Source organism: Arachis hypogaea, chromosome 3, assembly GCF_003086295.3.
Source record: "Arachis hypogaea cultivar Tifrunner chromosome 3, arahy.Tifrunner.gnm2.J5K5, whole genome shotgun sequence".
In the NCBI taxonomy this organism is placed as follows: domain Eukaryota; kingdom Viridiplantae; phylum Streptophyta; class Magnoliopsida; order Fabales; family Fabaceae; genus Arachis; species Arachis hypogaea.
In genome coordinates this window covers 76,573,786-76,645,874 of record NC_092038.1, presented here as the reverse complement: position 1 = coordinate 76,645,874, position 72,089 = coordinate 76,573,786, and the positions used below count along the sequence as shown (strand labels likewise).

The following is a 72,089-nucleotide window of genomic DNA, read 5'->3' as shown; positions in this document are numbered from 1 at the left end:
TCTAGTCTTTCCTTAGGAGTTGGTTAGGACGTGGAAATCTAACAAATTAGTTCACTTGACTTTCCTTGCTTTAGTAAAGGTTAACTAAGTGGGATTAACTTTCATTCTCGTAGAGGTAACTAGGATAGAACTTCCGAATTTTTATATCTTGCCAAGAGTTTATTTTATAGTTATTAATTTATTTTCCTTTATATCTGTGCCCATTGCCCAAATTCCAAACCCCCAATTTACAAAACTCATAACCAATAATAAGAACATACCTCCCTGCAATTCCTTGAGAAGACGACCCGAGGTTTGAATACTCGGTTATCAATTTTAAAAGGGTTTGTTACTTGTGACAACCAAAACATTTGTAAGAAAGGTTGATTGCTTGGTTTAGTAACTATACTTACAACGAGAGTTTGCTATAACTTCTAAACCATCAATCTTCAGTTCTTTAGCGTCGTCCATACATTCGCGTCACTGCCAGTTTCTTCAAAAACTCCATTTTGTGCTTTCCTTCCATTTTTGTACGTTTCTTTTCCATCCTTTAAGCGATTCCTGACCTATAAAGCCTGAAAGTACTCAACACACAGATCACGGCATCAAATGGTAATAAAGGATAATTAAATTTAATATTTCTAAAGCATAGGAAACATGTTTTCACAAATGTCATAAAATAAGGAAGGAATTGTAAAACCATGCAAATTCATATGAATAAGTGGGTGAAGAATTGATACATTCAATTGAGCACAAGATAAATCATAAAATAGTGGTTTATCAGCGTGCATGTGCCTGACGTGTACGCGTGGATTGGAGTTTTCACGAAGACGCGTGCGCGTGCTGTACGCGTATGCGGGATACGCCAAGATGACCAGCGACGCGTACGCATGACATGCGCGATCTGCATAATTAACAGAAATTATTGGGGGCGATTTTGGCCTAAGTTTTGACCCAGTTTTTGGCCCAGAAACACAGACAAGAGCCAGGGAACAACAGAGACTCAGGGGCATTCTCATTCTGCATAATTTTAGTTAAGTTTTGGAATCTAGAGAGAGAGATTACTATTTCTTCCTCTAGGTTTTCTTGACATTCATAGTTTTAGAGTTTTATTGCTTTGCCTTGGATATTGAGAAGATTGATGACCTCCGTCGGAGCTTCCTCATTCTAGTTTGTTTCTCTATTCTTTACTCTTTTATTGGCCATTGGCTTTGTTTAGATAAGTATGTTCATGATTTTGGGATTTATTAATGCAAAGAACCATTTTTACTTTTAATTGGTTTTTAGTTATTAATTATCATGTCTCTCTTTTATTCCTCTCTTAATTCTGTGAAGGTTATATTCATGTCAATAGAGTAGAACTCCCACTTGACTAAGGGGGTGATTAAGAGGAGACCCTTGAGTTGGAATGCTCAAGCGATTAGTTAATTTGGAAGTTATTGGATAATTCTCTATTTACTAACGCTAATTCTTCCCAAGGGAGAGGATTAGGATTTGCAAATAAGAATTAGCTCAATCACTCGACTTTCCTTTATTTAGTAAGGGTTAACTAAGTGAAAATAACAACCTCTTGAAGCTACACTTGAGAAATTCCAATAAGGATAGAACTTCCAATTAATCTACGCCCGGTCAAGACTTTTTATTTAATTATATAAATCCTCAACCACTTATCTCTCTGTTCTTCAACTCTTAAAAACCCTTGGAATACCTCTAATAAAAAAAATAGCACTCTTCCTACAACTCGTTGGGAGACGACCTGGGATTCATACTCCGAGTATTCTATTTCTAAAATTTTGTGACAACTCTTTTAAATTGGCACATGGTATCTACATTGTTTAAGAGCTATACTTGGAACACATTTTTCTCTATAAACTCTTAACCGGTGATTTTCCGCCACGTCAGTGTTCATTGATGATATCCTGATATATTCTAAGAATGCGGAGGAACACGCAGAGCACTTATGAATAGTTTTTTTAGCATAAACCCTAAATCCTAAACCCTAAGGTTGAAGCATTGACATAATGGGGATGGCCTACATCGGTGACAAAAGTGAGAAGTTAAATGGGGTTAGCTGGTTACTATAGAAGGTTTATTAAGGGCTTTTCGCAGATTGCATTGCCTATGACCAAGCAAACTTGCAAGGATACACTTTTTGTATGAAAGTCCGAGTGTAAGGAGAGTCTTCAAACTCTGAAGGAGAGATTAACTATAGCGCCAGTACTTGTGTTGCCTGAACCCCATGAGCCGTTTGAGGTTTATTGTGACGCTTCGTTGAAAGGTTTAGGATGTGTTCTAATGCAACATCAGAATTTAGTGACCTATGCTTCGCGACAGTTAAGGCCACATGAAGTGAATTATTTGACTCACGACCTGGAGCTTGCTGCGTTTGTGTTTGCATTAAAGGTGTGGAGACACTACCTCTTTGGAGTAAAATTATGAGTTTTCTTCGATCATAAGAGCCTGAAGTACCTCTTTAATCAGAAGGAGCTTAACATGCATCAAAGGAGGTGGAAGGAATTGCTGAAAGATTGTGACTTTGAGCTGAATTATTGATGAATCCACATTTCATGGTATTTATTTGCTTTAATTGGATGGATTTTATTGACTTCTCTTGCATTTATTCATTAAAATAGCATAGTTTTGTGAATTTCTTCTAATTGTGCTTAGTGATGAAAACCATGTTTTTTATGCTGAAAATTGCTAATTTTAATTTGGTTTAATTACTCTGTTCGTCCCTATAGTTTCGCAAAATTTTCAATTAGGTCCCTATACTTTTTTTTTAATTGGGTCCTTGCACTAATTTTTTTTCAATTGAGTCCCTACACTTTTTTTCCATTTATTTGAGTCCCTGCACCAATTTTTTTTAGTTAGATCCCTATACAATTAAGCCAGTTACTACCAACAGGGACCTAATTGAAAAAAAATTAGTGCAGGGACCCAATTAAAAGGAAAAAAAGTATAGGGACCTAAATTGAAAATTTCACGAAACTATAGGAACCAATAAAGTAATTAAACCTCTATTCTATTCTATGCCTTGATGTGTTTTTTTTTTTAAGTGATTGAAGTTTTAGAAGGCAAGGATGGCTTGGAAGAATAAAGGAAAAGCATGCAAAAGTGGAGAATTCATGAAGAAGTGAAGGATTTGTAGAGTTGTCAATTCTGACCTCGTCGTACTTAAGTGATCATAACTTGAGCTATAGAGCTCCAAATAAGGTGGTTTTAGTGGGATTAAAAAGCTAACATCTGCGGCTTCAAAATGATATACAGTTATTTTTAGTGCACGTTGGGTTAAGACGTTCGCGTACGTAGCCAAAGTGCCCACGTACGCGAAACACAAGCAGCGTGCCTCACTTAAAGGCAAGATGTGACCAGTGATTTCTATCCCATTTTGGGTCCAATCCAACTAATTTTTTAGGCTATTGAACAAAGTATTGAATGGGGATGAACCAAGTAGTGTTAGAATGGGTTTTTATCATGTTTTAAGTTAGATTTCTAGAGAGAGAAGCTCTCTCTTCTCTCTAGAAATTATGATTTTAGATTACTTCTTTCTATAGATTTAGGTTTTAATTATTGCTTTGATTTAGTTTTCTTTACTTTTTATTGTTCTAGCATCATAGTTCTTGTAGTCTTACTTGCTATTCTCTTTATTTTGTTACTTTCATGTTTATGAACCATTGTTAATTTTGAGTTCCTTTAATGCAATTTTGGTGTTTTATATTTCTTTGATGTTGGTTTGAGTTATTGTTATTATTCTCTTGCAATTTTTAGTTTTAGATTTTATATTTCTTGATATTTTAATATGCTTACATTTTATGCCTCCCAAGTGTTTGATAAAATGCTTGGTTAGATTTTAGAATATATTTTTATACTCTTGGCTTGTGATTGAGGACTTCGAGACTCTTAAATGATCACAATCTAATGTTGATTGGTGATTGAGGATTGCTAGTTGGCTTGAGTTCCACTAAAGCTAATCTTTCATTAGGACTTATGAATTAAAGTTAATTTTGCTCACTTACCTTTCCTTTAATTGTCAGAGAATAACTAAGTGAGAGCAATAAACAATTCCCATCATAATTGAGGATGATAATGAGGATAGGAATTCCAATTCTCAACCCTTGCCAAGACCTTTCTTAGTTAGTTTCTTTAATTGTCTTAGTCCAATTTACATTTCCTTCAATTTTTAGGGGTACCCTAAAAATTCTCATAACCGATAATATGCACACTTTCTTGCAATTCCTTTAGAAATGACCTGAGGTTTAAATACTCTCGGTTTTTATTAGTTTGCACTTGTGACAAAAAAATTAAACTTTGATTCAGGGTTGATTGTTGGTTTGGATCTATACTTCGACGAGATTATTTTGTGAAAATTCCTAATTGACGATTTTTCTTCGTCAATTATCACCCGGAGAAAGCTAATATGGTGGCGGATGCATTGAGCAGAAAATATCTAAGCATTTCTTGGATGATGATTAAGGAAAAGGAATTGTTGAATAATTTACGGATCTTAACTTAGGTGTTAGAGAGGTGGCTACGGGTGTATGCTTGAACCAGCTGCATATCTCTAGCAACTTTAAGACTAGGATTCAAAAAGCTCAGTAGGATGATTAAGTTCTATCGAATATGCTGCAAGCAATTGGACAAACGAAATAAGAAGAGGTCACCCAAGACTACGAAGGAGTTTGGAGATACAAGGGAAAGATCCGTGTACTGAATGTGAGAGAGGTGAGACGATAAGTGTTGACAGAGGGCCACAAGAGCATGTTCTTACTTCACCTTGGAATGACAAAGGATGTATCATGACTTGAAGGTGATATTTTGGTGGTCCAGAATGAAGAATGATGTGGTGGTGCATGTATCCAAGTGTTGGATGTGTCAGAAGATGAAAATTAAGCACCAAAAGCCATCCGGAATGTTGCAACCTCTTAAGATTCCCCAATGAAAGTGGGAAGGTATCGCCATGGAGTTTGTGTAAGGTTTGGCAAGGACTAGAGCAGGATTTGTCACGGTGTGAGTAATCGTTGATCACTTGACAAAGTCCACTAGTTTCTTGCATATCTGCATGGATTACTCTTTGGAAGAATTGACAAGGTTGTACATTAATGAGATAGTAAGAATGCATGGTGTGCCTATGACCATAGTGTCAAATGGAGATCCTTGATTCACTTCAAGATTTTGGGGAGCTTTTCAAAAGTGTTCGGAACTCAATTGTTCTTAAGCACGGCATACCATCCTTAGACGGATGGCCAATCGAAGAGAACAATTTAAACTCCAGAGGATATGTTGAGAGCTTGTGTGTTAGACCAACCGGGGAGTTGGGATTGCTATATGCCATTAGTGGGGTTTACATACAACAATAGTTACCATGTGACCATCGAAATGGCTCCATATGTGGCTTTGCATAGGAGGAAGTGCCAATCTTTATTATTGGTATGAAGCCGGAGAATCAAGTTTATTGGGGCCTGAATTGGTGGCTGAGATGACGAAACAGATTAAGAAGATCCAAGCTACAATTCTTACCGTTTAAAGTCATCAGAAAAGCTATGCTGATCACAGGTGAAAACCTTTAGAGTTTAAAGAGAGCGATCATGTGTTCTTAAAGGTTACTCCGACTATGGGAGTGGGTAGAGTGATAAAAAAGAAGAAGTTGAACCCTCGTTACCTTGATCTATTTCAAATCCTGAGGAGGATTTGGCCAGTGGCATATTAAATGGCTTTACCGCTTCATCTTTCAAACCTACACGACGCATTTCACGTTTCGCAGCTTCGGAACTACACCTCCGATGTAACTCAAGTATTAGAGCCTGAATCAGTTCAGTTGAAAGAAAATCTAGCATTTCAAGTGGCACCAATTAGAATTGATGACATTAGAGTCAAACGACTGCACGGAAAGGAAGTTCTGTTAGTGAAAGTGGCTTGGAGTCAGGCCGGAGTGGAAGACCATACATGGGAGCTCGAGTCCAACATGAGGAAGGATATCCTCGCTTGTTTACAAGTAATAGTAATTAATTTTGAGGGAAAAATTTTAAATAAAGTGGGTAGGATGTAAAACCTAAATAAACGGTATAAAACTTACTTACGAAAAAAACGCGTATTAGCACTAAGATTAGTTGTATCGGCTTAAGTCTGTCCGGTTATAAGAACCGGAAGTTAATTACCGTTCAATTAATATAAAATAATAATTTAATTTTCCAGAAAAGGTTTGAAAATTTAGAAGTCTTAATTTGAAAATTTGAAGGTGAGATTTGAATGTAATGAATTGTTTCGAGTGGAAAAATGTAATTTTCAACAGAAAATTACGTAAAAATGCATACTGGTAAATTAACGGGTAGTACCAACTTTAAGTCTGTCTGGTACTGTGTGAGAGTAATAAAAATTATAGAAAAATTTAGAAAAATATTTAGAATTACAAATCAAGCACTAATTCTAAAGGTTTTGACACAAAGTTGGGCCAAACAAATTGAAAATGCTATGCGGTTGGACTGGATCCAAGTTGGGCCTAAGCCCAACATATATAAGAGGGTAAAATGAATCCAATCAGCTCATAACACACACAAAGAGTGCTAAGTTGAGGAAGAGAGAAACCCTTCCATAACACTATTTACCCTCACCGTGTTTTAATCACAACTTGAGCTACGGTGCTCCGATTTGCATGTCATTTGTGACCACGCGAAGCTCTCGCTGAGCCCATCATTTCTACCTAATGATTTCTAGTAAGAAATCATGTTTCATACTCCCTTTCTCAGTCCTAGCAGTTTATGAAACTTTAGGTTTGAGTTTTGAATAGATTTTGTGATTTTGGTTATTTAGGGGTTATCTAGCATTAGAATACTGATGGATTTTTCCCCTAATACCATCGGATAAGGTAAGTCACTTTGAAACCCTTGTTGTTTGGTTTGTGTATGAGCCCTAGGATTAATGTATGGTAAATTTTATCTATGTAACTTGAATTATTATTTTTGGAGTGAAGTTGGTGGAATTAGAATTAAACTCTTGGTGGTGGAGCTTGTTGAACTTCTTTGGAGATTGTTTTTCGGTCTTTTAAGTTGCGTGGGAATTGGCCAATGTATGGTTTCAATTTTCTTTGGTTAATATGTAATGTTTCATGAAACACAGGCTAGTGGACCTTAGGATAGGATTGAATTGATGATGATTATGATGATTGTTAATGATTGAGGATGATTTATGATGATGTTGATAAATGATTATGGTTATTAAAGTTGAGGATAAATAATGAGATTTATGAGAATTGATAGTGATAAATTGCTGATTAATGACTTTGATGGCTCGAAATGGTGCAAGTGTGATATAATTGATGTTGGATTGATGATTTATGAGAATGGTGGTATGAGTGGAAATTTCGGAAGGAGTTAACAATTTGAAACTATTGGTTAGGTGTGATTGTGGTTGAACAATGGCGTAATGTGTAGGATTGAGTAGGATTGAATTTTGATAGGGTTAAATTGAAATGATTTCTTGTTAGTTTGAACAAATAGAGAAGTTGTAAAATTTTTTAAAACCATGTTTTGAGCCAACCTCGGCGGGATATAACTTAGCCCTTGTAGATTGGATTCAAGTGAATTTTAGTTTAAATTAAAAATAATTAAGAGAGCTTTAAAACAGTATAAAGATAAGTGAAATTGGAATTTTGTAGGGAAAGTTATGGATGCTGGAAGTTCTGTAATGTTGCAGAAAACTTGAAAATCTGTCTTGTGTTCCCATGCACAGAATAGAGCGGGTGTTTCAACTCGTGCGTAAGCACGAGAGGGTATGTGCACGCACACCCTGGGAAATTTTCAAGTTGTGTGTATGCACAACATCATGCGTATGCACAGGTCGAAAAATTCTTCTAGTACATGCGTACACACACCACTATGCGTATGCACAAGTCCTATTTTTCAATAAAAACTGTTTTTGAACATTTTACCTTCTTAACAAGCTTGTAATCTTCCGTGACACTTTTTTAAGATCCCCTATCTAGTATTTAGGCATTGAAACAAGGGAAAACACAATAAGTGAATTTAAATGGGTATTTTCTATTATGATTTAGAAGACAGAGACTTAGGCTTGGGAAGTGCAGATGGAATGACTTGAATGGATTGGCAGAGAGTTAAGATGATAATATATTGAGAACTGATGATGAGTTTGAGACCTGGAAATGAATGATTGTGATGATATGAGTAATAATGAACTTGTTCTATGAGCAATGATCACTAAAATTGATTCTATACTATTGATTTACTGAGATTTGATAAGTTACTATGTGCCTGGCAAGAACGGTGGTTAATCCTGCTTGTCGAGGTCGTGGCGCCGGTGTAAGGACGGTGGTTAATCCCACTTACGTTGAGATGTGTGGTCTGAGGCTGAGTATCCCGCTCGCATCCTTTTGAGTCACAAGAGTGTGTTGGGTACTATATCCCAGGATAGTGTGTCGGGCACTATATCCCTGGGGTACCAATTTTATTCGTGGCCAAAAAGTGATATCCCAAGAGGATGTGTCGGTTAGTAGTTGGACCAACAAGTTATATCACAGATAATAGGATAGGCATTAATCATGTGCATCTTCTATGTGTTTGTTTGCTTTGCTTACCTGGATCTATTGCCTAAATGTATAACATGCTTACTTGTTTCTTGAATTATTTGCTATAAATGAATATTACCTGTGTATTACTTGCTTGCAATTACTTGTGCTTTCTACTGGGATTGAAGAGGCTCGGTAGGCGGTGGCGATGGGATCTCATGGAGGATAGGCTGGCGAAGGCTGTGGGATAGTGGTGAACTATTAGTTAGAAAATCCTTAGGATTATATAACCCTTTATGGATTTTATTAAAATTGTTTCTACGCTTTGAATCTTTATAACAGTGAGAAGTTCTAGGATTGTCTTTGGCGTCCCAGAACCTTATATCTTATCTATTAGGCACTGTTACCATACTGAGAACCTCCGGTTCTCAAACCATTTGTTGTTGTTTTCTAGATGCAGGTCACAACCCACCTCGGATGGTTTGCGGGATGGTGACAAAGCGGAGGATTCACTTTTATCTTTTGCATTTTGGTTATATTGATGTAGATTCTCTCACTTTTTTATATTGTAACCTTGTTGCCTTAGAGGCTTACTTTGAGAGTTAGGATGTTGTCATTTTATTTCAAAAACTCTATTATATCTGTATTAACTAGTTGGCCTAAATTTCACAGGCTGTGACTAGTTCTCTTTTGTGTATATATATATATATATATATATATATATATATATATATATATATATATATATATCTTGATTACTATATGTATATCTATATATCTATATATCTTGATTACTATATGTATTATGTTATCTCTTGTACGTTCACGCTTGTAGTTACTTCATGTGAACGTTATGCATTTTTGTATTTCTATTTTTGAGCTTCTTCATCAGACTTTTAGTATATTATACCCTTTGACTATATATTATCATATGAGCTTTAGAACTATCGTGGCACTTTGCCTTTGCTTTACAGCTAGAGGTAAGGCTTCGATTAATAAGGTGTTACACCGGTACTGCGTATGAGGGAATTAAAACTATAGAAATGACAAGAAAAAGATTTAGAATAGAAACCCGAACACTTATTCTAAAGGTTTTGGCGTAAGATAGGGCTAACAAACCAAAAATCACAAAATGAGTCCATGTTAGGCCCAGGCCCATGATATTTAAGCTCATAACTTACCATTTCAACACACTCCACCCTTCATTTTCAGATCCTAGTTTGGGCAATCTTAATTATTTAATTAGACGGTTAATTAGTCTCGGTTCTTATATTCTCCCCACCAAATAAGAAATTTTGCCCTCAAAATTTAGTGATTACCTGAGAATAGCTCAGGGTAATCCTTTCACATCTCGGACTCCAATTCCCAAGTATGCTCCTCAACTCCAGCTCGTTTCCAAGTGACTTTAACCAACTTAACTTCTTTCCCACATAACTTCTTCACATTGGTGTCGTTAATTCGCACCGGCATTACTTGAAAAGTCAATTTCTCCCTCAACTCAACCAACTCGGGTTCTAACACATGAGCCGCATCCGACCTGTATTTACGGAGTTGTGACACATGGAATACATCATGCAAGTTAGACAAGTAAGGCGGCAAAGCTAACTTGATATGCCACCGGCCTGAATCGCCTCAGAACCTCAAACGGTCCTATAAACCTCGGATTCAACTTCTTGGTTTTGATTGCTCTTCCGATCCCAATTGTCAGTGTAACCCCCAGAAATACATGCTCTCCCACTTCAAATTCCAACGGTTTCCTTCTCTGATCCACATAACTCTTCTGTCAACTCTGTGCCATTAGAATTCTCTCCCGAATCTTCTTAATCTTCTCAGTAGTCTCTGCTACCAAATCAGGACCCAATACACTTGCTTCACCTGACTTGTACCAACAAAGTGGATATTGCCACTTCCGTCCATACAGGGCCTCATATGGAGCCATTCCAATGCTTGCATGAAAGCTGTTATTGTACGCAAACTCCACCAATGGCAAGTAGCGGTCCGAACTTCCAGGTTGATCCAAAATACATGCCCTTAGCATATCTTCCAACGTCTGAATAGTCCTTTCTGACTGTCCATCAGTTTGCGGATGATATGCGGTGCTGAGACATAGCCTCGTACCGAAAGCTCTTTAGAAAGCTCCCCAAAACCTTGATGTGAATCGAGGATCACGGTCCGACACTATGCTCGATGGCACACCGTGCAACCTTATGATCTCCTTGATGTACAATCTCGCCAACTCCTCCATTGAATAGTTCACTCGAATAGGCAGAAAATGAGCAGATTTGGTTAAGCGATCCACGATCACCAAAACCGCATCAAATCTTGACCTAGTCCTCGGTAAATCGGTCACAAAGTCCATCGCAATTCCTTCCCACTTCCACTGAGGAATCGCAAGTGGCTGTAGCATTCCTGACAGTTTCTGATGCTCTATCTTTACCTTTTGACACGTCAGGCACTTGGATACCTCTATAGCTACATCATTCTTCATCCCATGCCACCAGAACATCTTCTTTAAGTCATAATACATCTTCGTACTTCTGGGATGAATAGAAAACCCACTGTTATGAGCTTTCAATAATAAGTCTTGCCTCAAACTCCCGACATCCAGTATACGAATTCTCCCCTTATATCTCCACAACTCTTCATCATCCTTAGTAAACTCTCCATGCCTCTCCTTGCCAACTGGTTGAAATAATTGCTGAAGCCTTTGATCATCTTGTTGAGCCCTCTGAATCTCTGTTTTAAACGTACTTGAAATCTGCAATGGATTTAAACAAACTCTTCTGGCAACTTCACCAATATCTAGCTTAAGATCCACAAACTTATCCACTAACTCCTCTTCCTTGATTCTCATCCATGCTACTGTTAAAGACTTCCGACTCAACGCGCCTGCTACCACATTCGCCTTTCCCGGGTGATAACTTAGTTCAAAATCATAATCCTTAAGTAACTCCATCCACCTTCTCTGATGCATATTAAGCTCTTTCTAATCAAAGATGTACTTAAGACTCTTATGATAAAAAAAGATGCTAAATCTCACTCCGTACAAGTGGTGCCTTTAAATCTTCAATGCAAAAAAAATTGCCGCTAATTCCAAGTCCTGAGTTGGGTAATTTACATCATGCGGTCTCAGCTGACGCGATGCGTAAGCCACCACATTCCGGTGTTGCATCAAAACGCAACCTAAACCCTTCAAGGAAGTATCACAGTATACCTCAAACAATTCATGCGGTTCCGACAAAATTAAAACAGGCGCTGAAGTTAGTCTTTGCTTCAAGGTCTGAAAACTCTCTTCACACTCCGACGTCTATACAAACGGCACCTCCTTCCTTGTCAACTTAGTCATCGGTAGTGCAATCTAGGAAAATCCTTCAATAAATCTCTAGTAGTATCCGACTAAACCTAAGAAACTTCTGACTACCGTCACCGTCGTTGGTCTTTCCCATTCCATTACCACTTCTACCTTAGAAGGATTCACCGCTATTTCCCCTTTGCTCACTATGTGACCTAGGAACTTTACTTCCTCCTTCCAGAACTCACACTTGGACAACTTAGCATACAATTTTCGCTCCTTTAAGAATTGCAACACAATTCTCAAGTGCTCCTCGTGCTCCTTTACCGTCTTAGAATAAACTAAGACATCATCTATGAAAACCACTACAAATTTGTCCAAAAAGGGATGAAATACTTTGTTCATGTAATTCATGAATACAGCAGGTGCATTCGTTAACCCAAAGAACATTACCACAAACTCGTAGTGTCCATAGCGCGTCATAAATGCGGTTTTTGGAATATCCTCCTCTTTCACCCTTATCTGATGGTAACCGGATCTCAAATCGATCTTGGAAAACACCCCAGCTCCTTGCAGTTGATCCATTAAGTCGTCGATTCTAGGCAATGGTTCTTGTTCTTCACAGTCACTTTATTCAGCAGTTGGTAATCCACACAAGGTCGCATTTCTCTATCCTTCTTCTTCACCAATAAAACTGGCACTCCCCACAGATATACACTCGGTCGAATGAACCTCTTATTCAGAAGCTTTTCCAAATGAGTCTTTAGTTCATCCAGCTCTATCAGAGTCATTCTATACGGCGCAATCGATACTGGTCCGGCTCCCAGCACCAACTCAATTGCAAATTCAATCTCTGTTTGAGGTTGAAAATTCAGGAATATCTTTCGGGAATACTTCTAGAAAGTCTCTAACTATTGGGATTTGATCTAAGTTCTGGGCATCACCCAAAGCATTAGCAACCAACAAGATATAACCCTGACATTCTTCCCCACTATAGTGCACTATTACAGAGTTCAAGTAGTAACCCTCAACTATCACTGCTCCATTTTCTCCTTTTGACATAAACTGGATTGACAGCTCAAAGCAATCCAACAAAACCCAATTCTTCGACAACCAATCAAACCCCAAAATCATCTACAACCCAACCATTGGTAAACAAATCAAGTCATGTACAAAGTCTCTACCGCAAGCTTGAAACCTACTTGTCTACAACCTGACCTAGTCATAACCGTCTGATACAGAGTATGTACATGCAATTCAAATGCTAATTCTGACACTTTGAAGCCTAGTTCCTCAACTTTGTCAAATGAAATAAACGAATGCGAAGCTCTAGTATCATACAATGCAACCAAGATTTTATCACCAATTAAATCGTTACCTCTCATCAGAGGATCCGCCTTAGTAGCATCCTTGACGTTCACAGCAAATACTCATCCCTGATGCTGACTCTAACCCGCATTCAGGTTCTTTCCACGAGTGCAATCTCTCACAATATGACTAGGCAAACCACAGTTAAAGCAACCGCCTAACCCAATCTTGCAAGAGTCATATGGATGAAAACGTCCACAACAATCACAAGCTAAATTCGGAGAAACCTTACTCTGATTTTCCCTCCCTTTGTCACGCTGAAACTGATCATGAGTGTTCTTTCTGAAGCTTCCTTGACCTTGAGGCGCATGTCCTCCTCTCTTGAAATTATGCCCCTTCAGCTGAAAGTACTTGCCACGTCCCCTACTAGTGTTTCCTTCATGAGTGTCCTTTGACGAGGCTACTGTCTTTGCATATTCTTCAACAACTCTCGCCTTGTTCACTAGATCGGAGAAAATCCGAATCTCCAAAGGAGCCACAGCAGTCATGATGTTATCCTTCAAGCCCCTCTGATACTTAATGCACTTCCAGCTCTCATATGTCTTCGGGGCACCCTGACACACCCTAGAGAACCTACAGAGCTCCTCGAATCGGCTAGTATAGTCCGCACTAACAAGGAACCTTGCTTCTGCTGCATAAGTTCCATCTCCTTCACTTCCCTTGCAGACTCAGGAAAGTACTTCTTATAAAAAGCCGTTTGGAAAACATCCCAAGGGATATCGGCATTTTGAAGCTGGAGCAAGCAGCATTCTCCTTGCCACCAATGCTGGGCCTCCCCTAAAAGCTAATAGGCAGCAAATTTTACATATTGGTTGTTCGAAACATGTTGTGCTTGTAACGCACGTTCCATGGCTTGAAACCAGTTATCTACTTCTATAGGATTGGTAGAACCTCTAAAACTTGGAGGATGAACCATGAGAAAAGTATCCAGGGTCATCGGATCACCTCACATGTTATCTCTATTTCCTTCAGCATTATCATTCGCATTTCCTTCGCCATTCCCGTTTCCGTTTTTAGCCGGTTGGCCTAACCTTTGCATGGCTTGTAGAGTCATAACAGCATTAGCTTCCATGGTGTTCACAAGATTTGCCATTGCTGCCATGAATTCAGCATGGTTATCAGTCGGTTGCTCATTTCTATTCTCTGCTCGTGAACGTGTACGACCTCATCTGTGAGTGGCCATTAGGGTTCCTGTCTACACCAAACAATCGATATCAAGGTGATCAGTCTCAATATCAAAATCCTAGTGCTTTAATTATCCCAAAAAGGCACTCACAAACAAGCATGCTATGCAATATCAAGTAGATAACCTAATAGCATCAAAGAAAAGACACACAGAGTATGCAATGAAGCACAATCGGTCCATCCCTCAAGCTCACAAGAACGAACCGCTCTGATACCACTAAATGTAACACCTTAATTACCCTAAGCCTTATCTCGCATCGTAAGGCAAAGATTAATCAAGGGTTACGACAGTTCTAAGCCCATACATATAATATATAGAAAAAATTAATATAGTCTAGAAGCCTGATGAAGAATATAGCTCAAACAGGATTTGAAAAGCGCAAAACGTACACACGAAGCTTCTAACTTAATGCACAAGAAAAAGATATAATATAACAAAAGATAAGAGTATAATAATATAAAGATCTAGCCACAGCTCGTGGAGTTTAAGCCGGCTAGCTATATATAAACAGTACAGAAGTTTGACAGTTAAAAGAAACAGCTTATACAAGTTTTTCTCTCAAAGTAAGCCTCCAGGCAAAAGTAAATACAAAAGACGAGAGATCCCAACAAAAGAATCAAAAGACTTCAAAATACATACAGGATCCTCCGCTCTATCACCACCAAAATAACTCACCGAGGTGGGTTGCGACCTGTATCTGAAAAATAACAACAGAATATGATATAAGAACCAGAGGTTCTCAATATGGTAATAGCACCCAGTGATGTAAGATAGAGACCCCGGAACGCCAGAGACAATCCTAGAACTTTATATCCATCATAAGATTCATCTTAAATCATATCTAAAATAGCAAAGCGTAACTTAAAACCATAACATAATAAATAGGGTACTCTATCCTAGGGGATTTTCTAGTCTAACAGTTCTCCGCTGTCCCACAGCCTTCACCAACCTATCCTCTATGCGATCCCATCGCCACCACCTTCCGAACATCCTCAATCTCAGTCGAAAGCATAGATAATATCAATGCAAGTAAAACACAGGTATAGGCATATATGGCAAGTACTTCAAGTAAGCAATTAGGCATGTTATACAATTAGGCAAGTAATTACAAATCGGCAAAGCAAACAAACAGATAGAAGATGCACATGATAAATGTCTGTCCTATTGGCTGTGATATATCATTGTCGGTTTAACTACCAACCCGACACATCTCCATGGAGATGTCGCCATTCGAAATCAATGCAAGTGGGACAAACCACCGCCCTTATGCCGTCATTGCTACCTCAACAGGTGGGATCCAACCGCCGTCCCTGCTGGACGCGTAGCGTCTCAACAATTTCAGTATAAAATAATAATTCAGTGGTTTTCAAAAAATATTTTCATTATATCATGGATACATCATTTCATTCTGAGTCCTCGACTCATCTCAACCACTGTCAATTCAACATTTCCATTCCGAACTCAATAGTTCGTCAATTTCTCAATTCATATACCATTCTTCCTTCTCACTCCACCAAACCCATTCTCAGTACGCCAGAAACCTAAGCCACCATTCTCTACTTTTCAAAATAATACCAAGTAATTTCCCAGGACCTTTCCCATGCTTTGATACCAAAAATGAAGCCAAAGAGTATTAAATAGGTGTCACAAAAGTTTACAAGTTTGTTGGGAAGGTAAAATAGTTAAAAACAAAGTTTAAGTTGAAAAACAGGGCATGTGTGTACGCACAAGGGTGTGCGTGTGCACGCCCAAGGAGATTTTCAAAAAGTGTGTGTACGCATAGAGGTGTGCGTACGCACAAGTACCAAATTTTACTATTCTGTTCGCTCACACAAGCGCCCTCAACAGAATGCACCTTCCAACATGTTCGTGCGCACAGCTTGCAGAAATTCGTTGGTTATGTGTGCGCACAAGGCTATGCGGGCGCACAAGTTTTAAAATTCACGGGGTGTGCGTGCGTACACCCAGAAATCATAAATTCTGTAGCATGCACAGAATTCAAATTTTGACACCAAATTTGAATGATCATAACTTCCTCTACAAAAATCCAAATTTTACAAACTGTATATCAATTTGAAGATCTTTTAATGAACTTTAATTGTAAACAAATTTGAACAAGTTTTGAAAACTGAGGCACAAGTTATGACCCGTCAAAGTTCACTAAAAACTAATTTTTACCAATTTCACAAGATCCTCAATTTTCAAATTCTCACCACCAAAACCAAACCAAAACTTCATTAACTCCATCCCACATCAGATTTTACCATTTTTCATACCTCAATTCACCACTCCACCATATGAAATCGTCAATTCCCATTATCAAATACATAATAATACATTCATATTTCAACCAACACATTAATCAAATATTATTCCACCATTACCAACAATCATTATAATGAATTTCAATCTCAATCTCCAATATCATGCTATCAACATCAACATTTCAATTCCTCAACAACCCAAATCATCAATTCATCATAATTCATCATAAATCATCATTCAACAACTCAACAACTAATTCAATTCAAACCTATCCTATGGGTCACTAGTCTACGTGTCCAAAAATATTATATATTACATAGAGGAAACTGAAATCATATCATGGCCGATTCCCAATATGTACCAAACCCCAATTGAGCACAAGTTAAGCTTCCAACCACAATCCAAGTCACCAATCACTCCAACAAACATCAACAATCACCAACAAGCTCCAATATTCAAGCTAATATCACATATTTCACATTAGTCAAAACTTAATACTCACCATAAACCAATTTACAAAAGTTCAAGAACAAATCACCTTACCCAACAGTTTTGGAAGCCAAATCCAATGTTAATCAAGAGCTAGAGTGTACCTAAACACTCAAAATCATAAAATTTCACTTAATCCAAAACCCAAAAACTCGAAATTCTTAGGGCAGGAAACTGGATAGGGAATATCAAGAAACTTACCATAAGACTTAGCTAGAAGTGACAGACTTGGCAAAAGCTTCGCGTAGCCGCCGACGGCATGCGAATCGGAGCACTGTAGCTCGAGATATGATGGATTGAAGTTGTAGGTGAATAGTAACTTTAGAAACCCTCACTCTCTTCTCACTTCAGCTGCTTTCCCTCTCTTGAATGTGTTTAATGACCTGAAGTGGGTGCCTTTAAGTGCTTATATATGTTGGACTTGGGCCCAACTTGGGTCCGGTCCAACTTATTAGCGTTTTTAGCCCGTTTGACCCAACTTTAGGCCAAACCTTTAAAATTAATGCCCGGTTTTTCATTTCTAATATTTTTCTAAGATTTTTTACTATTTTAAATTTTTCTCGCACAGTACTGGGCAGACTTAAATCGGTTCGACCGGTTCGGCTGTCGGTTCGCGATTTTTCTCTATTTTTCTCAGAAAATACATTTTCTAACTCAGAAAAATCTACTGAGTCCAAAAATCATATTTAAATCCTCAAATTCTCATTCAAAATTTTTGGATCATAGTTTGGGCAATATTAATTATTTAATTAGGCAGTTAATTAGTCTCGGTTCTTACACCTTGTTCTCAAGTTGAGATTCCAAGATCTCCTTCATGCTCTGCTCTTCAGTTGACTTTTCACATTCATCCGTGGAAATGCTTTGTTTGTTGCATGAGTCCCATGGGTCGATGGTGGCTCTCGTTTTGGCAATGTTAGCCATGAGAGCTTCGTGTGCTTTTCGGCCTTTCTCTCGCTCCATTTAATGGATGGTTGCTTGAAGTCGATCCATTGCATCCTTAAAATGATCCTGTGGCTCTTATTTCCCTTGGCTAACATAATTAGGATCATATTGCTCTTGGAGTGATGGGTATGGACATTCCCCTATGGATGGTTGTGGTGGAAAGGAAAATTCATCTTGGTGTTGAAAGTTTACATACATTGGAGGTGGTGTATATTAAGGTGATGGTTCTTGGGAGTAATTGGGCTGAAATTGGGGTGGCTCTATGTATGGTTTATTTGGCTCATAAGGTGGTTGGTATGGTGGATATGGATTATGATCATATAGAAGTGTTCGATTGTAGGGGGCTTGTGAGTATGGTGGTTCAAAGTTATATTGAAGAGGGGGTTCATAGGCATATGGTGGTGGTTGTTGGTAGTCACGAGGAGGTCCACCATAGCCATCGGATTGATATGCATCTTGGAATGGCTCTTGCTCATAGTATGTTGGAGGAAGTTGTTGCCAAGAAGGTTGTCCATAAGTTTGAGGCTCCTCCCACCTTTAATTGTCCCAACCTTGATGCATGTTCTCATTATAGCTTCCATTCCCTACACCATAATTTGAACCAAACTCATAGCCAAAGGGGTGAGAATTCATAGTAGCAAGAGAAAATAAAAACAAAAACTAAAAAGAAATAATGAAAATAAACTCCTAAAACCAACAAAAACTAACAAAGTAACAAAAGGCAAACATATTCACAATATTCACAATAACCAATAATAAGGCACACATTTGAAATTCCCCGCCAATGGCACTAAAAATTTGACGGAAGAAAATTTTCGGTAAAGATTTTCTCAAAAATATTGCATTGCAAGTATAGTTCTAAACTGACAACTAAACCTCAATCACTGTTTAGATCATTTGTCACTTAAGTAAACCCAATAAAATTAATCAAAGTATTTAAATCTCGGGTTGTCTCTCAAGGAATTGCAGGGAAGTGTGTTATTATTAGTTATGATGTACTTCTTTTTGGGATTTTAAAATAAGGAAACAAGAAAGTAAAATGGAGAGAAAATAAACTAATAACTAAGAAAGCTCTTAGCAAGGAAAGAGAAGTAGAAGTTCTATCCTCATTATCATCGTCAGTTGTGATGGTTAATGTAAATTGCCTTTACTTAGTTAACCTCTAACCAATGGAGGAAGGTCAAGTGCATACAATCAACTTGAGTTCACAAGTCCTAGTTAACTTATAGTGAGAGACTAGCTTTGGTGAAGTTCAAGCTAATTGGCAATCTTCAATCACCAATCAACAAAAGACTTTTGATAACTCAAGAGTCTCTAAATAATCAATCCAAGCCAAGAACATAAAAATCTAAATTAAAATCAAACCAAGCATTTTATCAAACACTTGGAAGGTATAAAATAAAAACATAGAAAATTAACAAGACATAGCAAAATCTAAGACTAACAATTGCAAGAGGATACAATAACAACAAATTAAAGAAAGCAATCATAAACATGAAAACATAAATTGCATTAATATGGATTAAATGAAACAAAAAAAATCCTAAATTAAATTGGCAACATAAGAAAATCAACAAGAGAAGTAAATAAACCAAAGTACTAGAACAAATAAAAGTAGAAAAAAGCTAATTTAAAGTAAAGTAGAAATCTGAATTTGAGAAGGAACAAGACTAAAAACCCTAAAACCTAGAGAGAGGAGAGAGCCTCTCTCTCTAGAATTCTACATCTAAACCTAACTAATGTGTAAAGTGAAAAGGGAATGATTGATTCCTCCTTCCAACTCCACTCTGTAGCCTCTAATCTGTATTTCCGGGCCTGAAACTGGGTCAAAACCAGCCCAGAAATTACCCCCAGCGAATTTTGTTAATTTCAACACGTGACGCTCGTCACGCATTCCCGTCGTATGTCTGCTGCATCAGTCATGCGTACGTGTCGTCCACGCGTGCACGTCACTACCAGATTCTGAAATTCTTGATTTCTTGTGTTCATTCCACTTTTGCATGCTTCTTTTCCATCCTCTAAGTCGTTCCTGCCCTATAAATCCTAAAAACACTTAACAAAGATATCACGGCATCGAATGGTAATAAGAGAGGATTAAAATTAGCAAATTTAAGGTCAAAGAAGCATGTTTTCAATCATAGCGCAAAATTAGAAAGAAAATGTAAAACATACGAATTATATGGATAAGTGTGAGAATAGTTAATAAAATCCACTCAATTCAATACAAAATAAACCATAAGATGGTGGTTTATCACCTCGCAAGTCAAGACTAGTACTTGTTATGTATTTCATTCTAACTCCTATATATATATATATATATATATATATATATATATTGTTTCTGTGTATCGACGTGTTTATCTTTACCATTGTGTGATGACGATTATCGCTTTTGCTTTATCTTTCCTTCACAGACTCCTAGATATATAACATATATGTATGTATTTTTGTTTTAGGTGTTGTAATGTCTCACCACTTTTGATTTACGACTATAGCGTAAGACTTTGTGTGGTAGGGTGTTACATTTAGCTTATTAATCCATTTAAGCAAATGCTAGGGGGTTTGAATCTCATCTTGTACATACATTAACTTATTGGACTATAACAAACCCTTAAATGAAGTTCAAATCTATGACGAATTAGTCTTAGCCTACGGGACTGAAGGATACCGACAAATAAAAGAAGAAGTGAATACATATAAATGGTGCCTAAAGTCCCATTATTAGTTGCACGTAACGTATATCCACTTAAGAATCCTAAACTGATTCAGTAATAATAGAATATATATTTTCAATGTGGATTTGAATTTGAAGAGGTTTTTTTTTTCATTAACTTTGACCACGGATTGTTCTAGAAAATCCTCAGAGACAAAGACGCTTGCCAAAACTCAGAATTCAGAAGCAAATCCTCTATACTATTTCCTGTTTGCAATGGTTGCATTGAAATAGACTTGATTAGGTATGGAACAAAATGTGGAAATTTCCCGCAGATTAAGATATAAAGATGTTAATTGACTTTATGTCATAAGAAACTGAGAATGATTGATTGATCATGAATAATTCATGTTAATTCTTGAGTGAATTCACTTTCAAAGACACAAATAATTATGACATGATCACATGTCCACAGCTATAATTGTTTATGGTAAGCCGCTACAAGCAGTTCTATAATTCCATGATTATTCCTTTGTCTAAAAGATAAATTGTTAGATATCTTTTGATATTGCCATCTTTGCTTTTGCTTTATAGATTTCTGCCTAAAGATACATCAATTTTGTTTGCTTTTATTTATTTTATGATTTTGTGTCATGTGCTTGTTAGTGTTTAGCATGAATAGCTAAGGACTCGGCTACGCTATCATTACAGAGCACTACAAGAAAAATGGATTTGGATCCTCTAAAGTTTGAATTTCACTTTAGAGAGTAAAATATGATCTCTTACCATTGATTTTATAGGTGAGACCAATAATAAATATGAAAGAGAAATTATTCAAGTGTAGAAGATCACACTTTACTCTCTAAAATAAAATTTAAACTTTAGAGGATCCAAATCCAAGAAAAATATGTTTTACCGATAAATTTTTAGTGGCAATAACATAATAATGGCTACTAATTCTTTAATTTAAGTTATGTTTTTCGGGCAATTATACATTTGCTATTATTATTATATATTATAGTGGCTATTATTACTATTGCCAGAAAATTATTATCTTTTTTTACTTTTAGTTTTAATTTTTCTAAATTATTATAGTCGCCATTCCTATTATTGCCGGTAAACTTTTATTACCACTTTCTTTAATCTCATCCCTAATTCAATTGGAAATTGGAATGAGAAAGAAAAGCTGAAAAGGAAAGAAAAATATCCCCACTGGCCTAGGTTAACTTGCGTAACTTCTCTCCATCGCCGATCACCACCGCGATAGCCATTGCCATCGCCGACAACTGCCGCCCATCATCCTATTCCTTGGACCTCGTTTCCATCCCATCCACCTTAGATACGCATCGCTCTTATCGTTTTTCGTCTCAGATCTACGTCACCAAGGCCTTCCAGCCATCGTTGCTGCTCTTGTCACAACACCAAACCTCCGCCGCTTGCACCGCTGCCGTTCTTCCACGTAGACGTACAAGATCGTCGTCGCCGGTAGGTCTTCTCCGTTTATTTTTTCGATTTTGGTTTGAATGTTCAGAAGCTTGTGATTCTCTGTGTTATTACTTTTGCACTATTTGCTTGCTTGATCCTAATGAATCTAGCAGATCAAGCTGAAATCGAAGTGTTTTTTAAGTGTTTCAGATCCTAATTTTTTGTTTGCTCTTTCTTCTCCGTTTTTGCTTGCTTAATCCGCCGTTCTTGTTGAAACGTTTGGGAGCTGATTTGGCTAGTGACTACACAAAGGAGAACTTTGAAGACTTGCCAGAAAAATTTGATGTCGTTTATGATGCCATTGGTAAGAAGAAAAAACTGTGTTCTCGTTGTATCATTCATGTTCTTCCAATCTCTGCATGCCTAAATTTATGAATTGCTTTATTCTGCACACAAATAAGCACAACTAACATTAATATCATTAATTCCCTATACTTGGATGCAAGTTCAATTCAGCTAATCTTATAGGATCAATAATTAAGTGGAAAGAGCTTAATCAAACTTATGATATGGCTGAAAAATGCTTAACAACAAACTACTATGGTGCTAAAGAAACAACTAAGCCATTTCTTTCTTTGCTTCAGTAGTTTATCCTGATGTCATGTGATGCCATCTTATTCTTATGTCAAGTAGAAGTAGCTTATCCTGCTTCTGCCTGTAGATTTTTTTCCCTTCCCCATGATGTTGACATGATGGTTCATATGGTGATATATCTTTGTTTGAAGATAATTAAATCTTAATAAAACTTGTAAAAAATAAGATTTAGGTATATATGAGTTTATCTTAGCTGGTCGTACGTTTTTATCTACTGCTAGATTTGGTTTGAAATCTTAATTCTTAATTTGTTTGGGTAGTTCAGATTGCTTTTAGTTAAATTAGTTGTTCTAATGAAGTTATGTAAATATATGTATAAAATACATTAGTCAGCAAAAATTTTAAATTACTACAATTAATAGCAAAACTGCAGAGATGCACACGTATAAAGTTTATAGCTTATTCTATTATTATTACAATTAATTTATGTTACTTTGTCAAGCGTTGATTGATGCATTTTCCTGCATTTTAGTTTATTGATTTTTGTATAATTGTTTCATATGCAGGTGAACTCTATGAGCTTGATGGAAGAAAGTCAGGACCAATATCTCATGGCCCATCCTCACCAAGTACATTGTTAAAAGTAAGAATCTATGCATGTGAAATTGTACAAGCAATAACTGTATTGTTCCTTAAAGATATGCATTCTGAAAAAAGGACCTGATTCAGTTTGCGAGTTCGTATAATGGAAAAGGATTCCATAATATTGCGGTCAAATAAGATTGAGTTAAACGCCGCATGGAAAACATTTTGATGTCATTTCTAATGCAGGGAAGTTGCTTTAAATTTGAGTTTCGAAATCTTTCAAGGGCTTTTGATTCAGAGGCATAATACCATAAACATCAGCCTCCATAACCAAGAATGAGTTACGTGAATTTTGGGACCAAATTACAGATCAGAGTTTTTATTCAAGACTTCAAACCTTCTTTAACATTTTAGCTTTGGACACATCAGAATATCATATTGGTTTGACTTCACAAACTCATATTCTTGTTGCTATTTACCTCAACATTGTTTCACACAAGCATGCTATGCACAAAGCGATGAAAAGTGTGCTTTAGTTAATACTTTTCATTTGCTCTGAAGATAAGTTTTCAATGTAGCAATTATAAACATTCCAGCAATCAATGTCCACATGAAATCATTCTATTGTATTACAGTTGCATCATGTACCATTGTTGCATAAGCCTACATTAAGTAGCCAAATTCACTTATGATGCTTAGGCATGTCACATTTAATTAATGTGAGAAACTTATGTGTCAATTATCTGCCTCTCTTTACGTTAATGTTTTTAAATTTTGCATCATGTACCATTGTTGCATAAGCCTACATTAAGTAGCCAAATTCACTTATGATGCTTAGGCATGTCACATTTAATTAATGTGAGAAACTTATGTGTCAATTATCTGCCTCTCTTTACGTTAATGTTTTTAAATTCCACTGATCTAGTTTCTTTTTCATTTTTCTCCCTTGTTTTACAGGTCTAGGTACACTTATTTTTAAGTTACCTTTGGCAATGCTTCTTAGGATCTGTCATTGGGATTTGTTTATAGTCTAACTTGATGTAATATAGTTATAGGCTTGTAGCATTTTTTATTGTCTAGATTTGTAATATAATTTATCACCTTTCAAGAAAAATTTGTGTATTAATATTTTGAATTTAATAAAATATCTCATTTTGTAGTAATTAATTTCAGTATATTTATATTATGCATAATAATAAGAATAATTGTTGACAAAAATAATTGAGATTCTAGGAAAAAAAAAAGATAGTTCGTTGCTTCTAAGAAAATGAGTATAATATAACTAAAAAAAGTTTTAAGATTTTAGCAGCAATAGTAATGACAACTAAAAGTAAATAACATTATAATTTTAGAATCATTTTTAGTGGCCATATAAATTGCTAGTAAAATGAATTTTGGCGGCAATAGTAATGGCCGTTAAAAATGAACATTATAATTTTATAATTATTTTCGGTGGCCATATAAATTGCTAAAAAAATTGCCACTAAAAATTATATACTTTTTGCAGCCATTAAAAAGGTTTTTACTGGCAAATGTTATTATTGCCGCTAAAACTTTTTAGTGACAAAGCATAAGACGGCTAATGTCTAATTGCTGGTAAATGTATTAGCGGCTATTTTTATTGCCGCTAAAAGTAACATAAATGGCCGCTAAAAATGATTTTTCTTATAGTGGAGATGATGAATTCACAATCATTTTGCCACCGTAATTATACGTGTCAATCTTATTTAGTTTGGGTTCTAATTTCATTCCTGCTAGGAATAGGATAGGGCTCGTGAAGAGTAAATCTCCATAATAGTCTCTGAAATTCGGTTCGTTACTCAATGTAGTCTCAGAGATCCTAATTGCACCATTGTAATCCTCCAGATATAGCTCCGGACACCGTAGTAGTTCCTGGACAGCTTTTTGGTGATGAGTCATCACCGACGATCTGATGTGTCACGAAGTTGTCACGTTGGAGAGAACCAAAACGTTGGCGTTTTGGGTTGGCGTCCCAATTTGTTAAAAACGTCATCGTTTGACCCAAAATGAAAATATAAAATGGACTTGATAAAACACACCCTCCCTTCACTTGTCTTCTCCACTTCTATTCTCTGTCTTCTTCTTTTATTTTTCTTCTTCCTCCTCTCTTCATCAATGCCACTACTTTAGGATTCCATTGGTGAGGTTAAAATTCTTGCACTCAGAAGACATCAAAATTAGGTTTCACTTCGTCGTTCGTCTCCTCCTGCGTTAGAAACAAGAGGTTCAACCATTTGTAAAGATAAATTTTTTTTATTCTGTTTTTGCAATGTATGATTTTTGTATATGCTTGTGTTGTGAGTGTGGTTGGAATTATGGTTTTTTTTTCTGTTACTATGGTTCTAGGGTTTGATTAGGTTGGGATTTCATGAGATACTCTGTTTGATTATGGTCATGCCCTGTTTGAAAGTCATGCTCTGTTTCATGGTCATGAGTGTTCTATTTGATAAAACTCTTATCTGTTGATGTCTGTTATATGAGTGAGTACTGCAATGACTTATAATGTAGACAATACTATAAATATTCTCTAATTTAGTTCTTATGTATAATGATGAGAATATTTAGAAGATCTATTTTACTTAAGCTACTTTAATTTTATTAGAAGATTGGAAATATACAACAATATATTATCACAAAAGTATACTCTTTATTAATTTTGTAGAAGATATGATGTTATGGAACTTGAAACATACATATCTTATTGTTTAATTAAAAATTTCGTGTCCAAGAGTCAATATTGTATTTGTCTTGTATTAAATAAAGTGACTATATCCTACAAATAATTATGTAAATAGGATAGAAAAATCTGTTTGTGTACATGTATTATTCTTTTTATCCTTTTTTATTGAATAGTTAATGTAAATAGAACAGAAAAATCTATTTGTGTTTATGATGATTGTCAAGTAATGGGTTTTGAATTACTGCATCTAGACATGGGACACTACAAAGAAAATAGCAGGTGCTTTATATCCAATATGCAAAAGGTACCATGCATCTTCGACAAATATTAATCCTATTATCAGTTAACTGTTATTGTTGTTATGACAATTATGTTGTGAATGAATTAATACAACTTATTTGACTGAAATGTTGATTTTATCCTTTGTTAGTATGTATGCTATATTAGTGCACAAAGGTTTCATTTAGTTTGCAAGTTATTTGACTGAAATGTTGAAGTTATAACTTGATAGTATGTATGCTATACTAGTGCACATAGGTTATTTGATTGAAATAACAGTCAGGTAGGTAGGAGCAATCATAACAATACAAGTAATACTGATAACTCGCATTATAATTGGGACAACTAAAAAATAGTTTATTTGGATTTGAATTTGTCCCAGGCCACTTGAGAACTGGCCGGCAGCCGCAACCGCACCATTCCGGCACCTCAGATCTTCTGCTCCTGCTTTGCGTTCTCGTCCGATGGCCACTGCACGGTTAACTAATAGAGTTTCCAGCTCTAGTGTTTCCACCACCTATCATGGATATTGACTTCTAGCTCCAGGAACAACAACAACAAAAATGAGAAAACAACGATGAAGAAGAGGAAAAAATTAACTTATTGAACATTTGGGAATTTAGGATTAAATATAAAGGAAGGGATCACATTGAGTATAAATTGAAACTGTGCCAGCTTAACTAGCCGTTGGCACCATCCAGCATGACAAAATGAGGTCATGTCAGCGTCTTGATGATGACTCATCACTGGAAAGCTGTTCAGGGACTACTATGGTGCCTGGAACTGTATCTGGAGGATTACAATTGTGCAATTAAAATCTCAGAGACCATAATGAGTAACGACCCGAATCTCAGGAAACATTATGAAAATTTACTCGACTGGTGAATATAATCAAAATTTTATTCCAAATTGATGCATTATTACTAGCAAAACCGTGTTTCTCGGAAGTAAAATAGACCTGCTTTACATCGTCATGGGCAAATTGAAATTACGACCAAAAAAAAAAAAATAAAGATAGTTCAGAGCATGTGTGCTATCTCAAATTCAAAGTACACGTGCACAATCACCAGATTCACATATAAAAATTGATGTCTGTCCTTGTAATTCCATTTCCCTAGCCAACAAAGGCTGGGCCTTGGGATATTCCCTCTCAACAAATGATGCAGCTTCATCTGCAAGGTCAGCCTCCACAAATGCAATGCAGCATCCTCTAAACCCAGCACCGCTGAAGCGCGCTCCTAATACACCAGGAGCCCTCAAAAGGATCTCATACAATTGAATCAGTGGTTCCGCACCTTGGAACACATAATTTCAAATCAATATAATTATCCAATGAGCAATGGTAATATCTTCGAGATTGCAGCAAGATGGAAGTTCAGAAATTCAAATAACGGGGTTCAGGCTATACCGCATTCATAATTTTGAATTGAACTTCGACCAGAAGCTGAAACGAGATCTCCAAATTCTTTTAGATTACCCTTTGCCCAGGCCTCAACTCCTGAGTTTAATATTAAGTAAATGTCATTCAAGCACAAAAGCTGAAGCGATCAGTACACAAATAAAGCCTGAGTTTGAGACTTATCAAATCAATTAAAGAGATTATACCCTTTGCAACCCGCGTATTCTCAGAGAAATAATGCTCAGCTCTTTTGGCTAGATTGCTATCTAATTTGCACTGCACAAAACAGGATATGTGGTCATGCTTAAATAGAACAGGAACAAATACATATGAAGGACACAATAACACTAGTAAACAACCTAGAACAAGAATATGTGGTAGATTAACTTAATCAACTAGAAAGGTGCTGGCACGGGGAATCATTCTTTGCCTATGTCCATATAACATGCATAATTTTATCAGTTCTTTGAATATTCAAAGTGGTAAGATTGAGACTGCCGAGTGCTAGTGCCCTTGCTCAAAATTATATTTCAACAACCAACGCATTTATTTAGCAATACATTTCATGTTTATTAAACACATATGGCTGCAGAGTGTTCATTATAAATGTGGACATTTGCACATCACACAAATAGAACAAGATAGGTAAAATCATGTACACTTTGGGTTTTAGCACATTAATGCTTTATACCTTGTGAGTCTCATAAACTTCTGGTTTAACTGCTCAGTTGTAAAAACAGAGATAAACTTAGATCAGTTGACGATTTGATAAATCATTAAAGATAAATGCTAAAAAGATCCAAGTTAAAATGTGAGAAGTCAAGTTACTAGCCATTAGATAGGATGGGCTCCGCTGTGAAATCTCCAGATGCTCTGCAGAATGAACACAAAATATCAAACATAAACCTTCAGGGCCATTGATTATCCTGCCAAATTCTCCAGAGAAAAAAATTAAAAGGGAAATGCCAGGGGGCAGCAGCAGCACATGTAGTTTTGGTAATTGTGAAAAAAAAAAACTGTAATTAGCCTTACTTGTTATTTGTTTGCCCTATTAGTGGTTAACTTTTTCCATTGAATATAATGGAAAAAAGGAAAAGTAATGGATTCCAAAGAGGAAAAGAAAACTTACTCCAAAAGAACTCGTGCTGCCTTTTGACACTCTGCAACTCGCCCATTATATCCAGGGTTGCTAGTCAAAGCTCCCTTCAACCCAGAGAGTGCCACCAATATTTTCGTTCCCTTTGGTTGCCCAATCTTCTTGTATTCTTGGACCTTCGGTCGTTGTATAAGCCTGTAATCTTTGGTCTGCATATACCAAACACACTTGAAACAGAGTAATGCCAAAAACAATTGCGGGGAAAGTTGTACAGACATATAAATGCATTTGTTTTCTGATAGTATTCTATATCATTTATTCATCAGACGTCCAAAATCAAAACAGGGAGATCTGATAACGCTTTTAACATATAACAACACATTTAGAAGTAGCAACGGAGACACCTTAATCCAGATATTACCTTGCAATTCATGCATAACAAACAACCATGGCTTGAAAGTAGTATGGCTGACTGGTCCATTATACCATTCTTCAGACCCAAATATTCATTCTCAATCAACCTGAAGTGAGAAATCACTTACGGTTTATCATCAAATATCACTAGATAATTAGGAACATAAGTCGGTAACTTAATATTCAAACTTAGATCGTAACATTTCAAAAGCATTTGTCACTGCTATGCATAGTACGAGTAACTAGCTAGCATAAAGAGGTATAACATAAATAAGAAGCAGAAGAGTGAAAATAGTATTGACCTACAAACACCCACTCATACATATGCTGATGCTCTAATTATAAATTCACTTTGACTGATTAAATGGATTTGGGCAAACTTACCTATCATATTCAATATTCTCTGTGGGAGATATTGCTAAATTATTTGCATGTTCAAAAGCCATGAGATAAGCTATTCCGGCCTGTTAAACAATGAAAGTTGAATTCCCCATATGAGGGAGGAAAAGAAATAGCAGTTACCCTGATGACCTCCCATCCAAACATCCCCAACCCATACTCTGAGCCGAATCTTGCTAGTAAGCATTATGTTTGATCCTCTTTTCATGAAATTCATTTCAATTATCATTGCAATGCCCTTTGATTCAGACTTTTCATAACTGTAAGGACCAGAGAAAGAGAAAGTAAACAGGGAAATCACTATCTTACAGCAGCAGAAGAGCTTAGACCCACACTGTTCAGGCCATCACCATCAGATATTAATCCAAAGATACCCTGTAAATGTACAGACAAGGATGTGTGGGTTTATATTTCAAAATGATGGAAATAACTTGCATACGGTGATCTACATTAAAAAGACCACAATTATATTTCATGGCAGTATCCCTGACCTTAGAAAGTTTGTTTCCTCTACTCTGTAGAGCATATACAGCTCCTCTAGCATAACGCCCCCATTTACATTGTTCTTGTTGCTCAGAAGAATCTTTTCTTGAGTTCCCATTTTCAGTGGTGGTTTGTATTGGCTGTTGAATCTCATCAACACTATCAAATACCAATGACTTTAAAGCTCAACATAAGGAAATATAGAGTGGAAGATATACCTATTATACAATGGAATTCAGCAAGTTGAAGACAACAACATGATGCAATGAAAATCAGAATAACACAAGATCATAACTGACAGTTGAAATGCCAACGAGCTAGTTAGTATCACAATTGATAATAGGCCCAAGTTGTAAAAATTTGGACGTAATGATTATGTCTGGTGCAATCTTCCTCCTCCACCCGACACACACACACACATGCACGCACACACACTCCCAATAAAATAAAAAAGAAAAAGGGAACCCAACATCCAGCCATATAAATAATGATAGTCAGTAAAGCTTTACTTCATTTTTCCATTGGTAAGACTTAATGATGATATTTCATCTTCATTAACTATTTCTTCACATGTCTTGTAACACTAATTGTTTCCACAGAAGTGGCACACATCCAAATGAATGCAGCTGACAGGATAAATTTACAAGTGATGAGGTGAAAACTTCAACAAAATACATAGGAGAAAACAAGACTTTATGATCACCGACAGACCTGAACCGAACTTGCCCTTCAAAATCTCCTGAAATAAGTAACACCTACAAGATAAAATCCCAAGGACCATTTCTTAAACAGTGGAAGGTATTATGAATAATCAGTACACATGTTACTATTGAAAACTACGCATATAGCTTAGCAAAGGTAGATACTAATAACATGCTTAGCTGCAAAATGAACAAATTTGCAGATGTCGTCTCATGTTTTTCAAGATTGTAAATTGAACGTTGTCAAATTACCTCACTACTTCTTGAAGGGACAAACCCTAGAAGTATTCCCATATCTAATGTCATGGCCGAAACAGTCCCACCCTGCAAGTAGCAAAGTGCAATAGAACTCATTCGAATTTCAGGTGAAATTACATGAGGAGGCTGCCAGGAAATTGAACGAGTAAACAGCTCCAGTACGTATTGCTTAGTCCCGTTTCCGATAAAACTTGTTCAAGATCAATCATTGAGTTAAAATTGTACTGTCATAATAGAAAGACATATACTGAAGTACCTGGTGATCAATATGAGCCCCTAAAGGACAAATTCGATAGGGAGATGCCACAATTCGAACTTCCTCTTTCGTAACCCCTGCCATGTTAGAAACTATCCGTCTCACTTCAGCTACCTGCAGGTTACAACAAGAATTAATCACGACATTTGAAAGAGTATTGAATCCGACTGGATGTTTAATCAAAAAGGCACTTTTCACTTTTCGGTCTACATTCTCATTCTATATATATTTTTCCCAATTATTCCACCTCCACTGCGATTTACAATTCCTTATTGATTCTTAAAATGCTCAGAAAACTCAACAGTAAACGATCTTGGCAAGGTGTCAAAGAGTGTACCAGCATAACCTTACGAAATTATAGGCATACTAAACAGTAATACTATCCTAATATTAGCAATTTTAACACAATTCAGCGTAGTTTTAACACAATTCATGGAACCATATTATCTGGTTATTAATCAATCTTCTATATTTAGCATTTCATGGCATCACAAATCTCACCGACGCAGATCCTGGCATTAGAGATCAGAGCAAGCAAAATATACAGTTACTGATCCGTACGCAAGCCAAGTAGTATTAAGAAACAAGCTCGAAAACAAAAACAACACGAGATCGAATTTGAAAACGAAAACAATAAGAAAAAAAGCAGCGTGAAAGCGCGTAATGCAGCAAGGCGAAGTGAATCGGAATGCGGAATTGGTATATAATGTGTGTACCGCGCGATCAGAAGGCCAAGAGTAGTGTCGAGCCATATCCGCCGCAAGCAGTGACTAACTCTCGGTGCAATGCGGTGGATGAGGATGAGAATGAATTGATGATTGTGAAAGAAAGTGAGTGTGGATCTGTCGTTTGGTGAAGCGCCAAAATCAGTTGAAACGGGTCTACCGACTACCGTAGTGGTAGACAGACCACAATTCATTTCTCTTTTTTACCCTCGCTGCAACATCTCGCCACCCCCACCTCATTTTTTTTAAAGAGTAAAGTTATAATTAGGTTTTTTGAGAATTTTAATTTTATTTATACTAATTAATTTTTTTTAAGTATAAAATAAAACAAAATGTCTATATATTTTATTATTTATAATAGAATATGTTCTGTTGTTATATGAATAAAAAAATGATATAGTTTTACACAGTAAAATATTTATTATTTTTTAAATTTTTATATCATTTTTATTAATTATTTTTTATTTATTATAAATTTTATTAAAATAGATAAAGTTTTACTCTAAAAATTATTATTTGTATGATGATTTTTTATAAATATATATATTACATTAAATAATAGTACATATAAAATATTACTATTAAATTTTACGAGATAAATTAATAAAAAAATATCACGTATTTATGATTTATCGTTTATTATTATTAAGGATCAAATTGATATTTTTTTTAAAGACTAATTAATTTAAAGTCAAAATTTATCGTGACTTAATTGTTACCTTATTTTTTTAACAGAATATAAAACATCAATTATTTACAATAATAAATATTAATATTTAAATTTTAAATCTAAACCTAAATGTCAAAAAAAATCTAAACCTAAACTTTTCGTTTGATTTTTATTGTACACTAGTGTATGTATCTGTACCGTGTATACTCTCTCTCTCTCCAACTGAAAGTTTACAAGTCACCAAAATACATACAAACATCGGATAATAATTAGCTGTAGGTATATATTGTGAGTTGAAAAAAAAGAATTTTTTTATTTAAATTAAATAAATATAGAAGTCACCAAAAAAAATTATAGTATTTATCGATTTAAATAAACGAAGAAAAATTTACCAAAATGCGTAATTAGTCACATTTTAGATATAATATGAGAAACTAAAAAGCAAACATATCTCGAGTGTACAACCCCATTATATGATGCGGAATCTGAGAGTCATATCTCGGGTGCACCCGAGATATGAATATAAGCTCATCTCAAATACAATAGTCTATATCATAATATAAGCATATCTCAGATGCAGTGTATCCGAAATGCGCTTATGTTCATATTACGAGTGCATCCGAAATATGACTCTTAGATTCCGTATCATAGAACAAAATCAGTGCACTCGAGATATGTTTGTTTTTTATTTTTTCACTGCTTTTGAGATATGACTAAAAATATATTTTAATAAATACTTACATGTTTATTTAAATTGATAAATATTATATTTTTTAATTTAAATAAAAAAATTTTAAAAAATGAATATAATAGGTAAACTTATTCAAGAATTTTTACCTAATTGGTAAAACTATGCTTATACAGAATAGTTTGTCAATGAAGACCTACTTTTCTCGTTTATATCAAGGCACACAAAATAAAACAATTCATGATTTTAGATTAAGACCTTCCATTTTTATGGTAAAATTTTATTTTACAACAGAAGAAATTCATTAAGAACATGAGAAGAAAATTATAATGAATTTCGAGAATAAGCTTCCCCAATAAAAAAGTAAAAAAGATAAAGAATAAAGAACAAAAAAATTAGAACCTCACAATTCCTGAATATAAAATTGCCAATATAAAAAAGAGCCATCAATTAAGGTAATGGGATAACATAATCTATGAATGCTAAAACAATAACAAAACAATGATCCATGTACGCAGAGACCTAAATTAAAATTAAAAAAGAACATGTGTCATAATTATAAATAAAATGCGCTAATTTTTCAATTGTACGCCAATATAGAGTTATAATATAAAGTAAGGCAACCTGTGCACAAAATAACTTCCCACTAAAAATATCAAAAGTCTCAAAATTATTCTCCCATAACTCCTTTAACTCAGATTAAAGATTGTAAATATATGTCAATATTTTTATTAAGAGAAGAAGGACCAGAAATAAACAAAGACAACATTATAAAATGTTGTTTTATACAATCCCATGAAGACAAGTTATATATCATTAAAACTACTGGTCAAATACTATATCTACTATTTATTGTTTTAATTATTGTTCTGAAAACCGAACCGGACCGGTCGGTTCGACCGGATTAACTGGGAACCGGTCATTTGTCTGGTTCGGTTGCTGTGAAGAACCGTTCTGCAAAAAATCGGCTTAAAAACCGGTCAAACCGGCGGTTAACCGGTGAACCGCTCAAATCACTCGGTTTTTCCCGGTTCAGTGATATATATATATGTTAAAAAAGAGAAAAATTCAAACGTTCAGAACCTCAGGCCCTCACCCACCCCTGCCCCTTTCTCTCTCTCTCTCTCTCGGCAAACCCAAACCCTAACGGCATAGGAACCCAACCCTATCCCATCGCCGAGCTCTTCTCTTCCGATAGACGGTGTTGTCGCCGCCGGCAAAGACAGACTTGGGTGCCGTCTTCGCTCGTGGAAGGTCTGCTCGCTTCTCGATCCTCTTCTCCTCGACGTCAGGTGCATGTTCGGAACTGTTGGCGACGCCGCCGCGAAGGGCTTCTCCATCGTCGTCTGTGCTCGATTTGTTGGTGTCCATCTCTCTCTTCGAGTTCTCTCTCTATTCGAGGCTCCGAGCTCTCTCTGTCTCTCTCTTTCTCACTGGGACGTGTCTCTCTGCTCGGCTGTGGAGTATTCACCGCGCCGTCACCGTCTTTCCTCCCTCGCCGCCGGTAAGCACTACTGCCTCAATTTATTTTTGGTTATTTTGTTAATTTTATTTCTTCTGATTTTTGAGTTGTTGGCCGTTGATATTTCTGATTCTGCGTTGTTGATGAACATTGTTAATGCTAGAATTTTTTCTGATTATGAGTTGTTTATGTTAATTCTGAGTTGTTTATGCTGGTTTTTATGATTCTGAGTTATTAATTTTGGTTGCTGATTTTCGTTGAATCTGAATTATTGGTGGTGGTATGGTAAAATTGTTTTTCATTATTTCACATCTTTCAGGAGCACAAATTACGTTTCTTTCTTGTACATTTTTTGTTCAAATTTATACACTTCTTTGAACTTTGAAGTATGCTGGAAAGAGTGTTTCAAATTGTTTTGCATTGAAAATTCCAAGCAAGTTTCTCTGTACTGGGTTTGTCAAAGTTTCTAGTTTCAATGTTGGTGAAATTCTCAATGCAAGTGGATGATAATAATAATAACTCTTGCTTTATATCATTTATGATTATGAATATTTAGTTTATTTGTTGTTATTCTTTGTTTTTGAACTGATTTTCCCAATTGATGTGGTTTGAAAATTTGTAGGAGAATGAGAAGGAGAACATCACAAGCAATTGTATTCAACAAATCTGATATTGTTATTGTAGAACATTATAATTTTTATTGTTAATTTTTTTTATTCTATTCATATTTTTTATTTTTATAATTTTTATGAAATTGGAATAATTGTTTGTGGTTGAACCGTTGAACATTATTTCTTTGTGATTTAAGTGCATTTTGATTTTTATTAGTTATAAAGATTGATGTTTGAAGTTATTTATGAACTTTTAATTATAAATTATGGACAATTTATTATGTAAAATTATAAAATTTTAAATTTTATTAGTTTAAAAATTATTGAATTTAAATATTTAAAATTATATATTAAAAATTTTTAATAATTTTATTTTATATTTATTATACCGGTTGAATCCCGGTTGAACCCCGGTTGAACCTTTAAACCATTGAACCAGTCACTTGACCGGTTTAGTGACCGGTTCGCTTCTCGCAACCTTGGTTTTAATAATACTAGGGAACTAAAAGGGTATTAGTCAAAAATCAACTAAATACTTTTAGGTGAATTTAAAATCTCTATGAGTTAATATATATGGATGTTTTTTTTGTTAAGTATCAGAATGTTTCTTTTTCATACTAAATGAATGTTCTTTTATATATTTTTCGAATTTTTCTGTATTACAAATGTGAATATCTCTATTTCTTTAAGAATTTCATAATTTTTTTTAAATTTTATAGATATTTAATTATTTTTGCTAAAATATAACTGGATATTTCTTTTGTTAAATATTAGGATGTTTTTTTCATATTAAATGAATGTTTTTTTTATATTTCTGTAATTGTTCAAGAACTCCTTTTGACTAAGATCAAATGTATAGTTTGCAATCTTTTTAATCATCAAAACGACACTAAAAACGCAGAGATCAGAGCAACATATATCACAAGAGCTAATAGCTTTGTTTCCAGGTTTGGGGAAACGAAAAGCTCTTCCATCAAACCAGAAAACTCACAGTCCAAATGCAGAAGCAAATGTAATTAATAATAAACCCCACAAATCTTTCTTAATTTTGTTCTCTCTCTTTCGTTGACTTTTTGACCTTGCAATAGGTTGGAGGGTAAGGTGGCTCTAATCACGGGAGCAGCCAGTGGAATCGGAGAATAAACGGTGAGACTTTTCGCCGAAAATGGAGCCTATATCGTTGCCGTCGATGTTCAAGACGATCTCGGTCATCAAGTCATAGCTTCAATAGGCTCAGATAGAATCACCTACTGCCACTCAAGCACGTGCGCCCTCAGATTTGCGATAACTGCCGCAACGAACCTGCCGCCGTGCGATGCACCACCGACAATAGGGATCGAACTCAAGTTCAACTCCAACTGCAACGGCGGTTCCAGATGTCAGTGATAGAAAAGGAGTGGGTCGTGGTAGGAAGGCGGAGAGGGTCTGACGGTGAGAGAGAGGAGTCTGTGTGTGTGATTATTAGAGGTGAATAGGTTAATGTGAAAGAGAAAAGAATGATTTTTATAGATTTTAATTAGGTTTACTTAATTAATTTTAAAAAATTTAAAATTAATTAATTATTAATATAAATTAATGTAATTATATTTAGTTTTTGATTGATAACCTCTTTGATTCCATATATTTTTTTTATCGTTTTATATAGATTAAAACTATCACTTACTAAATCCATCCTTATAGTTCAAAGCTCCAATGCAAAATCTGAATATAATAAATTAAAAGTTTTTCAAGCTAGTGAGTCTGCCAGATGTCAATACATAATAAATACAGAGTATTGGATTAAGAAATCTATAGCTGTTATATGCCAATTATGCTATTGGAATTGTTCATTATCTCAAACCTCACTTCTTGAAAATTCAAGAGTGCATTATTATATATTTCATAATTTAGTCGTTACTATTCATTTTTTATTTTTTATAATTATTATTAGCTGAGTTTGATCTGGTTTTAATATGAATTTTATAAATCACAAAATAGTGATAAGTGTACTGAATCGTATCAAGTAATACTTTAGGTGAGTGAAGATCGATCCCACAAAAATTAAAAAATTAAGCAAACAATAGTCAATTGACTACTCTAGTCAGAAAATTAAAAATAAAAATTTTCAAAGTAAATAGCATAAAAACAAAAAATTAAACAAAGACAAACAAAAATTGGTTAAGAAAATAAGATGATAAAGATAGTTAAGGTGTCAGAGATATTCACTACTTAGGAAAATATTTTTGTGTCTATTTAGATGTGGTATGCAAAGATAAATCACGACAAATCATAAATAATCAAATTCTGATTCCTGAGCAATTTAATTTCTCTTTAATTAAATTAACAGCTAATTCCTTAGTCATGACTTAAGAAAAAGAGGTAAAGCACAATTCTGATTCAATTTCAAGTAAGATTCAAAAATAGTTTTTAGCTTGAATTATATGTCACGTATTCAAGTTAGTCCCAACAATTAAAACTCGCAAAGTGTCGCTACTCTTTGAACCAATTCCTAGTGTAATAAAAAAGTAGTGTGAAAGAGTTTTCAGCTAATTCAAATATTAATTTTTTTAAAATAATATTTAAAATTCAAGATGGAATTAAAATATTTTTCAACAATTCTAAATCTTTAGAATTGAAGAACAAAAACTCAGTCATGAATTAAATCAAAGTATAAATCTTATATAAAATAAAATACTTAAATTAATAATCTATTAAAAGATTAACAGAGCTTCTAACCTTAACATAAGAGATTAATGGCTCATGCTTGAAAAAACAAAAACAAAAAATATGAAAAAAAAACGGCTAAAGGGCTGATCTCCCGATGGTGGATCTCCTTTTCTAAGTACCTTAAAGGACTTTATATACTAAACATCAAAACAAAACCTAATCATTAAATTCAAACTTAATCCAAGATAAAATAAAATAAAATCTAATCTGCCACATTAAATCCTTAGTTTTGTATCTTCTCTTCATGCCTTGGTGGTCCCAAGTTTGGGCTTTGAGCCTTGCAAAAATTGGCCTGTGGAGACTTGGGTCAAGTGGCGTGTGAAACGCCCTTCCTTGACGTGCAAAATGCCATACTTTTTCTTTCCTGGGAGTGCTCTCCTATTTGGCGTGTGGAACGCCCATGTGTGACGTTAAACGCCACTCTTTGTATGGTTTCTAGAGCTCTTCTTTTTTTATGTGTGACACGTTTTTGTTGCAGCATGTGACACATTCAAATGAGTCTTTGAAGTGATCTTCTGAAAAATTGATTCGGCGTTACATGCCAAATCACAGCGTGTAAAACGCTACAAATAAAATCACATTTGAGCCATCAAATCTCGGACAAAGTATGGACTATTATACATTGCTGAAAAGCCCAGGATGTCTACTTTCCAACGCAGTTGAGAGCGCGCCAATTGGGTTTTTGTAGCTCCATAAAATACACTTCGAGTGCAGAGAGGTCAGAATCCAACAGCATCTGCAGTCCTTTTCAGCCTCTGAATCAGATTTTTGCTCAGGTTCCTCAATTTCAGCTAGAAAATACCTGAAATCACAGAAAAACATGCAAACTCATAGTAAAGTCCAGAAAAGTGAATTTTAACTAAAAACTAATAAAAATATAATAAAAACAATGCCAAAAAGCGTATAAATTATTCGCTCATCATAACACCAAACTTAAATTGTTGCTTGTCCTCAAGCAACTGAAGATCAAATAAGATAAAAAGAAGAGAATATGCAATGAATTCCAAAAACATCTATGAAGATTAGTATTAATTAGATGAGCGGAGCTTTTAGCTTTTTGCCTCTTAACAGTTTTGGCATCTCACTTTATCCTTTGAAATTCAGAATGATGGGCTTTTATAGGAACTCAGAATCCAGATAGTGTTATTGATTCTCCTAGTTAAGTATGATGATTCTTGAACATAGCTACTTTATGAGTCTTGGCTGTGGCCCAAAGTACTTTGTCTTCCAGTATTACCACCGGATACATACATGCTACAGACACATAACTGTGTGAACCTTTTCAGATTGTGACTCAGCTTTGCTAGAGTCCCCAATTAGAGGTGTCCAGGGTTCTTAAGCACACTCTTTTTGCCTTGGATCACAACTTTATTTTTTTCTTTTTCCTTTCCCCTTTTTTCGTTTTTTTTTTAATTCAATGCTTTTTCTTGCTTCAAGAATCATTTTTATGATTTTTCAGATCCTCAGTAACATGTCTCCTTTTTCATCATTCTTTCAAGAGCCAACATTCATGAACAACAAATTCAAAAGACATATGCACTGTTCAAGCATACATTCAGAGGTTAAAGTATTGCCACCACATCAAAATAATTAATCTGTTATAAAATTCAAAATTCATGCAATTCTTCTCTTTTCCAATTAAGAATATTTTTCATTTAAGAAAGGTGATGGATTCATAGGACATTCATAACTTTAAGGCATAGACACTAAGACACTAATGATCATAAGACACAAACATAGATGATGAACATAAGCATAAAAACTCGAAAGACAGGAAAATAAAGAACAAGGAGATTAAAGAACGGGTCCACCTTAGTGATGGCGGCTTGTTCTTCCTCTTGAAGATCTTATGGAGTGCTTGAGCTCCTCAATGTCTCTTCCTTGCCTTTGTTGCTCCTCTCTCATGATTCTTTGATCTTCTCTAATTTCATGGAGGAGAATGGAATATTCTTGGTGCTCCACCCTTAGTTGTCCCATGTTGGAACTCAATTCTCCTAAGGAGGTGTTGATTTGCTCCCAATAGTTTTGTGGAGGAAAGTGCATCCCTTGAGGTATCTCAGGGATTTCATGATGAGTGGGATCTCTTGTTTGCTCCATCCTTTTCTTAGTGATGGGCTTGTCCTCATCAATGAGGATGTCTCCCTCTATGTCAATTCCAACTGAATAACAGAGGTGATAAATGAGATGAGGGAAGGCTAACCTTGCCAAGGTAGAGGACTTGTCCGCCACCTTATAAAGTTCTTGGGATATAACCTCATGAACTTCTATTTCTTCTCCAATCATGATGCTATGAATCATGATAGCCCGGTCTATAGTAACTTCAGACCGGTTGCTAGTGGGAATGATTGAGCGTTGGATAAACTCCAACCATCCCCTAGCCACGGGCTTGAGGTCATGCCTTCTCAGTTAAACCGGCTTTCCTCTTGAATCTCTCTTCCATTGAGCGCCCGCTTCACAAATGTCTATGAGGACTTGGTCCAACCTTTGATCAAAGTTGACCTTTCTGGTGTAAGGGTGTTCATCTCCTTGCATCATGGGCAAGTTGAATGCCAACCTTACATTTTCCGGACTAAAATCTAAGCATTTCTCCCGAACCATTGTAAGCCAATTCTTTGGGTCCGGGTTCACACTTTGATCATGGTTCTTGGTGATCCATGCATTGGCATAGAACTCTTGAACCATTAAGATTCCGATTTGTTGAATGGGGTTGGTAAGAACTTCCCAACCTCTTCTTCGGATCTCATGTCGGATCTCCGGATATTCACTCTTTTTGAGTTTGAAAGGGACCTCGGCGATCACCTTCTTCATGGCCACAACTTCATAGAAGTGGTCTTGATGCACCCTTGAGATGAATCTCTCCATCTCCCATGACTCGGAGGTGGAAGCTTTTGCCTCCCCTTTCCTCTTTCTAGAGGTTTTTCCAGCCTTAGATGCCATAAATGGTTATGGAAAAACAAAAAGCAATGCTTTTACCACACCAAACTTAGAAGGTTTGCTCGTCCTTGAGCAAAAGAAGAAAGAAGAGAGTAGAAGAAGAAGAAATAGAGGAGATGGAGGTGGCTTTGTGGTTCGGCCATTATGGGTGGGTTTGGGAGGGAAAGTGGTTTGAATTTGAATGGTGAGGTAGGTGGGGTTTTATGAAGGATGGATGTGAGTGGTGAAGAGAATGGTGGGATTTGATAGGTGATGGGTTTTTGGGAAAGAGGTGTTGAGGTGATTGGTGAATGGGTGAAGAGGAGAGAGAGTGGTGGGGTAGGTGGGGATCCTGTGGGGTCCACAGATCCTAAGGTGTCAAGGAAAATTCATCCCTGCACCAAGTGGCGAGCAAAAATGCTCTTTATGCCAATTCTGGCGTTAAACGCCGGGCTGGTGCCCATTTCTGACGTTTAACGCCAGCTTCTTGCCCTTTCCTGGCGTTTAATGCCAGTCTGGTGCCCCTTTCTGGTGTTAAACGCCCAGAATGGTGCCAGACTGGGCGTTAAATGCCCATTTGCTGCCCTTACTGGCGTTTAAATGCCAGCAGGTTTTCCTCCAGGGTGTGCTGTTTTTCTTTCTGTTTTTTATTCTGTTTTTGCTTTTTCAATTGATTTTATGACTTCCCATGATCATCAACCTAAAAAAAACATAAAATAACAAAGAAAATATAGATAAATATAACATTGGGTTGCCTCCCAACAAGCGCTTCTTTAATGTCAGTAACTTGACAGTGGGCTCTCATGGAGCCTCACAGATACTCAGAGCAATGTTGGAACCTCCCAACACCAAAATTAAAGTTTGAATGTGGGGGTTCAACACCAAACTTAGAAGTTGGTTGAGGCCTCCCAACATCAAACTTAGAGTTTGACTGTGGGGGCTCTGTTTGACTCTATTTTGAGAGAAGCTCTTCATGCTTCCTCTCCATGGTTACAGAGGGATATCCTTGAGCCTTAAACACAAAGGATTCTTCATTCACTTGAATGATCAATTCTCCTCTGTCAACATCAATCACAGCCTTTGCTGTGGCTAGAAAGCGTCTGCCAAGGATAATGGATTCATCCATGCACTTCCCAGTCTCTAGGACTATAAAATTAGCAGAGATGTAATGGTCTTCAACTTTTACCAGAACATCCTCTACAAGTCCATAAGCTTGTTTTCTTGAATTGTCTACCATCTCTAGTGAGATTCTTGCAGCTTGTTGATGATTAGATTTTTGACGGTTTAGAATTTTCCAAATGAAATCTCGTCGAAGTATAGTCTCTAAACCAACAATAACCCTCTCATACAAAAATTTGTTTGTCACAAGTACAAACCCCTAAAATCTATAAACCGAAGTATTGAACCTCGGGTCGTTCTCCCTAGGAATTACAATAGAGTGTCTTGTTATTGGTTGTGAGTTATTTTGGGGTTTTCATATGAAGCATGAAAGATAAATGGCAAGAAAGTAAACTAAGGCCTAAAAAGGTCTTGGCAAGGGTTGGTGGTCAAGGATCTCTATCCTAATCACTAACCATAATATGAGAATTGGCAAGGATTAATCTCATTAAATCATCCTCTAACTAGTAGTAAAGGAAAGTCAAATGAGCTATATCAATCCTAGTCCATAAGTCCTAACTCTCCACTAATTCAATTAGTGAGAACTAGAGTAAATGGCTCCCAATCATCAATTACTTGGACATTAGTAACTCAAGAGTTCCTAAGTTACCTTTCCAAGCCAAGAGTATAAAATTCTACTCTAAAATCCAACCAAGCATTTCATCAAACACTTGGAGGGTACAAAAGAAAAGCATAGTAAATTGATAACAAGAGTAGAATCTAACAACAATTATTGAAAAGAATTAATAACAACAATCAAAAGAAACACATCTATTATGAATTACCTTGAATTGAATTGGAAGAAAGTAGAAGAAACATAAGTAGATCTACAACAAAAACACAAGAACAACATAAAGGAAATTACAACAAAAGAATAGAAGAAGATGAATGTAGCAACAAAGAATTGAGAGATAGAAGTGGAAGAAAGCAAAGATTAAAACCTAGATCTAAGAACTAAACCTAATCTTAATCCTAATTCTAGAGAGAAGAGAGAGCTTCTCTCTCTAGAAACTACTTCTAAACTAATCCTAATGTGTGGAAATGAACTAAAGGTAACTAACTCCTAAAGTATGAGAGTATGAAAGTATGTTCATTCCTCCTTCAATCCTTGGCTTAAATAGCATCAAAAATGAGTTGAATTGGGCCCACAAGGCTTCTAAAATCGCTGGCCACGTTTTGCTTTAAGTGAACCAGGTGGCAGCAACGACGCGTGCGCGTACTATGCGCGTGCGTGCCACCATACGTGTAGCAACTATGGCAAATCTTATATCGTTTCGAAGCCCCGGATGTTAGCTTTCTAACCCAACTGAAACCGCATCATTTGGACCTCTGTAGCTCAAGTTATAGTCGTTTAAGTGTGAAGAGGTCGGCTTGACAGCTTTCTGATTCTTTCATTTCTTCATGAGTTCTCCAACTTTTCATGCTTCTTTCTTCATTCCCTTGATCCAATCTTTGCCTCCTAAACCTTAAATCACTCAACAAACATATCAAGGCATCTAATGGAATCAAGGAGAATTAGGTTTAGCTATTTTAAGTCCTAAAAAGCATGTTTTCACTCTTAAGCACAATTAAGGGAGAAGTTATAAAACCATGCTATTTCATTGAATAAATGTGGGTGAAAGGTGATAAAATCCCCTAAAATCAATACAAGATAAACCCTACAAATGGGGTTTATCAACCTCCCACACTTAAACCAAGCATGTCCTCATGCTAAAACCAAGAATGAAGTAAGGGTATGGCATTTATTCAATGGAAACTAACTAAATGCAATCTACCTATATGCAACTATCTAAATGAATGCAATTGCTTGGTCAAAATAAATCAATTCCCAAGAAGCAAATATGCACTAGGGATAAGGACTAGCAAGTCTAATCCAAAATTGAGTTATTAAATATTTTTACAAACTTGCATGAGAAGAGATGATCATAGGTGGAAGCATGTAATTGAGCATCAAACCCTCACCGGATGTATTTGCACTCTATTCGCTCAAGTGTTTAGGGTTGATTCTCTCAATTCCCCCCTAATCATGCTTTCCAAGATTTGTTCTTCTTCTAACAATCAACATATATTTCATGCATGCATACATATATCATGAGGTCTTTTCATAGGTTGTAATGGGGCTAGGGTCAAGGTATGATGCATATATGGTTAAGTGAGCTTGAAATTTGAATCTTTGATAAACTTAAACTTCCCACCTAACCTATGACATCCTATACAATTAAGTTCTAACCTAACTACCCATTTTTCACTTTTTCACATACTCATGTATCCCTTTTCATTTCACAACACTCATGCATTGATTTTATTGAGCTACACTTTGCTTTGGGGCATTTTGTCCCCTTTTTATTTCTTTCTTTTTCTTCTTTTTCTTTCTTTTTCTATTTTTTTCTTTTCCATATTATTTTTCTTTTCTTTTCTTTTTCTTTTGTTTCTCTCATTTTTTTCTTTTTATATACAAGAACATCAATGCATAAGGTTTTACATTTGATCAATACATGAGTATGTACCCAATTCCCAATATTTCCAATAATAATACAAAACTACCCTTTTATTCACCCAATGTCCCAAGGTTCCCACACTTGAATGATACTCACACAGACTAGCCTAAGCTAATCAAAGATCCAAATTAAGGACATTTATTGTTTTTCGCTTTAAGGCTTGTAACGTGCTAAATTAAAGAACCAAGTGGGTTAATCGTAGGCTCAAATATGGCTAACAATGGAAGATAAAAGGTAAGGCTTTTTGGGTAAGTGAGCTAATGAAATGATGGCCTCAATCATATAAATGCATGAATACATAAAATAATGGACATAAAGAATCAAACAAATCAAAGATTACATTCATAGAAAGAGAATAATGCACACAAGAAGGAAAATAAGTGGTTATAGGATGTAACCACACCAATAGGATCAAATCTCACTTGCTTGTGTTCTTAGCTCAAAAACATGATCCACAATACATATATATATATGTGATTCAAGCAAGTTTAATGAAAAATTTTCACTCAAATCAATTGAAGTGCCCTATAGATAGAAATCTTGAAAAATTTCATTATTTTGACTAAGCTTAAGAAAATGCAAGTAAAAATCCTAAGAACCTAAAATGAATATGAAAAAGTGTTGGGATTAGAAATTCGTCACCCAAAATCACTGATCGGTCGGACGACCTCCCCACACTTAAAAGTTTGCACCGTCCTCGGTGCACTCAAAGAAGAGCAGGGTGGATGGGTTGCTACAATTGATGAGCTCCTCAAATGGTTGTGCGGATGACTTGTTTGTTGCCCCATTCAACAGCTTTTCCTTTCTCCCTGCTTGTCAACCAACCTAAAAGGGGAGGAAAGAAGAATGACAATTAGGCCTACAACAAAGATATCAAAACAAGTATAACGTAGGCCTGGGCTAATGCCAAATAAGAGTAAGGTTCTCACTACATGTTAGCTACGCATGTAGGTGAGAAAACAATATAAGCTAATGGCATATTAACTAATACTTGATGCAAGAGTCAAATCGAAGCATGAAGAGCATATGGCACATCAAGTTCAAATAAGAAGAAGTGGGTCATGAAAGACAATATGAGGTCATATCAATGCACAAAGACATAAGAGTCATACAAGATGAAGCATTGATTTAAAAGTTTCATCACCCAACAATATCAAACAAATCAAGAAGCACCAAAATAATGCAAGAATTTCTCAACAATTGAGTGTAAGAATCCAACACCATTATTGAAATGACACTTAGAAAAAAAACTGAAAACATGCTATAGAAACAAAATGAAAATGGAAAGAGTAGAAGTATGCGAATGCAGTGAACAAAAGAAAATGGAAGATGAGAAAAAAAAACTCTTTTTTTTACCGACGCGTGCGCGTCATGCACGTTTACGCGTCGATGGGTACATTGGTCGAAGGACGTGTACGCGCCAGGTGCACGCACGCGTGCGTCGAGTTAGGCCGGAGGCATAGTATCGGCCCAAGTCTGGCACAACTCTCGGGTAAAAGTACCGGGGGTGCAGATTGAGCAATCGACGCGCGCGCGCATTGTGTGCGTGCGCGTCCATTGCGAATTTAAGATCATGTGCGCGTACGCGGCAGGTGCGCGCACGCGTGCATAGACTTGTGCCTCATGCCCAATGTTCGCACAATGCAGGCCTAACTCTCGGGTTTTTGGCTGGGGTCGAATTTTTGCATCCACGCGTACGCGTACAATGTGCGTGCGCGTGGGTGGTCGAAAAATGCTCAGGTGCGCGTACGCGTTATGTGCGCGCACACATGGATGGTGTTCTGTTTTTCAAAAATCTTTTTTTCTAAATTCTTGCACCAATCCAAGCATTCCGAACCTCCAAGCTACTACCAAAACACCCTAAAATCTTATTTAACATGTTAAAATACTAATTAAACTCAACCAACTAATCTAAACATGAAATTAAACTAGTTCTACCAATATGTACAAAAGAGAAAATGAAAGGATTTTGCCATGGTGGGGTGTCTCCCACCTAGCACTTTTGTTTATTGTCCTTAAGTTGGACTTATGGGGAGCTCCTCATCAAGGTGGCTTGTGCTTGTACTCATCATGGAACTCCCACCAATGCTTGGTTCTCCATTGTGCCCTAAGATTTCCTATGGGTTGAGCCAAGTGTTGATGGAGTTCTTCACAAGCTTGGGGCTCCCAAAGTTGATCCTCTTCTTGTAATCCGGGATCCCACACTTTGTTTTCACACCCGTCTTGAGGTTGATCATCATTATTAGTCCAACCGGGTAGTGAGTAAGGTGAATTCTCTATATAGTGGCCAACAATCCTCCTAGACCCATCTAATTGAGCACTACACCAACCTTTATATCTCATGTTTGATGCATCAACCATAATGAGCCTTGATTTGCAACGCCAACCACGAAACATCTTTCGCTTACGCTTCATCCCACAAAGCATCCTAAGTTGACCATCCGTTTCAAGCAAGCCATACTCAAGTGGGACAATAAAGCTAATAGAAATGAATTTTACCCACCCAAGTGAAGGAGTAGATGACCACCTAGGCAAAGATGCTTTCAACGATCTTGACAAAGCGTATTCCACTCCCATCCTTTTATTTCTAAGGACTTCCACCTCTTCACAAGATTTTTCTAATTCAATCCTTTGTTCATCAATACTATCTAAGCCTTTTCCCTTAATCAAACTATAATTAGGAGGGTGAAAGAAGTTCACCTCCACAATATTTTCAAATGCACCGGGAGACGGTTCTTCAAGTTCAAAGGATTCTCCACCACTAGGACTTGATGCTTGCTCTTCATTGCCATGGGAACTCAATTCTTTCTCTATCCCATCCAAGTCTTCATATGGAATATGCCTTGGAAGGTGTGCACTTTTCTCCCTAGCATCAATTTCAATCATCTTGGAGGGGTTTTCTTCAACTCTATGTTCCCATGGAGGCTCCGCATCTCCCAAGTCTTCTACCACTTCTTCCTTGTCTCAACAATTAAAGCTTCCTCCAATTGTTCCAATACAAGGCAACTTCCCTCATTTCCCACCGGCGTTTCCAATCTCTCCTTCATGCTATGTTCTTCATTTGATTCTCCACATGTAGCCATGGGAGTTCCTTGAGTGTTCAAGCATTGGGAGGCTAATTGATTTGTTACCGCATCCAAGGTGGCCATGAAATTTTGCACATCCCTTTTCATCTCTTCTTGCCCTTGAACAAGAACACCAAGGGTCTCATCCATTAGAGATTGGGGTGGGTGGAAGGATTCATCATTTTGGGGGAAGGGTTCATAGTAGGAAGATGGTTCTTCTTGGTAGAGTTGTGGTGGTTCAATATTTTCTACTCTTTCCACTTGTTGCACAACACACTCCATGGTTGCTTGAAATTGATCCAATGCTTCCTTGAGATGATCCTCCTTGACTCTTGTTCCTCTTGGATTATATGATTAGGATCATATGGCTCTTGGATCAATGGATATGAGTATTCTTCCATAGGAGGTTGTGGTGGAAAGTAGTATTCATCTTGTGGTTGAAAATTTTTGTATATTAGAGGTGGTTCATCTTGATAATAATGTGGAGGAGGTGGCTCTTGAAAATATTGATGTTGGAATGGTGGTGGCTCTATATGTGGTTCATATGGCTCATATGGTTGTTGGTAGGATGGGTATATATTAGGGTCATATGAAGGTGGTTGGTAGGAAGGGGCTTGTGACTATGGTGGAGAGTTATGTTGAAGGTATGGATCATAGGCATATGGTGGTGGTTCTTGAAAGTCACAAGGAGATTCACCATAGCCATTAGATTGACATGCATCATAGAATGGCTCTTCTTCATAGTGCATTGGTGGAGGTTGTTGCCATGAGGATTAATCATATGCATATGGCTCCTCCCACCTTTGATTGTCCCATCCTTGATACACATCCTCATTATAGTTCTCATCACCTACAACATAATTGTAATCACACTCATAGCCAAAGTGAGAATTCATGATAGTAAGAGAGGGAAAAAACAAAAAAATAGGAACAAATAAAGAGAACAAACTAAAAACTAACAAAGAAGCAAAAAGCAAACATATTCACAATATTCACATATATACAATAACCAATAACATAACACCATTGCAACTCCCCAGCAACGGCGCCATTTTGATGATTAGATTTTTTACGGTTTAGAATTTTCCAAATGAAATCTCGTCGAAGTATAGTCTCTAAACCAACAATAATCCTCTCATACAAAAATTTGTTTGTCACAAGTACAAACCCCTAAAATCTATAAACCGAAGTATTGAACCTCGGGTCGTTCTCCCTAGGAATTACAATAGAGTGTTGGTGCACGAAATTGTGATCAATACTTTTCACAACTCAAATAATCCCCGGTGATGAAACCAAAAACTTGGTGTTCAATACCATGGCATAAACACAACTTCGCACAACTAACCAGCAAGTGTACTGGGTCGTCCAAGTAATAAACCTTACGCGAGTAAGGGTCGATCCCACAAAGATTGTTGGTATGAAGCAAGCTATGGTCACCTTGTAAATCTTAGTCAGGAAAACTCAAATGGATATGGGTGATATACGAATAAAACATAAAGATAAAGATAGAGATACTTATGTATTTCATTGGTGGGAATTTCAGATAAGCGTATGAAGATGCTTGTCCCTTCCGTCTCTCTGCTTTCCTACTGTCTTCATCCAATCCTTCTTACTCCTTTCCATGGCAAGCTGTATGCAAGGGTTTCACCGTTGTCAGTGGCTACCTCCCATCCTCTCAGTGGAAATGTTCAACGCACCCTGTCACGGCACGACTATCCATCTGTCGGTTCTCAATCAGGCCAGAATAGAATCCAGTGATTCTTTTGCGTCTATCACTAACGCCCCGCCCTCAGGAGTTTGAAGCTCGTCACAGTCATTCAATCATTGAATCCTACTCAGAATACCACAGACAAGGTTAGACCTTCCGGATTCTCTTGAATGTCGCCATCAGTTCTAGCCTATACCACAAAGATTCTGATTAAAGAATCCAAGAGATATCCACCCAATCTAAGGTAGAACGGAGGTGGTTGTCAGGTACACGTTCATAGGTGAGAATGATGATGAGTGTCACGGATCATCACATTCATCAAGTTGAAGAACAAGTGATATCTTAGAACAAGAACAAGCAGAATTGAATAGAAGAACAATAGTAATTGCATTAATACTCGAGGTACAGCAGAGCTCCACACCTTAATCTATGGTGTGTAGAAACTCCACCATTGAAAATACATAAGTGATAATAGTGCTCATTGGCTTCGGCCCCAGAGAGGGAACCAGAAGAGCCAAGATTGAGATACAATAGTAAAAGGTCTTACTTATAGAAAACTAGTAGCCTAGGGTTTACAGATATGAGTAAATGACATAAAAATCCACTTCCGGGCCCACTTGGTGTGTGCTTGGGCTGAGCATTGAAGCATTTTCGTGTAGAGACTCTTCTTGGAGTTAAACGCCAGCTTTTATGCCAGTTTGGGCGTTTAACTCCCACTTTGGTGCCAGTTCCGGCGTTTAACGCTGGGAATTCTGAGGGTGACTTTGAACGCCGGTTTGGGTCATCAAATCTTAGGCAAAGTATAGACTATCATATATTGCTGGAAAGCCCAGGATGTCTACTTTCCAACGCCGTTGAGAGCGCGCCAATTGGGCTTCTGTAGCTCCAGAAAATCCACTTCGAGTGCAGGGAGGTCAGAATCCAACAGCATCTGCAGTCCTTTTTAGTCTCTGAATCAGATTTTTGCTCAGGTCCCTCAATTTCAGCCAGAAAATACCTGAAATCACAGAAAAACACACAAACTCATAGTAAAGTCCAGAAAAGTAAATTTTAACTAAAAAATAATAAAAATATACTAAAAACTAACTAGATCATACTAAAAACATACTAAAAACAATGCCAAAAAGCGTACAAATTATCTGCTCATCAAGTGTCTTGTTATTGGTTGTGAGTTATTTTGGGGTTTTGGATAAGAAGCATGAAAAGTAAATGGCAATGAAAATAAACTAACAACTATAAAAGGCTCTTGGCAAGTTATGAGAATTAGAAGTCCTATCCTAGTTATCCTCCTCAATTGTGATGAGAATTGTTCATGGCTACCACTTAGTTAACCTCTAACCATGGAGGAAAGTCAAGTTGATGGATCAATTTGATTCCTCAAGTCCTAATCAACTCCTAAAGGAAAGACTAGCTTTAGAGGCATTCAAATCAATTAGCAACTTCTAATTATCAATCAACAAGGGAATTAGATAACTCAAGAGTCACTAATTACTCTACCTAGGCCAAGAGGAACAAAACCTACACTAAAATCCAACCAAGCATTTCATCAAACACTTGGAAGGCATAAAAGGAAAACATAGTAAATCAACAACAGGAATAGAATCTAACAACGATTATTGAAAGGAATTAACAACAACAATCAAGGAAATCACAATTATCATGAATTACCTCAAATTGCATTATTGAAAGAAACAAAGGAACAACAATCTATCCAAAACAAAATGAAGGATTACAATTATTAAAGCACATAACTAGAAAGAGGAAGAGGAGAAGATTAAGAATTGATAAATGAAAAGTGAATCAAAGCATGAATTAAACCTAGATCTAAGAAGAGAGATTAACCTAAACCTAATCCTAATTCTAGAGAGAAGTGAGAGCTTCTCTCTCTAAAACTAACTCTAAACTAATCCTAATTATGCTATATGATTCCTTAGATTCAATAATTGCCTCCCCCTTCAATCCTTGATCCTTTTATTCCTTCCTATCAGCAATTGGCGCCAAAAATGGGTTCAGAAACCCTCTCAAATCGCCAGGCACGTGTTGCATTAATGAAGTCATGTGCTATCACCGGCGCGTGCGCGCACGGTATGCGTGCGCGTCCCTGGTCGATTCTGTAATGTACGCGCGAGCGCCTTGTGCGCGTGCGCGTACTTTGCCGAGATCAATTCTTTTGTCTTTTGTGCTTCCCTCCATTTGCATGCTTCCTTCCTTGCTCCTTTGATCCATGCCTAGCCTATTTCAATCCTGAAATTACTAGCAAACACATCAAGGCATCTTATGGAATCAAGGAGAGATTAGAATTCATCAAAATAAGGCTTAAAAAGCATGTTTTTATACTTAAGCATAAATATGGGAGAGATAACAAAACCATGCTAATTCATAGGCTAAATGTGATAAAAGGTTATCAAAATACTCTAAATTCAATACAAGATAAACCCTAAAAATGGGGTTTATCACTTGTACCTCAAAGATCCTTAGCTTCTCCATTACAGAGAGAGGCATGAGGTTTATGCTTGACCCTAGGTCACACAGAGCCTTCTTAAAGGTCATGGTGCCTATGGTACAAGGTACTGAGAACTTCCCAGGGTCCTGTCTCTTTTGAGGTAATCTCTGCCTAGTCAAGTCATCCAGTTCTTCGGTGAGCAAAGGGGGTTCATCCTTCCAAGTCTCATTACCAAATAACTTGTCATTTAGCTTCATGATTGCTCCAAGGTACTTGGCAACTTGCTCTTCAGTGACATCTTCATCTTCTTCAGAGGAAGAATACTCATCAGAGCTCATGAATGGCAGAAGTAAATCCAATGGAATCTCTATGGTCTCAGTGTGAGCCTCAGATTCCCATGGTTCCTCATTAGGGAACTGGAGGCCAGTGGACGTCCATTGAGGTCTTCCTCAGTGACGCTTACTGCCTCTTACTCCTCTCCAAATTCGGCCATGTTGACGGCCTTGCACTCTCCTTTTGGATTCTCTTCTGTATTGCTTGGAAGAGTACTAGGAGGGAGTTCAGTAACTTTCTTACTTAGCTGACCCACTTGTGCCTCCAAGTTTCTAATGGAGGACCTTGTTTCAGTCATGAAACTTTGAGTGGTTTTGATTAGATCAGAGACCATGGTTGTTAAGTCAGAGTGGCTCTGCTTAGAATTCTCTGTCTGTTGCTGAGAAGATGATGGAAAAGGCTTGCCATTGCTAAACCTGTTTCTTCCACCATTATTGTTGTTGAAACCTTGTTGAGGCCTCTGTTGATCCTTCCATGAGAGATTTGGATGATTTCTCCATGGAGGATTATAGGTGTTTCCATAGGGTTCTCCCATGTAATTCACCTCTTCCATTGAAGGGTTCTCAGGATCATAAGCTTCTTCTTCAGATGAAGCGTCCTTAGTACTGCCTGGTGCAGCTTGCATTCCAGACAGACTTTGAGAAATCATATTGACTTGCTGAGTCAATATTTTATTCTGAGCCAGTATGGCATTCAGAGTATCAATCTCAAGAACTCATTTCTTCTGATTCGTCCCATTGTTCACAGGATTCCTTTCAGAAGTGTACATGAATTAGTTATTTGTAACCATTTCAATGAGTTTTTGAGCTTCTGCAGGCGTCTTCTTCAGATGAAGAGATCCTCCAGCTGAGTTGTCCAATGACATCTTGGACAGTTCAGACAGACCATCATAGAAGATACCTATGATGCTCCATTCAGAAAGCATGTCAGAAGGACACTTCCTGATCAATTGTTTGTATCTTTCCCAAGCTTCATAGAGGGATTCACCTTCCTTCTGTCTGAAGGTTTGGACTTCCACTCTAAGCTTACTCAATTTTTTGAGGTGGAAAGAACTTTGCCAAGAAGGCATTGACTAGCTTTTCCCAAGAGTTCAGGCTTTCTTTAAGTTGTGAATCCAACCATATTCTAGCTCTGTCTCTTACATCAAAAGGGAATAGCATAAGTCTGTAGACCTCAGGGTTAACCCCATTGGTCTTGACAGTGTCACAGATTTGTAAGAATTCAGCTAAAAACTGATGAGGATCTTCCAATGGATGTCCATGGAACTTGCAATTCTGTTGCATTAGAGAAACTAATTGAGGCTTAAGCTCAAAGTTGTTTGCTCCAATGGCAGGGATAGAGATGCTTCTCCCATAGAAGTCGGGAGTAGGTGCAGTAAAGTCACCCAGCACCTTCCTTGCATTGTTGGCATTGTTGTTGTTTTCGGCTGCCATGTCTTCTTCTTTGAAGATTTTTGTTAGGTCCTCTATAGAGAATTGTGCTTTAGCTTCTCTTAGCTTTCGCTTCAAGGTCTTTTCAGGTTCAGGGTCAGCCTCAACAAGAATGCTTTTGTCTTTGCTCCTGCTCATATGAAAGAGAAGAGAACAAGAAAATATGGAATCCTCTATGTCATAGTATAGAGATTCCTTGAGGTGTCAGAGGAAAAAAAAGTAGAAGGAAGAGGTAGAAGAATTCGAACATAGAAAGATAGAGTTCGAATTGTACATGTTAGTCCATAAATAAAAGGATGTGAGAAGAGGGGAAGAAGTTTTCAAAAATAAATTAAAAAGATTTCAAAAACATTTTGAAAAATTGAAGAATGATTTTTGAAAAATATGATTGGGAAAGAAGTAAAGTGATTTTTGAAAAAGATTTTGAAATTAGAAATAAAAAAGATATGATTGAAAACTATTTTTGAAAAAGATGTGATTAAAAAGATATGATTGAAAATATATAGTTTTAAAAAGATATGATTGAGAAGATATGATTGAAAAACAATTTAAAAAGATTTGATTTTTAAAATCAATGACTTGGCTAACAAGAAAAGATATGATTCAAACATTAAACCTTTCTCGACAGAAAAGGCAACACACTTGAAATGTTGAATCAAATCATTAATTGTTAGCAAGTATTTTTGAAAAATGGAAAGAAATTGATTTTGAAAATATATGATTGAAAATATATGATTTGAAAAAGATTTGATTTTGAAAAATTATGGAAACTTGAAAAAAATTTGAATTGAAAACAAAATCTTCCCTCTTGTGCCATCCTGGCGTTAAACGGCCAGAATGGTATCCATTCTGGCGTTTAACGCCCAAAATGCTACCCTTTTGGGCGTTAAACGCCCAGCCAGGTTCCCTGGCTGGCGTTTAAACGCCTATTTTCCTTCTTCACTGGGCGTTTTGAATGCCCAGCTTTTTCTGTGTAATTTCTCTGCTATATGTTCTGAATCTTCAATTCTCTGCATTATTGACTTGAAAAGACACAAATTAAATTTTTTTTTGGATTTTTAATGATGAGGAAAAATCAAAATGCAACTAAATTCAAATAAACAATGCATGCAAGACATCAAACTTAGAAGTTTGTATACTACTAACACTAACAAATTGAGAATGCATATGAGAAACAACAAAATACACAAAACAAGAGAATTTAAAGATCAGAGCAAGCAAATCATCAAGAACAACTTGAAGATCAATGAAGACACATGATAAATGCAAGAAGAACAGAAACATGCAATTGACACCAAACTTAAAATGAGACACTAGACTCAAACAAGAAATATAAAATATTTTTGGTTTTTATGATTTTGTAATTTTTTTGGATGTTTTTTCGAAAATTATATGGAAAAGAAAATAAAGAGATTCAAAATTTTTAATAAGAATTCCAAGAATCATGCAATGTTAGTCTAAAGCTTTAGTCTAAAGGAATTAGACATGGCTAGCCAAGCTTCAGCAGGACATTACATTCAAGAGCTAAATTGATGAAGATCAATCAGCTTTGGTGATGATAAGAACATCACCTTGAAACACTAGAATTCATTCTTAAAAATTCTAAAAAATACCCAATCTAAGCAACAAGATGAACCGTCAGTTGTCCAAACTCAAACAATCCCCGGCAACGGCGCCAAAAACTTGGTGCACAAAATTGTGATCATCAATGGCGCCATCAACATGGTACGCTCATTTGCAATCTCAACTCTTTATCACAACTTCGCACAACTAACCAGCAAGTGCACTGGGTCGTCCAAGTAATAAACCTTACGCGAGTAAGGGTCGATCCCACATAGATTATTGGTATGAAGCAAGCTATGGTCATCTTGTAAATCTAAGTCAGGCAGACTCAAATGGTTATGGAGCATAACATAAAACATAAAATAAAGATAGAGATACTTATGTAATTCATTGGTGAGAATTTCAGATAAGCGTATGGAGATGCTTTGTCCCTTCCGTCTCTCTGCTTTCCTACTGTCTTCATCCAATCCTTCTTACTCCTTTCCATGGCAAGCTGTATGTTGGGCATCACCATTGTCAATGGCTACAGTCCCGTCCTCTCAGTGAAAATGTTCAACGCTCTCTGTCACAGCACGGCTATTCAGCTGTCGGTTCTCGATCATGTCAGAATAGAATCCAGTGATTCTTTTGCGTCTGTCACTAACGCCCCACAATCGCGAGTTTGAAGCTCGTCACAGTCATTCAATCCTTGAATCCTACTCAGAATACCACAGACAAGGTTTAGACCTTCCAGATTCTCTTGAATGCCGCCATCAATTCTAGCTTATACCACGAAGATTCCGATTAAGGAATCTAAGAGATATCCACTCAATCTAAGGTAGAACGGAGGTGGTTGTCAGGCACACATTCATAGGTGAGAATGATGATGAGTGTCACGGATCATCACATTCATCAAGTTGAGGAACAAGTGATATCTTAGAACAAGAATAAGCCGAATTGAATAGAAGAACAACAGTAATTGCATTAATACTCGAGGTACAGCAGAGCTCCACACCTTAATCTATGGTGTGTAGAAACTCCACCGTTGAAAATACATAAGAACAAGGTCTAGGCATGGCCGAATGGCCAGCCTCCCATAATCTAAGAACTAGACGTCCAAAGATGATCCTAAGATCTAAAGTGATCAAAAGATGAAAATACAATAGCAAAAGGTCCTACTTATAGAGAACTAGTAGCTAGGGTTTACAGAAATGAGTAAATGACATAAAAATCCACTTCCAGGCCCACTTGGTGTGTGCTTGGGCTGAGCATTGATACATTTTCATGTAGAGACTCTTCTTGGAGTTAAACATCAGCTTTTGTGCCAGTTTGGGCGTTTAACTCCCATTCTTGTGCCAGTTCCGGCGTTTTACGCCAGAATTCTTGAGCTGACTTGGAACGCCTGTTTGGGCCATCAAATCTCGAGCAAAGTATGGACTATTATACATTTCTGGAAAGCCCAGAATGTCTACTTTCCAACGCAGTTAAGAGCACGCCAATTGAGTATCTGAAGCTCCAAAAAATCGAGTGCAGGGAGGTCAGAATCCAACAGCATCTGCAGTCCTTTTCAGCCTTTGAATCAGATTTTTGCTCAGGTCCCTCAATTTCAGCCAGAAAATACCTGAAATCATAGAAAAACTCACAAACTCATAGTAAAGTCCCGAAAAGTGAATTTTAACTAAAAACTAATAAAAATATAATAAAACTAACTAAAACATACTAAAAACATACTAAAAACAATGCCAAAAAGCGTATAAATTATCCGCTCATCAACCACCATTATCATCTCGAACACATTTCAGTTTCCTTCCTGTTTCTCTTTCAACTCTTGTATGAAAGTTTTTGAAGATATCGAGCACTTGGTCTTTAGATTTCAAAACAAAAGCCCACACGTTTTGAGAATAATCATCAATAAAAGTGACAAAATATGATGCACCACCTAGTGTCTTAGCATCCATAGTGCAAACATTACTGTGAACTAAATCTAGAACATGTGATCTCCTATGAGGTCCAGAATTATGAAATGATACTCTAGCATGCTTTCCAACAAAACAATGAGTGCAAGTATTTAAAGTTGTACCTTTCACTGGAAGTGAGTGCTTCTTGGCCAAGACGCTTAGTCCTTTCTCGCTCAAGTGACCAAGACGTATATGCCACAAATCAGAAGAGGAATCATCAGCTACATTCACATCTTCTTTGCACAACTTTGCTTGCAACTGGTAGAGAGTAGTGCGACTATTGTCTTCTCTAGCAACAATGAGAGCTCCTTTGGTAACCTTACATTTTTCACTACCAAAGGAAGTGGAATACCCCTCTTGATCCAATGCCTTCACTGAAATGAGATTGAACCGCATATCTGGCGCATGCCTAACATTCTTCAACTGCAACTTGCATCCCATGTTAGTTTCAAGCCATATATCACCCATACCAATGATATCACACACTCCTTTATCTCCCAATTTGATCTTGCCAAAATTTCCAGCAGTATAGGAAGTGAAAAATTCACGCTTCGGAGTGACATGACATGAGGCACCAGAGTCCATAATCCAAGTGGAATCATCACAGACAAGATTCACATAATTTTTATCATATGTGATAAGAACATCTTCATAAACAATAGCAGCAGTTTCTTTATCACTATCTTTACCTTTGTCTTCGTTTCTTCCCCTTGATTGTTCTCTTTTCAAGAATCTACAATACCTCTTGATATGCCCCGGCTTGCCACAATGGTGACAAATGAACTCCTTTCTTGGCTTGTACTTTTCTCTTGACTTGCTTCGAGTCTCTGACCTGTTAGAACTATTAGGTTTTCTACTTTGACTTCTCCCCCATGACTCTGAAACAAGTGCTTCTGACTGTGAGAAGGAATTAGTCAAACCTCGCTCTCTTCTTCTAGCTTCTTCATTCAACATGCTCTCTTTAACCATTGCTAACGTCAACTTTCCTTTTGGAGCTGAGTTAGTCAGTGTCACAACCAGAACTTCCCAACTATCAGGTAAAGAGCTCAACAACAACAAGGCTTGCAACTCATCATTCAAGGTGATTTCATTATTTGTCAGTTGGTTCACCGTCTCCTGAAAAATACTCAAGTGTTCCGGCATTGATTTACCTTCAACATACTTTATATTGACAAGCTTCCTAATCAAGAATGCTTTGTTTTGCACATTCTTTCTCTCATATAACTCCTTCAATTTCTTCCACATCTTCTCAGCATTCGTTTCGGCGTCAACATGTGGATACACACTAAGATCAAGCCATTGCCTAATCAAAGCAACTGCCTTCCGATTCAGTTTCTTCCATTCAGCATCGGATTTAGTACTTTTGGATTTATCCCCTTCCACAGGATCATACAAGTCCTTGCTATACAGCATATCTTCCATGAGGGTCTTCCAAATTGAATAATTTTGGGAATTTAATTTGACCATATCCAGTCCATGAGTATTTTCCTCCATTTAATCAGCACAGAAATAAACAACCAAAGCTCTAGATACCACTTTGTTGGGGAAAACTCAATAAAGGTTCAAAAAACAAGAACCTATCTAACAGCGGAAGCACCAAAAATATTTTTTCCAGAACTTGTGCAATTAAATGGGCAATACCAAAGATACTCCAAGCAACAAATATAATGGCAGAAATTAAATAATCAGACACCAGAATTTTAACGTGGAAAAACCCCCCAAAAGAGGGACAAAAAATCCACGGGACCTAGTCCAGAAAAAATCTTCCACTATCAGAATAATGGGTACACAAACAATCTTCCTAGTAACACTAGGGCATCTCAACAATCAACAAAATACATCACCAAAACTGGTGGAATCAACATAAACCCTCCACAAAAGTGGGTATCTCAAATCAAGCAAAAGAGAAGGCAATACAACAAATAAGTTATATCCTAATGTTCATCTCTACACCAGGAACAACATACTAAAATTTCATAAGAAATGGAGCAAGTTTACCAAGTCAATGTGATCAAGATAACCATGCTCTTTTCCCCCAAATTTTTTCCTTCTCCAAAATGCTGAAACCCTTGCTGTTTCTTTTCTTTCATTCAAAATTCTCTCTCTCCCTTTCTCTGTGGCTTAAAGCCACTTTCTTTTATTTATTTATTTATTTTTTTGTTTTAATGTGTGGGTCCCACTTGAGGTTGGGGACCCACCAACAGAAGGTAAGCAAGGGGAACATGCCTTCAGAGTAGAGGTGAGTTGAGGTAGCAAAGTTGTAAATTATCTCCATGACTTGTTCTGTTTTGTTGGAACTTGGGGAACATTCTTTTGATTTTATAGTAAAATTGATGGTAAGAAATTAAGGATATTGAGTATTCTAACATCAGATTTTTGATAGGAAGTGCGGATGCCTGCCGTTGGAACATATTTTCATTGCATTATAGTCAATAAGTTTTCTTTAATGCTTATGGAAAACTTTTTTTGCTGCCAACTTCAAAGCATGAACCAGATGCAATGATTTAATATATCCTTGGTTACCAATAAGAAAGAACATATTGGTTGTTGGATCTATAGTAATTGGCTTGGTCTGACTCCGTAAAATGCTTGTTCCAGTTCCATTATAACGTCTATTTTGGTACCAATTCAATGGTAGTAAAGAACCACAATGCTTTAATCCTAATTTAAAGAATCATAGTGCAAGATTTCAACCTCATATATATTCTAACTTAACTGAGTTTAATGTAAGTAGTTTAATAATCATGTCTTCAGTTTAGTATATGAAGTTGTAAAGTTAGTTTAGAGTTTCATGAGATTATATGTTTTATGTTCGTAGCTACTGTAGTCGTGTATGTATAAACATACTAAAATTTATCTATATATACTGAAACAGCACCTCATCATTTTTAAAATTAAGATGACTACGGAGATTGTAAGTAGTTTTCCTCTTCCACTTGTTCACTACTTCAATTCTCGAAAATGGAGATTTTACATCTATGATTATACCCTCATTTTATTCAATTGTTGGTTTGTATCAAAACGGGCACTTCATCAGAACGGTTTACATGATATTATTCCTAATGAGATTACCAATTGTACTGAGCTAAGAGCATTGTAAGTGAAAATAGTGCTTTGGCTTTTCATGATCATTCCTTTAATTTTCTTGCATATGGGTTAATACACTTTATTTGGTTATAATGAAAGGTACTTGAGAGCCAATTATTTTCAAGGAGGAATCCCGCCAGATATTGGAAACCTATTGCATTGAAAAATATTGTAATACTTTCCTCTCTTTCAATTCTGTGCTTTTTTTTTTGTCGAAATCCTTTTTTCTTTGAATCATATCTGACTTTCTTATTGAACTATTAATGTCAGGTTTCAGTTAACTTGTTAAAATATATATTAGATAAAGGCATTTGATTCATATTTTGGTTATAACTAATGGGAGTTTTAAATACAGAGATTTATCAAGCAACTCATTAAAGGGTGCAATACATTTTTCTATTGGACAGCTCACACATTTGCAACTTTTATAAGTTCATTTTGCACTGCATAATGATATTGATTTTAACAATATCTGCTAGATCATAGTAGAAGTAACATCTATATCTATGTTGAATTTATTTGTATCAATTTTTTTACAAATATTTTTTTTCCAAAAAGATGTATCAATTTTTTATTCTTCATATTTAAATATATTTTAATTTTATTCTATGGGTTAGCTCAATTTTTAACTCCTACCTATTTTGTAGCGACCAGGACAACCAAGGAAAGATGATTCTGATGATCTTGATGACTCGGATGATTATTTAGACGAATATAAGTATGTTATTTATTTTAATTTAAATATTTTGTATTATTGGTGGATTGCAATTTAAACAAATATAAGTCTAAATTTAGTTATTTATCTTATCTTGAGTTTTTATATTAGAAGATTATTTATTATTTTGATAAGTTTGTAAACTCATTATCTAATATTTAGTATAAATTTTATTTTTATATTTAAAAGTTTATTTGTCTTGTTATCTAATATTCTGTATAAATTTTATTTCTATATTTAAGAGTTTATTTGCATTAATTGTTTACTATTTTTTAAATAAAAAAATCAAAAAATATGGCTATTAAAATTAACGATAGCATTGTCGCTTTTTAAATTTAAAATAGACAAAATATAGACAAAGTAGTTGTCGGTATCTAAATAATTAAATCGACGGCAATTGTGTCGATTTTATTGAATCAAATATTGACAAAAACGACGTCGATATTATATAATAATATCAACGGCGTTGTCGAGATTTTAGTAAGAAGTTAAAATTTCCAAACTCATATTATAGACGAAAAAGCTGTCGATTTTATTAAATTATTATTGACGACTACGCGAGCCGTCGATTTTATTAGAATTTTGAAAAATCGACCAGCTTTATAGCGACCATCCCCATCATCCATTTTTCCGTCAACTTTTAATATTATCGACGACTTAACCGTCAATTTGGTCATCGATTTTAACGATGTTTCTTGTAGTGTCTTTAAGCTTTGCTTTTGCTTCTTTTTTTTACTCTCTAATCATTGATGCTTAGAGCCTTGAGATTTGAGGGAGTGCTTTGCATTTGAGCCTAGCCTTGACTCTAAGTGTTTTGTTTTTAAACTTTTTGCTTGATGCATAAATACCAAAAGTACTTGATTGATAAATTGTCATTGGTACTCAGAGCCTTCAACTTTCTCATTCGTTCCCTTTTTCTTTATTTGATATTTACTTGATTTTCTTCTTCAAGATTTAAAAAATTTAAAAAATTTCATAAAATGTTCCAGATAAAAACTTCAATCAAATAAATTCAATTGTGCTTGAGCAAAAATAGTCACATTGTAGCCTTCCAATACTTATATGCTCATACTGGCTTCTTCTTTAATTACCTTGTTTGTTTATGATCATAATGCTTAATTGCTTTGACCCACAAATTTCAAGATAATAATTATGATGTAAAAGTAACATGTTACAATTCAAAATTAGACTATGCTTATCTAAAAGGAAGAATACACATACATATAAAAAAATGAAAGACAATCATGCAATTAAGAGTACAGAGACAAATAAGAGAAAAAAGAACTTAACCACCTTGTAGATCTTCATCATCATTGTTGTCATTTTTCTCATATTTTATTCCTCCATCATCCTCTTCATCTACTTTTAGGCTATGTAGAGCATAGCCTCCAACACCAAACTTAGAATGTTTGCTTGTCCTCAAGCAAAAAAAAAAAAAAAACAGTGGTGATGGACAAAGGAATAATCATGATTATCTATTGAGTAATGCGAAAGCTTATCCAAGTAAAACAAACAAAATTAAGAACTAAATGAAAGTAAAACAGAAATAATGTAACATAAATGAGTTGCAAATATGTTTGCATGGGGGTTGGACCTTGCATGAGTGAAGCGTGGCAACACCAAACTTAGTGTGATGCAATGAATGTGAACTTGGGCCAAGTACCCAAGAAATGCAAGTATCTTGTTAGTGTAGCAACACCAAACTTCATCCATGAAAGACATACACAATGTGAAATAAAGTAAAAATAAGAAAGAAAAGAAAATACCGAACGTTGGGCTGCCTCCCAACAAGTGCTTCTTTAACATCACTAGCTTGACGGTTGTTCCTTGAATTTTCTTTCTCTTCTTCTTATTGATTAAAAGAAATGACTTTAAAGGAGAAGATGAGAAAATTAGTGCCCCCTGTTTTGATTGTCTCCTAACAAACTTTTTTTTGCTATTGGCTTGACTGCACTTGCTTGTTGGGATAGGGGTTGGATTGCTTTTTGTTGACCTTCTCTTGGATAATGTCTTTTGTTTCTTGGTTATAATCCTTCTTTGATTGTTCTTCTTGCTTTCCTTCACTTCCTCTGTTTCAAGAATTTGGTATTGTGTGATGGTTGGAGTGTCCTCTTCATCAAGAACTTTTTTGATTGATGGTTTAATTAAACCACCTTCCATGCAATTCTCTGCTTTCTTAGAGTGTGGATTCCCTCGGTTACTTTCCTCTCTTTCTTTTGCATGATTTTGCAATGATTGTTTTAGGAGGGACCTTGCATGTTCTCTTGTCACCTCTAATAGCCTCTCAGGATATGAAATCCTAGGTTTGTATGCCTCTACAACCTCATTCTTCATTGAAATTTCATTTGGTACAGGGGCTTCTTTGTTTTGCTCTTGCACTTCTAACCCCTCCTTTGTATGTGCATCTTCCTCTTCCTTGATTGATTTTCTCTCTTTCTTCTATAGGATCTTGCATTATATGTCTTGAGAAGGAATTTGCTTGTTTTTCTGTCACGTGCTTGCTGATCAAGTCTAGATGTTTCTCTATATTTTAAAAATCTTTCCCATCTCATATATATGTGACTTTGAGTGAATTGAGTAAACTCAGCAGCAGTGTTCTCTAGTCTTTTTATGACAAGATCAAGAGATGACGGACCTTGGTATGAATAAAGAGATGGTTCTTGATATAGGAAAAACGATGATAGTTCTTGATAAGGATAAAAAGATGATGGTTCTTAATATGAGTAAGAAGAGGCTAGTTCTTGGTATGAATACGTAGATGGTAGCTCTTGCTAGATGGAATAATGAGCAATGTAGCTTCCTTGGTCTTGACCTTGAAAACCATAATCTGGGTAGTTTCTCCATCCACAATGATATGAATCACTCATTGGGTATAAGTAATAACTCATGTAGTCTCTCTCCAGTATGTTCCTTAGCACAATACACAAAACCAAATTAAATGCACCATGTGGTAAACAGCGGAAAAAAGAAGAACGAATAGAAAGAATATTTTTTTTGAAATATAAGAGCAACAGAAAAAAAGTCTAATCTAGGTAATTAATTGATTGGTAGTTTGTTAATCACAATTAATCCCCGGCAATGGCAACAAAAACTTAATGTGGATTTTATAAACCACAAAACACTGAGAAATGCACTAAGTCGTATAAAGTAATACCTCAAGTGAGTGAGGGTCGATCCCATGAGGATAAAAGGATTAAGCAAACAATGGCCAATTAACTACTCTAGTCAGACAATCAAGAATAAGGATTTTCAAAGTAAATAGCATGAAAACAGAAAATTAAACAAAGGTAAACTAAAATTGATTAAGAAAATAAGATGATAAAGATAGTTAAAGTGTCAGAGATATTCACTCCTTAGGAAAACAATCCTTGTGTCTATTTAGATGAGGTATGCAAAGATAAATCACGAATCATAAAAAATAAAATTTCAATTCCTTGGCAATTTAATTTTTCTTTAACTAAATTAACAGCTAATTCCTTAGTCAATTACTTAAGAAAAAGAGGTGAAGTACAATTCTGATTCAATTTTAAGTAAGATTCAGAAATAGTCCTTAGGTTGAATTATATGTCACGTATTCAAGCTAGTCCCAACAATTGAAACTCACAAAATGTCGCACACTCTTTGAACCTATTCCTAGTGTAATAAAAAAAAGTAATGTGAAAGAGTTTTCAACTAATTCAAATATTATTTTTTTTCCAAAATAATATTTACAATCCAAGACAGAGTTGAATGTTTTCCAACAATTCTAAATATTTAGGGATGAAGAACAAAAATTCAATCATGAATTAAATCAAATCATAAACCTCATATAAAATAAAATATTTAGATTAATAATCCATAAAAAGATAAACAGATTTCCTAACCTTAACCTAGAAGATTAGTGGCTCATGCTTAAGAAAACAAAATCCAAAAATATGAGAAAACGGCCAAGGGGCTGATCCCCGGATGGTGGATCTCCTTTTCTAAGTTCCTTAATGACTTTATATACTAAACATCAAAACAAAACCTAATCATCAAATTCAAACCTAATCCAAAATAAATATCAAATCAAATCAAATCTAATATTCCACATTAAATCCTCAACTTTGTGTCTTCTCTTCATGCCTTCGTGGTCCTAAGTTTGGCTTTAAGCATTTCAAAAATGGGCCTGTGGAGACTTGGGTCAAGTGGCGTGTGAAACGCCCTCCCTTGGCGAGCAAAACGCCTTCCCTTAGGGTCTTGGTGTGCAAAACGCCATGTTTTTTTTGGAGTGCTCCCTTGTTTGGCGTGTGGAACGCCCATGTGTGGCGTTAAATGCCACTCTTTCTATGGTCCTTGGAGTTCTTCTTTCTTGGTGTGTAACACATCTTTGTTGCGACATGTGAAACGCCCAAATGAGTCTTTGAAGTGGCCTTTTAAAAGTTGATCTGGCGTTAAGCAACCAAAATAAGTGCATGATTAAGATGTGAATTTGCATTTAATTTGTTGAGTTTAATCAAGAATTAAGTATCTTTTAACTACTATGGATGCTACTTTGATTTGTATGCAATTCTATTTATTTTAGGTAGCATTCCGATGAATTTGATGGAGTTTCTGCAGAAAAAGAGAAGAAGGCGAATGATGCTGTCAATCCTGACCTCTCTGCACTAAAACCTGAATAACTCGAGCTACAGAGATCAAATGGATGTGATTCTTGTGGCGTTAGAAAGCTAACTTCCAGAGTTTTTCCAATGATGTATAATAGTTCATATTTCTTCTCCAACCACGCTGCCAAGGCTGCGCCTAACTTGAGATTTCTCAAGTTAGGCCCAATGCACAACAACAACATGCAAGATTGGTTCTACCCACTTCAAGTTAGGCGCACTAAAGCCCAAGTTAGGCACATCTTCAGTCAATTAAACTCCAATTCATGCTGCCAAGCCCAAGTTAGGCATGGATCCTAGTGAAGCCAAGTGATCCCCACGTTACAATGCGAAGATCTTTAATTGATTCTGATTTAAATTTAAATTTTGTTTTTAAAATAGGAAAAGATATTATTTTAATTTTAGAAATTAGATTTTAAATTAATTAGGATTAGTTATAAAAGGGAAAAGAAACTTCTCTTATGGGGGATTCCATTTTCATAATGTAAATTACAATTTACCTGAATCCTAGTTTTTCCTCTCTGAACCATGAGCAACTGAACCTCCACTGTTAAGGTTAGGAGTTCTGTCTATTTGTATGGATTGATTCTATTGTTTTTCTATTTTAATTCATGTACTGATTTATAATTTAAGAATTATTTTCGTTTTTATCTTATGAATTTGGGTGGAATGGAAGTATGACCCTCTTTCTAATTGAGTTCTTGTATAATTTGAAAAAGCTCTTTACTTGAATAACAGCTTGAAAACAATTTCTCCTAACTTCTAATTATCTGGATTTAATGGGATACATGACATATAATCCTCTTATATTTGGATAATTAGGATTTCTGTGGCATATAAACTAGAATTGAATTTCACCCTCTAATTGGAATTAATTGACCAAGGAATTGACGGTTGATGAGAATTAGAGGAGACTAGAAAGGTCTAAGGAATTAGGGTCTAGTCACATATAGTTTGGCATGAATTAAATCTTGCATGATTAAAATAGTTAGCAAGAAAAGTCAAACCGGAAAATAGATAACTCTGAAGCCTTAACTACCTTCTCCATATTGTTTTCCCAACTTAATCATTGTCTGTCTTCTGATATTCTGAGTTTTCTATTTAATGTTTTTTTTGGAACTCACAATACCATTTTTTGCTTGTCAAACTAAGTAAATCACTTAACCATTGTTGCTTAGTTCGTCAATCCTCGTGGGATCGACCCTCATTCACTTGAGGTACTACTTGGTACGACACAACTAGAAAATTGCTTAAGACAAACAGATTTACAGACAGATTTAGTCTATATTACAGATGGATTTTTGGTTACCGACGGATTTTGTCCCTCTATAAAAGCCTCGTCGGAAATTATTTACCGACGGATTTTTTTTCGTCGGAAAATTACCGACGAATTTTTACCAGTTACCAATGGATTTTCCCTCTGTAAATTCTCCATCCATTTCCCTTAGGCGTCGGACTTTCTGATGGATTTTCCGTCGGTAATTACAAACGAATTTTCCAACAGATTTTCTGTCTGTAATTACGGACAGATTTTCCAACAGATTTTCCGTCTGTAATTACAGACGGATTTTCTGACGGATTTTTCCTCTGTAATTACAAACAGATTTTTTGACAGATTTTTCCTCTATAATTACAGACAAATTTTTTAAATTTTGAATACAGACAGAAAATCCGTCTGTAAATCCATTAGTAAGGTAAATTTTTTTTTCATTGCAAAATATACCTTTTTTCATACAAAATAAATATAAATTTAATAAATAAAATTTTGTATCTAATTTGTATTCAAATATTTATAATATTTCAAAAAATAAACAAATTTATTGTATTATCAAACTAAAAGAAAAATACTATAAACAAGAAAGCCAATATAATTCAAAAAATAAACAAAGTGTATTGATACATTAACTATAATAATAAATAACAACTATACATTAACAAAATGTGTTGATACACCAACTATAATTCAAAACATAAACTCAGTGTATTGTTCATATAGCATTATATAAATTTTGAATGCCAGCATAAGCTAAGAAGCCACCAAGGAGGCCAAGAAGGTTGAGAGTTCCCATAAAATCTGGAATCTCATATTGCTAGATTAATTCTGTCATTACAGCCATCATTGATATTTGGAAACTCCATTGATAGTTGCATGCCTTTTCTCCTTTCTAGTAATGCAATTCTCCAAAGGCTTGTTCAGGCTGACAACCGTTCTAGCTTCCTCGATTAATATTCAGACACACCTTAAGTTCCTTGCTAATCTTCAATGGAGATTAGTTTGTATTATTATTAAGGGGTTTAATTGTAACAAGCTTTAAAGCTTAGTAAGCTCTAGCTTAAGGGGGAGTGTTGGAATAAAGAAGATATCATATATTTAAAAGAAAAAGACAACAAATACAAAATACTTAAAAAAAATTATGTATCCTTTCCCATATATATATATATATATATATATATATATATATATATATATATATATAATTGATTACATGGATTTCGTATAAGTTTTTGTTGAATTTTTAATTGGACCCTTCTTTGTCTATTCGGGTGAACTTCACTTCCTTTTAGTGGAAGATAGTAGTGTTGTGTTATACCATATTTATCGTTACCATAATAAAAATGTATGCATATTACCACACTCTTCATGAGAGTTTGCCACATTCTTCAAGAGTGTCCTTAAAAATACAATTATATGTAGCTATAGTATTCACCCAATATGCGCATTACTCAAGATCTACTGTGATGAAAAAATATCTGTTATTATATTAGAATGTTCTATTAAATTCTATTTCTTAAATTTATCAATAAAAGGTAAGATGATTTGAATCTAACTTTTAATTTATGTATATAGGTGGCACTAAACTATCTACTGGGAAACTTGGGAAACAAGTATTCAAGGACGGTGGGAGTGGTTGATCTTGGAGGTAAAGCTTATAGTCATTATTCTCTCTTTTCCTCCTCTCCAATCTAGTCCCACAATCTTAACAGAAAATATTAAGCTAAACAAGGAACAACACATACCAAAGCCTGAACTCCACCAGCTGCTACGATGGCTTCCCTGTTTCTATCATCAAATGACAAGTTCCAAAGGGCACCAGCAGCTTCTTGCCTGTAATAATATAGACACGGAAAAAACTTCTTATTAAGAGAGGAATGGATTTAGCTTTTTTTTCGCAAACTCTTTACACATTAAAAAAAAGAGCACCCTGGTGCACATGCATCCTGAGATAACGCAGGGTCTGGGAGAAGGAGCGCACCCAGGGTGTAATATACGCAGCCTAACCTGATAATTACATGAGAGAGAGAGAGAGAGAGAGAGAGAGAGAGAGAGAGAGAGAGAGAGAGAGAGAGAGAGAGAGAGAGAGGAGATCATGTAAGTTGAACAAGTGCCTCAAGAGCACCTGCTTCTTGTCCAACAACAGCATTGTTACTATTGCTATCTCCATGAGCAGCTAAATTAGCCAATGCACGAGCAGCCTAACATGTATAAGAAGCAACATTAATTATTGAACCCCAATTTTATCATATTCCCTATATGGAAAGAATAAGAATCGACAAAACATACAACCGAAGAATCAATATTTATTTAGTGTTCATCTTGACTTATATTACCAAGACAAATGGCATAGAGAATGACATAAAGCACCCCTTAACTAGATTGATCATCATTACTGTTGGCTCTGTTTGTCAGATCCTTACTAAGACATCCTATCCTTATTTTGCAATTTGCACATGACCATTGACCAGAATAAGCACCATTTAAAACACAATTAGATTACTAAGAAAAAAAATACCATAAGTTCTAAGCTTTATTTAGTAGGCATAATATACCTAATAAGATAGTTGTAAAGCACAAAAAAACATGAGATCTATTTTAAGTCTTCAGAGTAATCATAAACTCCAAGAAAACTCACCAATCTACCTTGAAATGGAGTCCTTAAACCAGTCATAGGAACCTAGACGTACAAATCACACAATTTTAATCCACAGAAGGGGGCCTAGACCAACAACCACACTATATTCACTGGAATTTAATTCTTCCCGCATAAATGTTTGGCTTTGATTCACTAGTCATTATCATGTTCCCTAAATTATGTCTCTCCTCGGGGGTACAATGAACAATCATATCTAGAGCATTATGTAGGGAAACCTCGTCATGTAGCAGACCTACCTGACATAGGAAAGATGACAACAATGATATGGGATTGCTTATTCTTGCCTGCAGACTATCAATAAAAGTAATGCATATACTTTTACTTTTAAGTTCACAATGTGAAGGAAAAACATGCAGGGGATTAGATCAATTACCCAAAATGCTGGCAGAGCACACAGCATGTCTGAAGTTCCCCCATCAGCACCCCTCATTTCCATGTACCTCTTGAGCCTGACCTACACAAAATTGAATACTTGGCCAACTTAGTAAACAGAAGGTAGATATACAAATTTCTTTAATGTTATACTTGTAATATGCTTTAATCTTATCTCTTAACAACTATTTTTGAATTTGTGCAACCTTATAATAATAGGACACAACTTTTTCCTTAGACGGATTTTTCTTGCGGCCTCTCTGTTTTGAGCCAAATGTCTCAATGTCTGATAGCAAAAGTAATACAAAAAAATAAATGTAAAAGAAGATAACATATCTTCAATAATGCAGAAACTATATTACAAAAAAATTTAAACAAGCAGGAGAGAAAGTATATAAATAATTAAATAAAGAAAGGGATTAAGAATTCAAGATCAAAATCAAGAAGAATTCGTTACCGCTGTAGCTAGTAGTTCGTAACAGATTAACATATACGCATTTTTATATATAGTAAGAAAGCTAAGCTGACATCACTACAACACTATAATAATCTCATATATGAATTCAGTTTAGTTTCAATTCACAAATCTCGTCCCTCTTCAATTTACGCATCTCGTACTAGAATCTCTTCATAGTGTCAAAGCTTCAAGTTGAGAATCCATGGCTAGTGCTCTTATTCCTCATCAATCAAACACTATAACCAATTCTAGTTTTACAACACCAATGTTAGATAAATTGGATGAAAACTCTTTTAAAACATGGCAACAACTTGCCTTACACGTTATCAATGGAAATGATTTGGGAGATCATCTTCTTCCACACTCTGAACAATTTGAATCAGAAGCTGCAAGGATTCAAGGAACAAAATCAAAAGCATACAGAGAATGAAAATTGAAAGATCATTAATTAATGACACGGTTACTCTTCAAGATTATTTTTCTATAATTTCCAAGATCAATATTTAGATACTAAAAACACAGTTGAAGAATATAAAGCTGTGAGGCATTACTGTAATAGAGTACCTAAAGAAACCTGGTTATTTCTCTTGTCTCAATTGGATACACTCTTGCTTTGGAGGATCATATCAATGCCATTACAGAAGGTCTTAATGAGGACTATGCACAGTTTATATCCTCAGTCATGACCAAACCAGATTCAATCTCTCTTGTTCATCGAAGTTGAAGCTTTGTTACTTATTCATGAAGATTTGAATGAAAGATTCAGAAAAACAAACTTGAGATCTTTTAAAGCAAATTATACACTAAATTACAGTGTAACAGCAAAAATTATGGTCCTATGGTAACAGCAAACCCAATTTAATCAACAAAGAGACACCTACGCAAACTAACATTCTCTAATCCTAATCAAGTAAACGCGTGAACAATCCCATAAACCTAATAATTCCAAACACGAGAATATTGATAAAGAGAGCAATTAATCAATCAGGAATGAGGAATGAATCCGAAAACCCTAGATCAGGGAGAAGCAGAAACCTGGAATGAATCAGGCATTGACGATTTTAGGGATGACGGGAAAGGTGGCGCCCTTGGATTGGGAGTGATTAAGGGAGGCTCGTTACTTGATCTTCTGCATCTGAAGCATGCGCTCCATGAGGAGCTCGTACTGGCACTTCTCGTAGGAGTGACGCTCGTTCTCGCACTTCCATGGAAGGTAGAGCTCGGCCTGGCGGCACTTGTTGAGAGGGATGAGGAGGTGTGCGCACTGGTCCCTGAACAATGGAGCTTTGGTGCGACAGAAGTTCAGTACAATGGAGGTTCGGTGCGACGGCGGTGCAAGACTAGATGCGCCGCTAACGGAGTATTTGGAGGAGATAAGTGTGGAGAAGTAGAAGGATCGTGATTGAATGGAGAAGCTATGAGTGATAACCCTAATTTCAATATATTTTCTAATGAAAATTTTTAAATTACAGACGGATTTTCCTTCTGTAATAATTTAATAAAATGCAATTTTTTATTTATTTAATTTTATTTTTTAAGAAAAAAATTAATTTTTTCGACAGAATTATCGACAAATTTTCTTTTACGTCTGTAATTTATGCTCATTCATTTTTTTATTTTCCGACAAAAAATTCTTCTAAAATTCCACCTGTATTTCCGTGGGATAAAATTCGTCGAAAATATCTATCTGTAATAACTAATTTTCTAGTAGT

The 72,089-nt window shown here is 35.9% G+C and overlaps 3 protein-coding genes, 1 long non-coding RNA gene and 1 other non-coding gene across 44 annotated transcripts; 3 read left to right on the top strand and 2 right to left on the bottom strand.

The window, feature by feature from the left end:
• The first annotated feature begins 21,660 nt into the window (after positions 1 to 21,660).
• LOC112790702 (uncharacterized) lies at positions 21,661 to 24,459 on the top strand. Of its 2 annotated transcripts, XR_011880025.1 has the most exons (4): positions 21,846 to 22,481; positions 23,278 to 23,354; positions 23,543 to 23,737; positions 24,254 to 24,459. It is a non-coding gene; the product is annotated as an uncharacterized lncRNA (long non-coding RNA). The 2 variants fall into 2 exon arrangements; XR_011880024.1 differs by lacking the exon at positions 23,543 to 23,737 and having other exon boundaries at positions 21,661 to 22,481.
• Positions 24,460 to 27,158: 2,699 nt separating this feature from the next.
• On the bottom strand, positions 27,159 to 32,273 carry LOC112790703 (galacturonokinase). 2 transcript variants are annotated; one of them, XM_025833230.3, is made up of 14 exons: positions 31,999 to 32,273; positions 31,283 to 31,396; positions 31,021 to 31,092; positions 30,779 to 30,822; positions 30,076 to 30,226; positions 29,894 to 29,959; positions 29,570 to 29,649; positions 29,193 to 29,292; positions 28,805 to 28,980; positions 28,508 to 28,548; positions 28,367 to 28,395; positions 27,882 to 27,951; positions 27,685 to 27,774; positions 27,159 to 27,571 (listed from the first exon to the last, which is right to left on the bottom strand). In XM_025833230.3, exons 1-14 carry the CDS (start codon positions 32,032 to 32,034, stop codon positions 27,321 to 27,323), a joined length of 1,320 nt encoding a protein of 439 aa, XP_025689015.1. In that variant the 5' UTR covers positions 32,035 to 32,273; the 3' UTR covers positions 27,159 to 27,320. The 2 variants fall into 2 exon arrangements, with proteins under 2 accessions (XP_025689015.1, XP_025689016.1); XM_025833231.3 differs by having other exon boundaries at positions 31,784 to 32,027.
• An 800-nt stretch (positions 32,274 to 33,073) lies between these two features.
• On the top strand, positions 33,074 to 37,057 carry LOC140183508 (uncharacterized). Its single transcript, XM_072231957.1, has 5 exons — positions 33,074 to 33,077; positions 34,446 to 34,869; positions 35,450 to 35,480; positions 36,386 to 36,450; positions 36,527 to 37,057. Exons 1-5 carry the CDS (start codon positions 33,074 to 33,076, stop codon positions 36,579 to 36,581), a joined length of 579 nt encoding a protein of 192 aa, XP_072088058.1. The 3' UTR covers positions 36,582 to 37,057.
• A 16,124-nt stretch (positions 37,058 to 53,181) lies between these two features.
• LOC112793311 (small nucleolar RNA R71) lies at positions 53,182 to 53,289 on the top strand. The gene has a single exon (XR_003198009.1). It is a non-coding gene; the product is annotated as a small nucleolar RNA R71 (small nucleolar RNA).
• Positions 53,290 to 67,466: 14,177 nt separating this feature from the next.
• LOC112790704 (uncharacterized) lies at positions 67,467 to 71,851 on the bottom strand. 38 transcript variants are annotated; one of them, XR_011880018.1, is made up of 9 exons: positions 71,413 to 71,797; positions 70,942 to 71,111; positions 70,693 to 70,763; positions 70,127 to 70,206; positions 69,922 to 69,997; positions 69,785 to 69,839; positions 69,015 to 69,090; positions 68,635 to 68,722; positions 67,467 to 67,874 (listed from the first exon to the last, which is right to left on the bottom strand). XR_011880018.1 is itself a non-coding variant. In XM_072233113.1 (9 exons), exons 5-8 carry the CDS (start codon positions 69,963 to 69,965, stop codon positions 68,658 to 68,660), a joined length of 240 nt encoding a protein of 79 aa, XP_072089214.1. In that variant the 5' UTR covers positions 69,966 to 70,002; positions 70,127 to 70,206; positions 70,693 to 70,763; positions 70,942 to 71,111; positions 71,413 to 71,796; the 3' UTR covers positions 67,467 to 67,874; positions 68,635 to 68,657. The 38 variants fall into 38 exon arrangements, 3 of the variants coding, with proteins under 3 accessions (XP_072089214.1, XP_072089212.1, XP_072089213.1); XR_011879998.1 differs by lacking the exon at positions 69,785 to 69,839 and adding an exon at positions 69,528 to 69,784 and having other exon boundaries at positions 68,819 to 69,090; XR_011879991.1 differs by lacking the exon at positions 69,785 to 69,839 and adding an exon at positions 69,528 to 69,784 and having other exon boundaries at positions 68,819 to 69,090; positions 69,922 to 70,002; positions 71,413 to 71,796.
• Positions 71,852 to 72,089: the final 238 nt, after the last annotated feature.

Excerpts from the sequence above, each read along its gene's own strand:
- LOC112790703 (XM_025833230.3), bottom strand. The coding sequence starts at position 32,034 with ATGGCTCGACACTACTCTTGGCCTTCTGATCGCGCG. Across the intron at positions 29,650-29,893 it reads GTCTAAGCTCTTCTGCTGCT|GCCGGAATAGCTTATCTCAT; the intron begins GTAAGATAGTGA and ends ATTGTTTAACAG. Across the intron at positions 27,572-27,684 it reads AATTCAAAATTATGAATGCG|GTGCGGAACCACTGATTCAA; the intron begins GTATAGCCTGAA and ends ATGTGTTCCAAG.
- LOC140183508 (XM_072231957.1), top strand. Across the intron at positions 34,870-35,449 it reads TCTTTCCTCCCTCGCCGCCG|GAGAATGAGAAGGAGAACAT; the intron begins GTAAGCACTACT and ends GAAAATTTGTAG. Across the intron at positions 35,481-36,385 it reads GGAGAACATCACAAGCAATT|GTTTGGGGAAACGAAAAGCT; the intron begins GTATTCAACAAA and ends CTTTGTTTCCAG.
- LOC112790704 (XM_072233111.1), bottom strand. The coding sequence starts at position 70,729 with ATGATCTCCCAAATCATTTCCATTGATAACGT. Across the intron at positions 69,998-70,697 it reads ATCATTTCCATTGATAACGT|GCTCAAGAGGTACATGGAAA; the intron begins GTAAGGCAAGTT and ends TGTGTAGGTCAG. Across the intron at positions 69,091-69,921 it reads GTGCTCTGCCAGCATTTTGG|GCTGCTCGTGCATTGGCTAA; the intron begins GTAATTGATCTA and ends TATACATGTTAG.